This window comes from Neolamprologus brichardi, chromosome 3 (assembly GCF_056152115.1).
Source record: "Neolamprologus brichardi isolate AB-2024 chromosome 3, ASM5615211v1, whole genome shotgun sequence".
Classification (NCBI taxonomy): Eukaryota; Metazoa; Chordata; class Actinopteri; order Cichliformes; family Cichlidae; genus Neolamprologus; species Neolamprologus brichardi.
This window is the reverse complement of record NC_142106.1, coordinates 22,107,465-22,179,553: the sequence shown is the minus strand read 5'-3', so window position 1 is coordinate 22,179,553 and position 72,089 is coordinate 22,107,465. Positions and strand designations below refer to the sequence as shown.

At 40.3% G+C, this 72,089-nt stretch overlaps 3 protein-coding genes and 1 pseudogene across 3 annotated transcripts; 1 reads left to right on the top strand and 3 right to left on the bottom strand.

Annotated features, from left to right (window-relative positions):
* Positions 1 to 5,934: 5,934 nt before the first annotated feature.
* Positions 5,935 to 6,825, bottom strand: LOC148103915 (uncharacterized). The gene has a single exon (XM_087839215.1). The coding sequence runs from the start codon at positions 6,823 to 6,825 to the stop codon at positions 5,935 to 5,937; it is 891 nt and encodes a 296-aa protein (XP_087695341.1).
* Positions 6,826 to 22,595: 15,770 nt separating this feature from the next.
* On the bottom strand, positions 22,596 to 23,459 carry LOC148103914 (uncharacterized). The gene has a single exon (XM_087839214.1). It carries the CDS (start codon positions 23,457 to 23,459, stop codon positions 22,596 to 22,598), a length of 864 nt encoding a protein of 287 aa, XP_087695340.1.
* Positions 23,460 to 24,089: 630 nt separating this feature from the next.
* Positions 24,090 to 30,311, bottom strand: LOC148103913 (uncharacterized; annotated as a pseudogene).
* A 9,521-nt stretch (positions 30,312 to 39,832) lies between these two features.
* LOC102799066 (GRB2-associated-binding protein 1-like) lies at positions 39,833 to 64,998 on the top strand. Its single transcript, XM_006803431.3, has 13 exons — positions 39,833 to 40,369; positions 49,409 to 49,537; positions 50,502 to 50,667; positions 53,170 to 53,362; positions 55,038 to 55,717; positions 58,183 to 58,265; positions 58,377 to 58,486; positions 59,290 to 59,579; positions 59,927 to 59,998; positions 61,453 to 61,549; positions 62,012 to 62,141; positions 62,426 to 62,560; positions 62,851 to 64,998. The coding sequence occupies exons 1-13, from the start codon at positions 40,295 to 40,297 to the stop codon at positions 63,034 to 63,036; spliced, it is 2,346 nt and encodes a 781-aa protein (XP_006803494.1). The 5' UTR covers positions 39,833 to 40,294; the 3' UTR covers positions 63,037 to 64,998.
* Positions 64,999 to 72,089: the final 7,091 nt, after the last annotated feature.

The following is a 72,089-nucleotide window of genomic DNA, read 5'->3' as shown; positions in this document are numbered from 1 at the left end:
GTTATCATGGGAGAATTTTTGTTGTTCCAGTCAGCTTCGACCTTGGCAGGCCTTCAGCTGGCACCAGTGAGATAGCCGCATGAGTGAAGATGGTGAATGTTTGGCTTTAGTGCGAACAACTGCATCCAATTTTTACAGTTGGTTTAATGTCCATCACTGGTCAACAATTCTCTCAATTCCCGTTCTTCTTCTCCAAGATGTTATTCATATTGCGTTCAATAAACACAGTGTAAGTACTCTCAGCCCTGCCCATCGTCTATCATGTCGGCCACCCTTGTGGGATTTTGAACAGCTGTAGCCACTTCTTGTTCTTCGATAAGCCAGGTCCGAGCCAGCTCCAATCAGCCAGAACTCTATTACCATGATACATGTTGTTCAATGTCCTCCATCGAGAGTGACGCTAGACACACGATGCAACCGACCATCGAGTATCCGGCAACAAATGTCTCCGCTGGACAATTGAGCTCTCCCAAGCCCAGCAGGGTGTCAATTCCGTTACAGGACCAGTTGATCAAATCCATAATTCGTAGGTTTAGAGAACAAGCACGAGAGAGTCTTTGAGGGTTAGAGTTAGATGAGACTAAACATAGACATAGAAAGCAGCAAGCGGCAAATATAATGGAGGGATAGGGTGAAAGATGGATCCGCCTCCTCCAAGAGCCAGGAAGGGATGAAGATTTCATATGAGCCACTTTGGGGGTGGGTGCCCTCAGCCTAACGGCCTGGGGCTCGGTCACTCTGGCACAGCTGGCTGCCGGCGGAGCTCACGGGCACGTCACTGCAACCCCCCCGGCTTATGCTCCGGGGCTGCTGAGTGACCCCTCATCTGGGTCTCTCCTCAGCTCTTTCTGGGATAGTGGCACAGCTGCCCCTCTGTTGGTCTTCCTTGCTCTCTTGTATTCTGAGGGCCTCTGGATGTCTGGAGTTTTGATCTCCTCCATACCTGCTTCATGCCCTGGAGGACGGGGCTGTGGCTCCCCACACCCTCTAGCAGATCATTACATGAAGGAACCTTTTAATACAAGCGCGTTCATGCTCACAGGTGTACACACGGGTGCTCACACACACAAACTACACCCTTTTTGGCTCCTACCTCAAAGCACACTGTGCGCTGTCGATTTTACATGCTGCACAATAATGTGTATTGTGCAATAATGTGTAATATTTACTGTTATATTCCCATAGATCATCGTGATGTTGTTTATTATGTTGCTCTTTTTTTTTCTTCTGCTTGTTTTCTCTTCTTTCTTTCTCAACAGGTGATCCAGGTGATTGATATATGTATTTTTTGTCTGCTTATTTTGTTGTTTTTTGCCCTTTATCCCCATCCCTCTTCCCTGCTGTTTTTCTTTCCCTCTTTCTTCCTCCTCTTTCTTTTCCCCAGTCAAATCTGTCCCGTATTCAGCAAGTGAAAATAAAAAAATAAAATAAACAATAAAAGGTGACTCAAATAGATCATTACGGCAAGGCTGGGATGGTCCATTTGGTAAAGTAAATCTGTTGGGCATCTTTCTTTGCCTTTAGACAATATTTCTGATGGCAAAAGAGCCAAACGGGACAGGCAAGAAAAAAGAAAACAGAAAAGAAAAATTTTTTTTTTAATATGAACCTAAAAAAAATTGTTTAAAATAGGGATGCACCAATACCGTAAAATGTGTGTGTACTCATACTTGTAAAAGTTAACTGATACTATGAACCGATACCAACTTATTTCATGAATCAGAGGGTGGCTTGTGCTTTCTATTGTAATTTTTTAGATAAACAAAATGTCAGCAGTTTGGATTTATTTCATAATATCTGAAGACGACAGAAGCAAGGCCGAGTGCAAACTGTGTACTGGTAAGGTGTCCAGGGGACGGAAGGAGAGTACATCGTTCAATACAGGCAATTTAATAAAACACCTGAGGACACATCATGCTCTGGAGTACACTGAGTTTGCTAAGGCTAATGCAAAACCAGAAAAGCCAACTTTAACTCAGGTTTTGGAAAACTGACAAAAAATGTCAAGAGAAAATCCACGGGCAGTTATAATAACAGAGGCTCTGACTCATTTTATCACCCTGGATGACCAGCCACTGTTGGTCGAGGAAAACGTAGGATTTCGCCATCTTGTCAGCATACTCAAGCCGCGATATGAGATTCCCAGCTGCCTATAGGGCTTTGGAGCGTGATGTCACGGGGGTGGGCGTGGAAAGGATTTTGGCCTGATGCGCCATTTTCCTGGTCCAAACAAAGCGCAAGCGGCAAAGGAGCGAAAGCCCACACAACAGCCATGGTTCGTACTTGCTGTGTGGTCGGCTGCAATGTTCGATCGTACAACCGGCACAGGAATAAGCTTAAAAAGGGCTTGTCTTTTTATTCTTTCCCAACCTGGAAGCAACATGAGGGAGCTCATATGGCGGACCTTACCAAACGAAGGCATCTAGCCTGAATAGCAGCCGTGAGACGAGCTGATATCCAGTTCGCTTCCATCTCCAGATATCACTTAACTTACCGGACATTTTCATTCCGGTAAGTTCTATATATGTTCATATCACTCTCTATAGCTTAATAATATTATTGTTGGTGGTCTCGGAAGTTATAGAAATTACTAACAAACATCGAATGGAGTGACTTTGCAGACATACGTGCCATGTAACGATTCGCTAATTTTTTCGCACAACTGTAGGGAAGCCTGCCTATGAAATGTATGTAATATCTTGCCCGATTATCAATGTGGTAGTTTGCATCAACTTTACAATTATGGGCATATAATATGACAACGAGATTTTAGCAGTTCATTGATAAATGTATAACATCAACTGTGGTAGGGGGTGAACCATGGCTATTACACTCGATGCACTCCAGCTGACTTACCTTGGTTTGAATGACGACATACTCACAGTTTGGCGGCTTGAAAGTAGCCAAATCTTGCACCCAGCCATTTGTAAACTGGATGTGCGCCTCCAGTGACTTGTAATTACGAAACTGATTCGCAGTGTAAGCGCTTACTCCACAAACAAGATATGTGACAATATCGGGGTAGGACAGTGGCGGTAAGTCGTCGAGGTCTTTACTCCACTGCCGTATTTCATATAGGTCCACATTTGCGATGCACTCTATTTAAGTACCGCTGCTTCGCCTCTGGACGCAATCGGTCTCTATACCATCCATTTTCTTTTGAGCTGCTTTTAAGCATGTTTCTTGTCGTCGTCGTTCCAACACAGTGTGTTTGTTTTGATTTATGGACCCGGAAAATGGCGTCGTGCTCCCACAATACATTGCGGCATGACATCATCTCCAAAGCCCTATACACCACGGACATAATGATGCCAAAACGTTTTGAAGAGGTAGAAAAACACGTGCATAACCTCATGCAGGAAGTTTCAGCCTTAAGTTTCATTACAGACATTTACACCGTGTCCAAATCCATGGGCTGCATCCTCCTGAGGCCGCATTTGTAGACCGATTACGTCACAGCGACGCGCCGAAGGCTGTCCAAATTCGTAGACTCCTCCGAATGCAGCCGACAAATGCATCCTCCTTTTCCCCGAATTTGAAGGATGGGTCGGGTGTGTCCTTCGTGGCCTACCATATCCCAGAATTCATAGCGCGGCCCAGCCAAACTCCAGTTTCCAACAATGGCGGCCGCTACTAAGTTTTAAAATTACTCTTACTAATCTTTCTGGGTCACAAAATAAACTTTTAACATATTTTCAGGCGAGAAAGTAGCTGTGTAAACATAAAATATCTGCTCGGTTTATCAAGATATCGCATATTTGCAAAAGTGCTTCGACGTTGTAACGGCAACCTTCGGTCCTTCTTTGCCGTTTCTGCAGGATGTAAAGTTTCTGACTCGTGCTGTTGATACGTAGCTTGGATGCCTTCCGGTAGCAAAAACGAGGCGAAGGAAAAAAGGGGCAAAACATTTATTTTCCATATAAACCGAAAAGTACAAACAAATGCCTCTGGTGGGAGCTTTCCTTTATGATACAACAAAAAATAACATTAAAACGGCGACGGTCAAAAAACTGTTGCTCCACATCCTGCTCGCTTAGCTAACCTTTTACCCACACCCCTCCGCATGCGGGCCAAATACACACCCCCTTAACGACACTTATCAACACTTTACAACAACAGACTAACAAAGCAGGATTAATTTATGGAGCACAGCCGATTACATTAAAACATAAAATGATCAAGATTATAATAGAAACTTAAAGATCTTGACAAATACTTAAATATGGCATGGACTTGGCTCCAACAGACGTTTTCGGAGCATCTGCTACCCACCAGCTCGATAGCTAGCCGGGAGCTCGAGGGTCACTGAAGCCGCCGAGAACGGCACAACTCCCGGCACATCATTTTCAGATCACCGCGGAGTTTCGCTACTCAGGTTAAACGTAATATATAAGTCACTTAGACAACCTAAAAATGTTATTGTTGGGCTTTTTTCAGTGTTTTATTTGTTCGTGAGTAAATCGGTTTGGCTGAGATTAAAGTTATTAGATTAGATTAGATAAAATAAAACTTTAATAATCCCCCAGGTGGGTTCCTCCGGGATTTTCACACAGCTGAATAAACGTCAAACAGAAAACTGATTAAACAGAAGTGTGAGACGGTCGAGAATTTTTGATATGAATTAAGGAATAAAATATTAACAGAAAACTATTAAAATAATGAATTAGCTTTTCTTTTCTTACTAAGTTGACCTCTGTGAGTTGATGAACTCTGCATCATGTGAGCAAAATCCTGTACCTTAAGTCCAACAACCTAATTTAGGACACTGATGAGAAAGGACTGACTGACTGACTGACTGTAATGTTTATATGCAATCAAAAAACTTGTGATGGTTTGGTGATGATTATGCTAAAATTTGTTTGATTGATGTGGATCATTTGGATTTGTCTGAACAATGCAGTCCAGCCTCTTTTGGGTTCTGTATGACTTTACAATCAAGTAAAATCTAGTACTGTTTCTGGACAGAACACCATCACAGCTTTTCTTTCAGCATGTGCAGGGAAATATTGTTGTATGTTCTGATGCTGTAGTTCAATCTATGCTGCAAAATCACCAGTGTTAAATTGACACTGAGTGTTAAATTTAAACCTTTGAAAGTTTATATTTTCTAACAATGACCTTGTGTTATTTTAACACTGTACCAAATTATAGAGTAACTGACTAACACTGAGCAGTGTCAACAATATTCTACACTGGTGTAAGTGTTAAAAAATAGCGCTGAGTAGTGTTGGTAGTATTTTACATAATTTATTACTATGATGATGATTATTATTATTACTATTACTATTATTATTCTTATTATTATTCTTATTCTTATTCTTCTTCTTATTATTATTATTATTATCCTTTATTTATCCAGGTGAAAAGTTTCATTCCAAGAGAGACCTGGCTAATGGAGCGGCAAAAGTAAAAGATAAAAAATAAAATAAAAAATCAGCACCGGCATTTGTGCTTGTTCTCTTTACTTTGAAGTACAACATTTTGAAAACTTTACACATGTTACACTGTAACAATCCTTATTCTAGGATACAGGTATATATTTTACAGTAATAACAGTGGAAACACAAAGTCAACAAATCAAAAGCTGATGGTGTTGGACTATAAGGTTTGCATAATTTTTATATGAGCTATATATGATAAAGTGTAGGCAGGTTTACACTGTAATCGAATAATTTTATGTTCCTAAACTGCCAGTAGATTTAGCGTGAAATTTTCTGCAAGCGAGATTGTATTTATTCTAAGTTAGTAGCAAATGTGATTTTTCCTCTGCCGTCAAAAGATTAATACAATGATGTCCACATTAATATAAACAGCCCCCTTTATCTCAGCATAAATACACCTTCATACATCACTCTTTAATCACACGACCCAATTCATCTCTTACCCCAAAAACATATTGTCTTCGAATCTGTTTGATGACATTAAGAAGAATTTTTACTGATTGTTGCTTATACAGCTCACAAATTTACCATTTCTGTGTAGAAATAGCAGTGGTAACACCAGACTGCTCGGCAGATTAAACCAGGCTTCGCATCCCAATGTAACACAATTAACATTTTCTCTTGAAATGTATTGTATAGCCCAAACCAGGCCCCAGCAAAACCTTAATACCAGCAGCACAAGTACAGCCGTAATGGTGTAACATGCTCTCTGCTTTGACTGGTCAAAGCCTCCACCGTGTTTTCTTGGGCCTGAATGAATCAAACCACAAAGAACAGAAAGGCTGCAGAATGAGACAACCATCAGCAATAGTATCAAATGGCAAAAATCCAAAAAGAGAAAGGCATTATTATTTGTCACCCAGCCTATACCTATAAAGCAAAACAGCCAAATACAGCCAATGCTTATGTTTCGGATTCTGATCCCTCTTTGGTTTTTCAGGCTCACATAAGTTATAGGGTGAACAACAGCCAGATAGTGCTCCACGCAGGTCAGGGTGTGAAAGTAATTCTCTCCGTGCCATGTCAAAGTAAAAAGAGTGTCCCCTACTTCTAACATGTTCAAATTTTTCTTGTAGATACCACAGCAGCTGAAGATATTCCCTGAGATGCCAACCAGCTCCATGATGACCAGGTGGTAGGTGAAGCTGTCAGAGTGGCTTATCGTAGAGGGGGAGCACTTCTTACGCCATTCTTGGAAGCCATGGTAGAGGATGAAGATGCAGAGAGGGAGGAGGAGGAGGAAATTTGTGATGCTGAATGTGGTGAAGATGAGAGAGCCTGGTTCTGACATGAGGCATTCAAGGTCAACTGAAATGTGGGTGTTAATGGAAGAAAGGTTTGGGTGAAGAATGGAGTCACTGGAACAGGAAGAGTTTACTGACATCTAGAAGACAATCAATAAAATGTTAATATTATAGCTGCATGTGTATTTGTCCTGAAAGAAAAGAAGCAAAAATGACATACTGATGTTTTCAGTAAAGTATGTTGCTAACACAAACTTCAAATACATTTTATGCTAACAAAACAACAGTATTTTCTAAATTGCTCTTATATCTACACAGTTCAAGTCAATTTCAGTCAGTATAAAGAAAAAAATCTGCAGCAATTGCAGCTTTTTTTTATGTGTCTTTCATTGATGGGATCTGCATTTTGTAATTTTGACAAAAAAGAAATATGTCAGATTAAACAGTACCCACATGAACACAAACAGAAAACATCCAAAAGCAAACAAATAGTTTAACAAGTGTTAAAGGACACCCACCTTTTCTTCCTTCGATGGTGTTAGAATGTGTGGTAAACTGATATCTGCACTTTATACAGCACTTTAAATCATTAGTGAGTGTTCATATCACATGTGGAAGGAGGGAGGAGGAAGGAGGTTTTGCATGTTGCAAAGCAAGCTGTGATGTTTTGAATGCTTTTTAATTTTTTGTATTTTTCATTAGGTGAATGTTAATAATGCTCGCTCCTCTTTCATGGACACCAGAGCATGACCCAGGGACCCAAGATCTATTATTAGACTTATTACTTCTATTACTTCTAATACTATAACTACTATGTACTGCTTCTCCCGGAAATGTAATTCTTGCCAGTTCAACTATGTTATTTTGCAGTCACTTCCTTAATGTGGTAGTGTACACTAACCAGATTCCTCCAACAGTTTTGTGTTCTTTACAGAATCCAAATCAACTTGTGATGAAATAGATGGTGCTTGTTTTCACGGCCTTAAGGGTTCAGAGAATGTTATGACGGATGCATTATGTAGAGCTTAATTTGGTCTTGTTTTTTTCATGGTTCATTTCTGTAGGAAAATTTTCTCATTGTTCTCTCCACTTCCAAGGTGACCAGAGCGTCAGCATTCCCCCCCCCCGGCTCAGAGATTATTATAATCATAAGAGATTACAACACTGTTTTTAAATGCACTGTTTCATTTTTCTTTGATATGTTAACACACAACTTATACTTCACAAGTGAAACACAAATCATTTCATGAACGTAAATCTGTATTAAAATCAAATTTTCTTACCTCACACCTAAACACAAACCATGAAAACGTGATTCATCTTATCTGTCATGCCTACAATATTTCAAATGACTTCAATATAAACAACTAACGTGTGAGTTACCTGATTTGCTTTTTTGTTTTAATTAAAAAAGAGGTTTTATTTTGTTTCTAGTAGAGAATATAAGGTAGGAGGTTTGCTTTCTAAAGACTAACATATCAGCATGAATTTCCAAGTGATATAGTTCATCAAACACAAAGTGTAACAGATATTTCCACAGGGTGTTTAGTCATGGTTAAATACAATGCTGCATCATTGCATTAATTGTGATTATTCAGTGAAGAAGAAAATTGATATCAAAAAGCATACAGAAATTCCCAGAAAAAACTAAGATAATTAATTAGCTTTCTTTGCTCACATATTTAGTTTTCCAACATGTGTACTGGTTTTTTAATTCCCCAACTCTCTGTGAACGGTATGGCCATTGATCAGTGGACTTTGATTAGTGGGTTTTGATCAGTGGTTGTTGATCAATGGTCATGAGACTTTGCATAATTAAGATTAAGGAACTGACCTCACAGCCCATTGTTCCTTCAGTGGGCTGGTTTCAGTCATTATGCAAATGTACTGTTAATAAGATTGTAGAAACCTGCAGTCAGCTGAGACTGAAGAAGTCACTTGGATGAGTGACGAAGCGTTTCTCCCACAAAAAGCTACGTCCAGATGAACAGAATCAACTTTTGGAGGTCCCCAAGGGTACTTACTGATCTGCTTTTTGGTCTCACCTCTGAGAAAACACCTAGAGGATGAACGGCGAAGATTCATAATCACTGGGAACAGGATATCCATGTTGCCATCTGTCAAGTTGCTGAAGGCCTTCCTGTGTATGAAGTGAAACCAGAGCAAGGGAGAGGAAGGTCAAGAATCATGCACCGCAACCTGCTGCTGCCATATGATTACTCACCCCTGGAAACACAAACAGAAGTACCATCGAAGCAAAAGAAAAGAAGGGTGAGTGAAAAAGACACAGAACATGTAAACCAGGAAAGATGATGAGGAGGAATGGGAGTACTATTATGGGCCCGTAACACAGCCTCAAGTTCCCAGTACAGAGAGAGTCACAGAGCATGATGATGACCAGGGAAAACCAGATGTCAGTGGAAATAAACCACTGCGTGAAGAAAGGCACATGTCATACAGGAAGGAGATACAGTAGGAAAACATGCCACAGGAAGAAGACCATCGAATGGAAGATGGACAAGTAGTTGGAGAAGTAATGGATGAACCTCTAGCATCTCCACACCCAGGCTTTCCTGAAAGGGACAGAGAAGGGACCTATAGTTTGCCAAGGAGGGAGAGATGAGCCCCTTAAAGTTTTCCCCTATGATCAGCTGGGTACTCCAACAAGCTACAGTACAGTGTGTACAAACAAAATGCCCTACCAGTATCAGCCCATACAACACAGCGACATTAAACCAATAAGCATGTGGCCTTAACCAGTGGTTCTCAAGCTTTTCACAATGAGTACCACCTCATAAAATATGTGGCTCTTGAAGTACCACCCTTATGACCGACATTAAAGTACAGTAGTATAGGCCTATTTAACACCACATACAGTTTACACAAGACAATTTTATTTCTTATACAATTTTATTTCTTATATGAATGTTATTTATTTTAACTGTCATAAACAGGATGTGGCAAGTGATAATAATAATAACTGCACTGCATTAAAACATTCACAGCAGGTGGGATAGCCAATCTTTAAGTGGCGACGTATGTACCGTGCTCCCAGGTCCAAACTATTCTGCATTTATTAAAGCTGTTGTGTTTTTAACATGTTTTGATGTTTTGTATTTTGTTCTATTTAAGCTGAACAAGCACCTTAAAAACTGTGGGCCTCTCTCGATTTCAATCATCACTATTCATTTTAAAGCTCAGGTTTTAAAACATTACGATGTAACTACAACCCAGCCGTGCAGCGGTATATTAATGACTACCTTATATTGCAGTTGTTCTCCTCGTTAAAGTTTGGTCCGTTAACAGCATCCCGACATGTGATTTCATTTGTCCCTAACCTTCGGGAACCTTCACATTAACTTTAATCGAGTGGAAAAAAAGTTAGCGTTTATCCTCCAGCTTCACTGTGTTTATATTATGCTAACCAAAGCTGTGAAGCTATCCACCACGTACAAAGGATGGGGCATGTGAGATTATTATACTATCTTATGCCACGTTATACCTCTAATTACAGATTGTGAAATCATTATGTAGTTTTAGTTTAAATTATACTCCTAACTTAGAAGAAGGTGACAACTATAAGATTTATTAGACTGATTTGTATTATATTAGACTGCTGATTTATTGTGAATGAATAACATTGTTTTATGATGCATTATACTGCTGATTTATAAGAAACGCTGTTTTCAGAGAATCATGGCCTTATTTGTCTGATTAGAAAGAAGAGAACATACGGTAGAGGTTTTCTGCTCCATCTTATCAGGTGGAGATAAAACAGGAAGCCAAGGCCATCACTTAAGAGAGAAAGAATGTGAATGCTTAGTTTGGAGGGGGGCTGAAGCTATAAGAATGTGAGAAATGCTCAGACACTTCAAGATCTGGCGGACACCCCCCTGTCCACATCTCCCGTCTAGATGTTTTTAAAGCTCAAAGTGCTGTATGGAATAAAGAGAATTGTATGGAATAAAGAGATTGTTGATTGAGCATTTTTATACACGGAGTGTTGTTCTTCCTTCAGCCCAAAGATAGCATTCCAAGAATTGGAATATTTAACAACTTGGTGCCATGTGACCCGGATCTTTGGTCTGCTGAGGAAGGCAGATTTGGCCCGTGGTGAGATCGTGAGACGAGGTGAACAGAGGACCAGTCCAACAGAATAAAAAGGTGAGCACCACCTGTTGTAAAAAATCAATGTGTGCATATTGGACATTCTAAATTAACCTGTTCGCTAAGTTACATGAATTTTCACATTAAATTTTGTTGGTGTCTGGTTTTCGGCGTGAGAAACATAACATCATAAGTTGAGGCTGAATTCCCATGTGACATAGGAACTGGCTGTAGCAAGAAACTAAAAAACATTCTACGTTGAGACTAGAGTTGCAGCCCAAATTAAATTCCACATTTGACTGGCTTTTGGGGCAAGGAACAGTGAAAGATTTATGGCCAAAGTTATGGCCAAAGTTTTAGTATATGAAATAGAGATGAAATAGAGACTGGCTTTTGGTGCAGAAACACTTTAAATTATTTCCAAAGTTGAGCTCAGAGGTTTCTGTGTGTGCTTCTGCGTGTGAGACACGCTCTGTGTGTTTCAGTGTGTGAAATATTAACATGGTGACACTGACGGTTAATGTGTGAATTAGAGGGCACTAGAGCGAAGACACATTTTAAGATACTCAGGTTGACGTCTAGTGGGCCTTGTGGATTTTGTTCTTGAGTTGGCTCCCCCACCGTACTTTTATTTTTTTTTTTTTGCCTGTCCCGTTTGGTTCTTTTGCCATCAGAATTATTGTCTAAAGGCGAGGAAAGATGCCCAACGGATTTATTTTACCAAATTGACCGTCCCAGCCTTGCCGTAATGGTCTATTTGATTCACCTTTTATTGTTTATTTTATTTATTTTTTTATTTTCACTTGCTAGATACAGGACAGACTTCAATGTGGAAAAGAAAAGGGAGAAAGGAAGAGGGGGAAAAAACAGCGGAGAAGAGGGACGGGAATAAAGGGCAAAAAAACAAAAACCAACTAAATAAGCAGACAAAAAAAAAAATATATCAATCACCTGGATCACCTGTTGAGAAAGAAAAGAAAAGAAGCAGAAGAAAACGAGAGCAATACAATAAACAATATCACGATGATATATGGGAATATAACAGTAAATACTAAATATTAAACATTATTGTGCAGCACGTAATATCGACAGTGAGGTAGGAGCCAAAAAGGGTGTCGTTTGTGTGTGCGAGCACCCGTGTGTACACCTGTGAGCATGAACGCGCTTGTTTTTAAAAGGTTCCTTCATGTAATGATCTGCTAGAGGGTGTGGGGAGCCACAGCCCCATCCTCTAGGGCATGAAGCAGGTATGGAGGAGATCAAAACTCCAGACATCCAGAGGCCCCCAGAACACAAGAGACCAAGGAAGACCAACAGAGGGGCAGCTGCGCACCCCACCCCCGAAGTGGCCCGAGCGAGCCCCAGGCTCCAGGCCCTGATAAGCAGCCACCAAGGAGTGAGCCAGTGTGTACCTGGGCACCCACCCCCAGACACAAAGAACCACCAACGCACCGATGTCTGAGGGCATCTGCCACTGGCAGGAAAAGTGGTGGGGGGAGATAGGCCTCCATACCTTAGAGGGCCTGAGATGTCCCCAGAGAGGTGGCGTGTGATACCCAACCTGACATATAGACACAGACATACATGCACACACAGATACAAACATCCATTCCCACCCTCATGCTCTCATATGCAATTACTCAACACTCAACCAACGTGGAGACAGACATAAAGAGACACTGTACACACAATCACACTCCCCAAGCGTACTCTAAGAACCGGGTCTAGGTACCTTTGCCCCTGGAGGGGGAAACTGCACCCAGACCCAGGTGGTGTTACCCTTTTCCCTGCTGTGGGAAGAAGCAGACCGCCCCGACTCCGCAGCAGCAGGGAGGCCCCACACTCCAGACCCCAGTCGGACGGCCAACTCCTCCTCCTAGAGAACGGGGGTGTGAGAAGACTCCAAAACCTCCCTCCGCCCGCTCATATGTAGTGTTGATGCATGTGTGTTCTAAGGTGCATTTAAAACCCAGGAGGGCATGGAGCTACCTGCCAGAGAGCAGCTAAGCGCATAGCCCCTCCTGATAGCCCTCAGTGTCAACGTGTATTTAAAATTGAGAGGTGGGCAACGACGCCAGGGGTGAGGTTGTACACCCTGATGGTCTTTTGGAGTCCATGTAGCGTGCACACCCCCAAGACCCTATATGTATGTGTTATGAGAGTGTGAGTAATGTGAATGTCTAAATTGTGAGATAAAATTGAGGCACAAGAAGCCAGAAGGGGACAGAGGGGGGGATGCCTCCCCTGCACCCTGGTGACACACCTTTACCCCAAGGCCCTGCATGTGTGGGTGATTGTGGTGGAGCGGGAAGAGGGAGGCAGCTGGAGATGGGGAGGGAAGGAAGGGAGGGGCAAGTGACCCCTCCCTGGGGCCAGCTATCCCGCTGACCCCAGTAGGCACCCCCATACTCCGCAACCCGCCAGGGAAAGGGGGCCCAGGCCCATCCGGACCGGGGCCCAGAACAGCAGCGCCGCCCCGCCCCACAGAGCCCGGGACAGCCCACCTGACCCCACCACAGAGAAAACTGCACCCACCCCGTTATCCACTCATCTTCCAGACTACACAAGACAATAGACGCCCAGGCTGAGATCTTCCTCCACCTCTCCTGTATCTCCCCCTCCTGCAGAGTGAGTTCCTGAAGAGAGGAGAGCTCCTGCCCCACCAGTTGAAGAGCCCAGGTGGCTCGATGCACTGGCGGCACCCTGCGCCAGGGCCGGGCCCCCATACACCCACCCGCCCACAAACCCAACAACATACCAACCAGGACCCAAGCCCCCGAGGCCCAGCCAGGGCCCCAGCCCAGAGACGGAGCACCCCCAGAACCCCACGCCCGTCCCGGACCCACCCAGGGGCAGCCAGGCTACCAGGTCAGTAACCCACGTCCGTCAGCACAGACCCTCCCCTAGCCCCGCTGCACGCAGCCACGAGGAAACCGTCACCTAAGAGCCAGCAGAGCCCCTAATAGGCCATGACCGCTACCCTGGGTTGAGCCCCCCAAGGAAGATGCTCCTGGGGAACCCCCCGACGCCCTAAGCCTGTCCCTACCCCCACACCAATCACAACAGCGAAGGTGGGACCAAACTATGACCCCCCCACCCCCACTAGGGGATGGAGCTAATCAAAGGAGCCCAGAGCAATTGATCTGATGTGGTGGCAGAGGCTGTATCGAGACTAATGTAATCTAATAGATAATTTCTATATTGGTTAGAATTAAGATTATTTTTATTTTTCCAGTTCATGAGGACTGTTTTCTTGGCTATGCATAGGGCAGTGAAAACCATATAGGCTATATTCTTATCTGTAGTGACCTTATCTAAGCTGCCCAACAAACACACTAAAGGGGAAGTTGGAATGTTACATTTCAGACACTTTGATAAGTCTTCACATATCTTGCGCCAAAACTTCTGAACTGGTGGACAGAACCAAAGAGCGTGGATATAATTGTCCAGTGTATTGGTTTGACAGTGTGAGCAGTTGTTGGTAGACGTAAAGCCCATCTTGAACATCCGATGACCTGTATAGTGCACTCTATGTAGTATTTTGTATTGAATTAATTGAAGACTGGGATTTCTAATTAGATGAAAGGTTTTTAAGCAAATCTGAGACCAGAAGTTTTGGTCTAAGTTAACTGATAAATCCGCTTCCCATTTTACAATAGGAAGTAATATTGATTCATCTGTTTCAGAAAGCATTCTGTATATTTTGGATAGTAATTTGGGGGTTTTAAGAGTAAGAAATTGAACCACACTTGAAATTGAACCCCCACCGTATTTTGGATGCAAAATATGGACCAGCGGCGTCTAGAGGTCTAGATTTATAACCTGAGGACTCAGGGCTCTCAAACCATACCAGAATAACACAGAAACTGCTGTGTAATCACGGGTTTATATTTATTCTGGCGTAGAACAAGATACGTATTTAAAAATCACAGGTTGAGTTCTACAGTAGGTAAAAAGGTTGAATCACTCGCTTCAGCGGTAGAAATTGTTGATTGTTGTGTGCCTGTCCCCTGGCAAGTTTTTTAGAAAAAACAAAAGAGAAAGAGAAAAGAGGGTAATTCGGAGCCACATAGAGACAGACAGGCTTAATGGGGTGAAATTCTCTGTGGTGTAAAGGAAAAAAAAAAGAACAGTCAAAGCAGTAAGAGGTGAGTAGTGGTGTGTAGTGATGGGATTTCCGGCTCTTTTTAGAGAACCGGCTCTTTCGGCTCCGAACCGGCTCTTCAGGTTGTTTTGTTGCTTTTATTAATTTATTATTAACAATTAAAAAAAATATTCACAAAAGGAATTACTAATGTAAAAAAAAAAGTCTTATTTATATATGTTTATATATAAATATATACGGTGGCCCCTAGAGACAAAGCACCTACAAACTCCAAAACACATTTCTAGCTTTAACTGAACTTCCAAAAGAGAGCTACCTAGATCAGTTAAATTACACAATTGAAAGCATATGTGTATGGTTTGTGTATTTATACACAAGCACTCATATATATTCAAATAATAAAAAAAAAAGTTCATTTACCTTTTACTACCACACACCAAATCCGATTGTTGGTACTTGCTGGCTTGTGTAGCCACTAGGTAACTAAAGCTCAACACTGTGCCTAGCATCCTGGAGCACTTCTGTTGTGTTTTGTACGTATTTTGTAGTTTTTACGTGCTTCTGAGTTTTTACGTGTTTTGGAATTTGTACATGCTTTGTCTCTAGGGGCCACCGTAAATATACTTTTATTTATTAACTCCACATAAAATGTAATAAAGAAATCATATAATACAAAAACCAACTATTTACATTTCAACTTTTAACTATTTAAATTTCCTTTTAAACAAATTTAAAGTGAAACAACACAAAACACTGCAAACCACAACACAATTAAATATAAGTATATACCTTTCTAATGTGACGTTGTTGTCCCTGGCTCTCTTTCTCTCTCTCTCCCTTCCGCTCTGTTCCTGTGCTACTGCGAGTGTAACTACCGCTCCTCCCACCTCTGCCCAGCGCAAAGCACAAGGCTCGCATGCGGAGTGAAGCGGAAAAAACAGTGCGAGAGAGAGAGAGACAGGGTGAGAGCAAGAAAAAACAAACACGGCTCGCGATAAGGAGCTGGCTCGCGTCGTTCACGTCAAAGATCCGGCTCTAAGAGCCATTTCGTTCGCGACCGACACATCACTAGTAGTGTGAATTATGTTGGGTTTTAAATCTGATGTGGAGAAAGGAAAAATAGAGAGAGGAATGTGTTGTGAGACCGGCATGCAGTTTGCACTGTAAAGGTGGGCGTGTTGCCTGCTTGTCTATTTACCAGTGATGAAAATGATATTAAATAAATCTCTTAGTGTGTTAATACAGGTGGCTACGGAGCTGGATCAACCGTCCACCACGACCACAGCAGCCGGAGCAAAATGATAGATTAACATAATGGGAACCACATCCAGCAAGAATCAGCAGCTGTGAAACGGATAGCAGCAAGGAGGGAATTAGAGGAGAAATGAAGGGTTTTAAGAGCACATATAATTGGGTTGAAATTTGGGGCCAACTGACTTGTGGAAGTTTAGAAAGTCTCCATAGAATCACAACAAAAGGTGAAACAAAAACACACACACAGGCAGAGAAATGTAAGAGAAAGGCACCTTTTAAGGAATCACCTTTTTTGGAAAAGAGGGGGAAAAAAGCTAAGGAAGAGAGGGGCTTTGCTGGATCTGCAGATCCACTGAACACACATACAATTAACCCGCTTACAAACACACACACACACAATGAAAAGCAGCTTACACTCATGAACATGTGACAATTTTTCAACAAGTTTGAAGCAGGGAAACTTAACACACACTTGTTGTTTAATGCTAAGTTTAGCCACTACTGACAAATAAATTCTACGGGTTGCAGGACAACAAGATGATGATACAAAATGATACAGCTCTGGATGGGCCAGTTACCAGGACATGGAAGGATGACAGACTTTATTAAATGAAGAGAAGGAATTTTCTGGGATTGAAGATCCTCTGGGTGAGTGGTTGACTAAAGCATGCATAAAATAAAAACTATCATTTTGTTATTGATTGGTAATTGATTGATAATTAGCCACATTCACAGCTGTATTGACTTGTGGACCAGTCTATTTCATGTTTAAGGACTCTAATTAAAAGATTGAAAAACAGTGACACTAAGGGAAGAATATGCAGTGCCACATATTGCCACATATCATCTGTGGCCAGATGCCAGTGACGGTTGAATCAGGTGAGCTGGATTCATGGCTGAATCAGGACATAAATTCCCCTGCTGTGGTCAGTGAGGGAAGGACAGTGGGGAAAAACGGAGTTGCAAATGTGAAGTTCATGTTGACACACAGGTTTTGTTTCGAAGTAGTTCTGCATGCAGGCTCTGGGCGGAGCCAGGAGTAGGGCTGCCACGATTAGTCGACTAGTCACGATTACGTCGACTATTAATATCGTTGACAACTAATTTAATAGTCGACGCGTCGTTTGAAGCTTTGTAAGATTCCAAAAGACGCAGGAATTAGTAGTAGGATTTAAGAGTGTAATAACGGACTGAAACAGAAGATGGCAGCACTGCAAGTACAAGAATGCCAGCTGCCGTTAAACCTCGAAGAAAAAGAAGCAGTGTCCGATATCGTAGCTGTGTCCAAATTCAGGAACCGCATCCTCCTGTGCCCGCATTTATACGTCGATTACGTTACAGCGACTCGACAAAGACTGTCCAAATTCAAAGACTCCGACAAATGCAGCACATGGCCTTTTGGCTGGAGGCTGTGTGCGAGTCAAAAGGGGGAGATAAATTATCTGTCTGCGCTGGATCATATTTACTACAGGGCAATATTCAGGTGGAGAAAGGGATCAAGCATTCAGTTATTTTTTATATATTATTCTTTTCAAGTAGACAATGTTCAGTGGGGTTTTTTTCTGTTATCAGCTGATTGAAAGAAAAGTAGCCACAAGTTAGAAGATGTGGACATTACTATGAAACATAGAAGACAGACGTAGGTATATACAAGTGTTTACTCAACTCATTTTCAGTATTTTCAGTTGTATTCATAAAGCAATGATATTCAATGGTCTTTCGTATTTGGCACATTTAAGAAAGTGCAGTGTCTATTTTGAAGATGTTTGAATGAGCTGTACCCATAAGTTTGGCCAGTTTGCTATGCTGTCTAGCAAACTACTGCACATCAGGCATTTAGGTAACATCATTAGATCATAGTACACACGTGTATTTTCAGTAGACGCTGTCAGTAGCAGGTGTTTGACATTTACATGTGTAAACTGTAGCTTTAGATAAATAAGTAGGGTTACACTCTCACCCTCTATGCAAACTACTCCTACAGCTTTCAGGTTTCCTTAACTCCTGGGAAACGATGCAGTGAAAATTAGAAACAACCAAACATCATTAAAATGATGAAAGAACCAAATTTGTTTCCCAGGCCAGTATTAAACCAATAATAAAGAGAAAGTTTACTGATAACCTAAAATGTTCATATAATAAAAACACGAAGACTGTGTACAGAGGATTTGAGCCTCTCAGTCTCACAGAAGGAGTTGACTGTACCACTGACTGTAAACTTTTTGCTACAACTATTTGCATCTGTGAAGATTTAAATGTCGCATTGTTGATCCTTTAAGCAGCTGTATATCCAATAGGGCTGCTACGTTTAGTCGACTAGTCACGATTACGTCGACTATCAAAATCGTCGACGAATAATTTAATAGTCGACGCGTTGTTTGAAGCTTTGTAAGATCCCAAAAAGACGCAGGAATAAGTTGTAGGATTTAAGAGTGTAATAACGGACTGAAACAGAAGATGGCAGCACTGCATGTACAAGGATGCCAGCGACCGTTAAATCCCGAAGAAGAAGAAGCTGTGTCCCAGAATTCATAGCGCGGCCCTGCTCAGTTTCAAACAATGGCAGCAGCTAGTTAGTTTTAATATAACTCTTATTATTCTTTTTGGGCCACAAAGTAAACGTTTAACATATTTTCAGGTGAGAATGTAGCTGTGTAAACCTCAAATATCTGCTCAGTTTATCAAGACACCACATATTTTCAAAACCACTCCAACGTTTTTGGAGATGTCTGTTACCCACCAGCTCGATAGCTAGCCGGGGTGAGAACATCGGACTCCCTGTAAATCATTTTCAAACCCACCGCCATCTTTGGCTACTCAGGTTAAACATGATATATAAGTCACTTAGATAACTTAAACATTTTTATTGTTTGGCTTTTTTCAGTATTTTATTTGTTCCTGAGTAAATCGGTTTGGCTGAGATTAAAGTTATAGTTTTTACACAGCAGACAACTGATTATCAGAAGTGTAATCAGTTGTCTGATTAGAAGATGCTCGAGAATATACTTTGGTGTCCTGTTATATTTTAGATAGCAAGGAGCAGACGACTTGAGTTTATTAAACTCCAATGAAACAATCTGCAAATTTCATTTAATTTCATTTAATTCATCTTGTCTTTATTTGTAGTTAGCACATACCGTAAACACTTAAAGCTGTAAGCTAATGACAGTTATATAAGAGCAGATATATGCTGGTGAAATAAGCTGTACGTTTTACATCCAATGGATGCATGATCTGATTAGTCGACTAATCGCAAAAATAATCGGTGACTAGTCGACTATACAAATAATCGTTTGTGGCAGCCCTAGCCAGGAGTTCAACAGATCTAACATTTCTCACATAGGGCGGGCCGTGAAACTCCTCTCGCTCTCGGGCCTGGGTGATGGTACTGCTCTCGAGCTCACAGAGAGCATGCTGTCCTTGCTAGGAATGGATAATGAATCACTCACGTCTTCCTCCGACAGTTGCCGGTCCACCGATTCTCCCGGGAGCCTCTGACTTGTGGTGGCTGGGTTCGTGGTACTGCGGAAAAGGGCAATGTTTTTACCATCAGTGTGACATCACCATGGCGCCTTTGCAGTTTCAAGCCCCAGGGAAATGAGCGCGCCAGCCCTCTGTAGTGGCCGGGACCTCTGGTGATAAGGAAAGGCTGCTCTTCATAGAGGACTCACGCTCGGGGAGACGTTTTCTGGTTTACTCCGGCTCCCAGAAAAGCCTCGGGAACTCTTGTGTCGTCTTTGCATATCTCCCCGCGGGGAGCTCTGGCCGGGATGTCTCATTCGCAATGAAGCTGCTGAAAGAGAAGCATCGTGTCTGAGCGTCGTCATTGATTTATACCCTTTTCAGGTGGTAATTGAGCATTTCTGTTTTTGACCTGGACAAATATGTATGTTGAGCTGTACTGACCGTGTTTCCAAATGTACCAAGAAGGAATATTTAAATAATTTATGTTCAGTGTGTTATTAGGATACTGTAAAGCAGCTAGCTAAGCTAAGCGGTCTGTTGGTGGCTAGCATGAAGCACTATCTTGCAAGATTGTGTATGAAACATACAGCATTGTGTGAATTTTGCATTTGATGTTGTTGAAGAACATGTTTATTTTGTGTGAAGGGGCAAATGCCTATTAATATTTTTATATGAATGCTTTGTTTATTTTCAGTACATTTAAGTTCAATGATCTGCGTTTGTTTATTGGTTTATAAGCTATTTTTGTAAATTCTTACATGTAATTTAATCCGCAGCTTAAAGGAAAGGAAAGAAAATGGTCTTAAAGTATATTGTCCTAGAACTAACAGACTGTACATCATTGTTAAGATGTTTAATACTTTTGTATGTATGTTTATATTTCTGAACCATTCGCAATGAAGCTGCTGAAAGAGAAGCATCGTGTCTGAGTGTCGTCATTGATTTATCCCCTTTTTGGTTGTAACATGTTTTTGGTAACATGTAATACAGATTTTAAAGTATACTCACCTGGTCAGTCGTTTGATTGCCTTGTACTGTGAGAGACTGCTGTAAACTAATCCAAATATGAGGAATCTCATGGGAAACATTAATGTGGGTATTTGTGTAACAGGTGGAGGACTACCAATGAGTTTTGTGTCCAAGCAAATTCTCCTACTTAATCTTTTTACACACGCACCTTAAGATCCACTAATTTAGGACAGAGTCACTGAGGACACTGCTGAGGGAAAGAACAGATTGTCTGTAAGTTTTAATTCCAATCAACCCTAATTGGGACAACTTGTGATGGTTAATTATGCTGCAATTGGCCTTTGATTGCTGTAGATGTGTGTGAACAATGCAGTCCAGCCCCTTTTTGGTTCTGTATGATTTTACAATCAAAAGAGTACTGTTTCTGGAGAGAACACCGTCACAGCTTTTATCTCAGCATATGCCAGGGAAAACAGAGGTCAAATACAGGAAAATAGTGCTGTATGTTTTGATGATCTACACTGCAAAATCACCAGTGTTAAATTTACACTGAGTGTTAAATTAAAACATTTGAAAGTTTTATATTTTTTAACAATGACCTAGTTTTATTTCAACACTGTACAAGTCAACAATATTCTACACTGGTGTTAGTGTTAAAAAATAGCGCTGAGTAGTGTTGGTATTATATTATATAGTATTTTACTCTATCTATTATTATTATTATTATTATTATTATTATTATTATTCATTTTTCCAGGTGAAAAGTCTCATTCCAAGAGAGACCTGGCCAGCAAAACCCCTAATGTTATAAATTCAACACTGAGTACTGTATATTTTCTAACTTTAAAAAATCAACACTGCCATTTTTGCTGTGTACACTTTACTTTTAAGTACAACATTTTACAAACATGACAAGTTTTACAATTTAAGGCTCATTAGCCTACACTACAGGTATACATTTTACAGTAATAACAGTAGAAACACAAAGTGAACAGCTCAACGGCTGATGGTGTTGGAGTTTACAAAGTTTACATTCTATATGTGAGCTATATATGATGAAGTGCAGTAATATACCTTTGCTGTAGATTTTAGACATGTTGACACTGTAATGTAATAATTTTATGTTCCTAAGATTTAGTGTGAGATTTTCTACAAGAGACATTAAATTTATTCTGAATTAGTATCAAGTCTCTTTTTTCCCTGCAGTCTGCATGTTTGCTAATGATACTGACAATACTTCAGTTTACACTTACAAATATAGGGAAAATGTAAATAAAAACATAAACACAGACACAAAAATGTGAGTTGTTTCAATTCTAGTGAAACATGCTTTATGAACACAAAAAATATTCATATTTTTATGTATTTCTCTATTGTTAGCTAAGGAGGGTCAGGTCTGGTTAGTATTTGGATTGGTTAGCACTTTCTAACTTAATTTGAAAGGAAGCATAAACAAAAAAATCTGTAACAAAATATTTTCTATATTTTTCTATAGTGTGAAAACAAGAGTTAAGATACACCTTTACTATGTATATGCTTTAAAGTGAAAATAATTTATCAAAAACCACGTTAATTGCAAAAAAATGACTATATGTTTAATCATTATTTTTTGAAACGTGTTTTCTGTGCTGTGCTTTTTACATGAAACTTCTTTCATCAAAGATAAAATTTAAATATGTTGTGAAAATAAGAAACAAATGTGAAATGGATACAACTTATGTTGGATATTTATTTATAAATATAATATACTAATTTGATTTATAACCACCTATCTACAGCTTCTTCTTTTTCTTTCTTCAGTTATTCTTCTTTTGTAATTTGTGCTCCAGACACAGACTACAAGAAAGCAAATGCTAATAGCGGCACTGATTTGCTACCTAAAAATCAGATTTTTACTTTATTTTTAATTACTTTGTGCAATTGCTAACTAGTCTAAGCACAACATGCTTCAGTGATTTGTTTGTACCTTTGTTTGTATTGATCCTATCAACGCAAAACTAGCTGCTATTCTCAGTGGATGTTGTTTTTGCAAAATGCTGAGTTTCCCAGTCTTTTCAAAAGTAGTACATGTAACACTATACTAAAGAGAAAATTTATCCAGACAAAGCTTGTCATTATTACACAATTACTCCCTCCAAAACCATAGATTACAGTCCAAAGCACACTAGATGCAAACTTCAACAGCAGCATTCCCAGTATGTACAAAATGGTGTAAAATGCTCTCTGCTTTGACTGGTCAGTCTTATCCGTCCCCCTTTCTCCTGGGCCTGGACGAATCAAAACACAGAGAACAGAAAGACTACAGAAGGAGATGGGGATTATGGACAATATATTTAAGCAGAGGTGAACAATGATGAAAATGTTTTCTTTCATCACTGAACCTGCCCCAGCAACACAAAGCACCCAGACACAGCCAATAGTGGTATTCCTCATTCTGATCCCTCTTTCATTTTTCAGGTCTAAGTAGACGATGGGATAAACAACAGCTAGGTAGCGCTCCAAACATGCCAGGATGTGAAAGAAAGTCTGTCCATACCAGCGGAAATAATTAATAAATGTTCCTACTAGTAACATTATTAAATCTTGCTTGTAGATTCCAAAACAGCAGATGAGACACCCAATAATACCAATCAGCTCCATGGTCGCCATGTGGTAGATGAAGCTGTCTGAGGGACTCACTGTTGTTGCTGAGGAGGTGGAGCGCTTTTTCCACCATTGTTGGAGGCGATAGCAGAGAATGACAATGTAGAGAGGGATGAAGAGTACAATTTTGGTGATACTATATGAGATGAAAATATAAGAGCTTGGTCTGGAGAGGAGACACAATGTGCTTAAAGGGATAGAGGTGCTGAAAGAGGAATCATTCACTGACATGTCTGAAAAAGAAAAAGACAGACATGAAATGCCTTTGCTGCATGAGTTACATATCCATCTATTCAAGAAGAGTGGTTCTTCATCTATTAACCAAACTGTATTTTTTCCATAAATATATTCAATTTATTAAATTTGCTTATGATACACTGATGTACTTTACAAGGAGTGAATGATAAATAATGATATTAAAATGTAGTCAGTGTGTTTCAACGTAAATTCATAATTTGTGAACTCAAGTGGACTTTTGTTTAGCCTGACAGTCAAATAGACTAATGATGGTATATGAGGGACAATAACAGCTTAAATATGTAATAGAGGTTTTAAAGTATACTCACCTGGTCAGTCGTTAGATCGCCTTGTACTGTGAGAGACTGCTGTAAGCTAATCCAAATATGAGGAATCTCATGGGAAACATTAATGCGGGTGTTTGCGTAACAGATGGAGGACTACCAAGGAGTTTTGCATGTTTCCAAGCAAATTCTCCTACTTAATCTTTTTACACAGTTAATGTCTGTAGGGAAATTTGCCATCACTTTCTCTGATGACCAAAGCATAGAACATTTCTCAAATACTAAATCTGAGTGGATATTTCCATTAACAAACGAAAAAAAAAGTTTCCATCAAGTGCCTTTATCTCACACTCAAAGACACCGCAGCAGTCAGAGATTCAAATAAGATGCCTTTGAGCCCATACATCTGCCTGAGAAACAAAGGAAAAAAAGAATCTTCTCATGAGCATTTTTGTGATTTCCTTCCTCTTTGGAATTAAGAGACCACCCAGACACATGAAATATCATTGGAAAGCCCAGTATGCCTGTTTAGTACATCAGGACTTAGTAACTTAGTAACTCAAATATGTCAAAAGATATAGACCAAAAACCAAGGTATATCACAGAGGACATAGCTGAATAAGCTAGTTTGCAGGGGGTGTTAACAATGCCAACATGTCTATTGTGAAAACTGTAGAATAGGTTGCTCCCCATGTATGACTCGCACAGTATGCTTTAAAATTGATCTGAATTTATATTCTTTGGCTGTCCACCCAGAATAACAGCTTGCATTCCTGTATTGCACATGCATGAAACGTAAGACGATTCGACCTGCCTCATTCGCATGCTGTTTATTTACTTTCCAGCTTTTTGAAACGCCAAAATGTTGAGGAAAAGCACAGAGTTTTTCAAATGGATTGACAATGAGGTGGAGATGTTGCTTTGACTAACACAAGGGTACAAAGTTGCAAAAGCAAGCGAGAATATAGACTGGGAGACATACCAAAACAAATACGCTGAAATTAACATTCATTAATGTTAATTTCATTAACCATGTTAATTTCATTAACATGGTTTTTGGTCTATATCTTCTTTGAAGAAAAGCTATCTGGAGCATGTACAAACTGATATTAATCTTTAATAGGGCTGTGAAAAATGGGAAAAACCAAAACAACTGCTGTACAATTCCATCCGCCATCTTAGCTGAATTGGTCACAAGGTCACATGACTGCATCACATGACTAAAATGCGTCATTGTTTTCGAAAGCCTCTGTTTTCGCAGTCCACACTGCAATGCGAAAACAGCATTTTCAAATTTATCCACTTTGAAGAACATTTTCAAAAAGCTCCATTTTTCTTGAACAAAAACTCCATCTCAGTGTGGACGGAAGCCCAAAACGGAGAGAAAAAGACACGCTTTCAAACAAAGACATATTAGTGTGGACATGGCCTCAGTCTATCCGCCTTAGTGCAGCTGCCATACCATACTGTGATGTAGTATGTCAGCAGACTCTCAATGGACGAGCGGCAGCGGAAGCTTGCCTTCAAGACTTGGAAAAGGACAAAATCATTGACCAAGTTCACCAGGGAAGACACAAAGGATAACTGTTTGCCTTTCCTGGACTGCGCTGTGCACATTGAAGAGAATGGCAACCTCAACATCGAAGTTTACCGGAAGCCCACACACACGGACCAGTACCTCCTGTTTGACTCCCATCACCCTCTGGAACACAAACTTGGAGTAATTAGGACCCTACACCACCGGGCAGAACATGTTCCCTCTAAGCCTGAAGGGAAAAAGAAGGAACACACACATGTAAAAGAAGCACTCAAAACGTGCGGCTATCCTAAATGGGCGTTCTTAAAGTCAGCAAAGAGGCACAGAAAAGAAGATCAGACACCAGCGAGGGAGGATAAGAAGGACAGACGCAACAACATTGTCATCCCCTATGTAGCCGGTGTATCAGAAAAACTCAGGAGGGTTTTCTCCAAGCATGACATCCCGGTGCATTTCAGACCTAGCAACATGCTCAGACAAAAACTGGTTCACCCGAAAGACAAAACGCCAAAACACAGACTTAACAATGTGGTGTATGCCGTACAGTGCAGCGAGGAATGCCCAGACCTCTACATTGGAGAGACCAAACAGCCACTTCACAAGTGCATGGCACAACACAGAAGAGCCACCTCCACAGGACAAGATTCAGCTGTCCATCTGCATCTTAAGGATAAAGGACACTCTTTCGAGGATGCCAATGTTCACATTTTGGACAGAGAGGACAGATGGTTTGAAAGAGGAGTGAAAGAAGCCATCTATGTCCACTGTGAGCGACCATCTTTGAACAGAGGCGGTGGTTTACGACACCAACTCTCTGCCATCTATAATCCAGTTTTGAGATCCCTTCCCAGACGCCTTAACGCCCACTCACACCCTGGGCCATCTGACCTCAGGAATTCGCATGATAAGGTGGGGCCAGGTTTCACAATAAACTCACCCTAAACTCTGGCTGATTGGGACCCACACCCAGTTCCACACCTTGGCTCAGGCGATTAGAGGATCATCAGGGGGTCCTTTTGTCCCTCTGTGGGGGGACACTCCCACTAGGTTTATATCTGGGACTCCCCACCATTTGACCTTAGAACTGAAGAAGCTTCTCGGATGAGAGGTGAAACGTCTTCAAGTAACTTAAAGAAGTCCAGACGCTTTTCTTTGCAAGCTCCTTTGACTATTTATACCTTTCCACTCTCAGTGTCAAAATAAAATATATAACAAATGAGGCACCAATAGTTTAAGTTGACCCTCACCTTGTAATCTAATTGTAACATTGTAGCTTTAGCTTGAATGATTAAATAGCGTTTACCCTCACTGACTTCATTTTTTGTTGCTGTTTTGTTTGAACAAGATGTTAATTTTCCTGTTCTGTGTAGAAAAAGCAAACGTTACACCAGACTGCTGGCAAAATGTACCCTTAGAAAAAAACATTTCATAATCAGACAATAATTTCCCTCTGAATTATTGAGCACACCCCAAATCACAGTTCTGGCAAACCTCAATACCAGAACAACCAGCAGGACCACAGTAGTGTAGAATGCCCTCTGCTTTGACTGGTCAACCCTGTCCCTGTTCCTATCCTGTTCCCCTGGGCCAGGACGAATCAAAATACAGAGTACACAAAGACTGCAGAAATATATAGTTATTATGGATATTATATGGAGGCAGAAGTACACAATGAAAAAGATGTCTTCTTTCATTGACAAACCTGTCCCAAACATAGAAAGCAGCAAAGCACAGTCACTAGATATATTTCTCATTCTGATTCCTCTTTCATTTCTCAGTCCCAAGTACGTGATGGGATGACCAACAGCCAAGTAGCGCTCCACACAGGTCAAGATGTGAAGTCTCTCCAAACCAGTTGGACAAATACATAAGGGCCCCCACTAACAGTATATTTAAATCTTGGTTGTAGTTAGCGAAACAGATGAGGATAAACTATAAATCCAAAACTATAAATTAGTTCCATAGTGACTATGTGGTATGTGAAACTGTCTGACTGACTTGCTGTTAATGCTGAGAAGACAGAGTGCCCTCTCCACCACTGTTGCAGACCATAGTAGAGGATAAGTCTGCATAGGAGGAGGAGGATATTGGTGATGCTGAAGGAGATGAAAATAAGGTACCTTGGTCTGTAGACGAGACACTGTATTTTCAAAGGAAGAGAATAGCTGATCAAGGAAAGAGAGTCATTGAAGGTGGATTAGAATACTGACATCTGGAAGAAAATATAAAATAACAATCACATATACAACATAAAATCATATCAAATGTCAAACTGAGAAAATGTACCACTGTAAAAACAAAATAAACTGATTTTGAATTTGATGGCAGGAACACATGGCCTTGCCCTAAATTTCCAATATTGTCATGGTCCTGGGTCGGTGACCCAGCGCTTTCAGTTTATTATCATTCTAGTTTATTATGATGATGTTGATTATTATTGTTTGTGTTATATTCGGTCTGCCTTTGAGTCTGCGTCTGTGTCTCTGTCTGTCTATCGTGTCACCCTGCCTGTTTGTGAAGCTGTCTGTTTAGTCCTCGTGTCTGAGTTTCCTGTTTTATTGTGAAGGTCTCTGTCTGATGTGAGTATGTTCAGTTTACTTTTCCCCTGTCCCGTCAGCCCTGATTCCTCCCAGCTGTGTTGCCCTCCTGTGTGCCATTTCCTGATTACCTGGTGTGTGTATTTATAGTTGGTGTCTGCCTGTGCTTCTCGTCGCGTCGTCTGTGTTTCATGGTGTCCTGTTCCTCGTCTGCGTCTCTCTGCCACTCACCTCGTTCGTATGATCTCCGGTTTGTTATTTAGCTCACCCAGTTTAGGTTTATGTTCTGTCCTGCCCTCAGTTCTGTTATTTGTGCACTGTAAATAAACCCTCACTCATATCACCATATCGGCTGTCTGCATTTTGGGTCCTCCTTTTCCTCCACACCACACGGCTCACCCCGCCAGCCGTGACAGTACGACGCGACCAAACATGGACCCAGCAGCATCCGCACCTTCCCAGGAGTTTCGGGAGGAATTGATTGACTCCGTTTTGAGGTTAGTTAACCTATGGCTTGAGCATGAGGGGGAGGAATTTCACCGCGCTGTAGAAGCCAGGCTACAGCAGCTTATTTCTGCTCACCCCTGGCTACTGGATTCTCTTCACCCGCTCGCACAGGACTTCATTCTGCACGAACTTCACCTTCACCCTCCAGCTGCTACCGCTTCCCGACCCAGCCCGGAGGTGAATATGTTGCACTGCCCGCCGGGGAATCTGCGGCCCGGCCCGCCGGATGTGGAATTACCCGGCCGGTCGGAGCTATCCTCAAGAAAGAAGCGACGTTCACGCCGCCGACGCCCATCGCCACAGCCGGGCCCCGAGAGTTCTGAGTTGCCGGCTGTGGTGAGTGGAAAAGGCACTCTTTCTGTTTCGCCTGAACCTGTGACTGTTTGTACCGGGGCTGTGTTTTTTGAGCCAGCTGCCCAGCCGGTAGCTCGGTTAGCTGCCCAGCAACCACTAGCTCAGTTAGCCGCTCAGTCGTCACCTCCGTCACATTCAGCCTCATGACCCATAGCCCAGTCATTACCACAGCCAGACCGACTACAAACTACGTTGCAGTCCATAGCCCGGTCAATAGCTCAGTTGGTAGAAGACTCATCAGCTCAGCCACCAATTCAGCCATCATCTTCACCAACTCCTCCTGTACAACCAGCTAGGCCAATTCAATCTGAAAGAAACTATTGTTCACCCATCTGTTCCAGGCAGAGAGACAAACCACACAATCCTGCAAACGTTCCTCAAGAGCTGGCCAGTTCTGAGACTGAGACGCACTCCAGGGCCTCCCCAGAGGCTGGGTTTCAGCCCCCAGCAGACTCTGGACCCCTGGAGGTAAAGAAGCCAGCTGAGGACTGCACCCGGCTGTCGCTGCCCGAGCTGAGTCAATGCTCGGTGCAGCTGCAGTCAGCTTTGTGTTTGCCAGAGGCCACCGTGCCTGCTGGTTCTGATCTGTTCCTGCCAGAGGCCCGTGCGCCTGCTGGTTCTGATCTGTTCCTGCCAGAGGCCCGTGCGCCTGCTGGTTCTGATCTGTTCCTGCCAGAGGCCCGTGCGCCTGCTGGTTCTGATCTGTTCCTGCGAGAGGCCCGTGCGCCTGCTGGTTCTGATCTGTTCCTGCGAGAGGCCCGTGCGCCTGCTGGTTCTGTTCTGCGCCTGCCAGGGGCCCCTGTGCCTGATGGTCCTGAGACTGTTCTCGCTGGAGGGCCCGAGGAGCCCGTCCAGCCGCCTGTCTCGTCCGCTGGAGGGCCCGAGGAGCCCGTCCAGCCGCCTGTCTCGTCCGCTGGAGGGCCCGAGGAGCCCGTCCAGCCCCAAGACTCGTCAGCTGGAGGGCCCGAGGAGCCCGTCCAGTCCCAAGACTCGTCAGCTGGAGGTTCAGGAGAACCCAGCCTGCTTCCTGCCTCGTCCGCTGGAGGGCCCGAGGAGCCCGTCCAGCCGCCTGTCTCGTCCGCTGGAGGGCCCGAGGAGCCCGTCCAGCCCCAAGACTCGTCAGCTGGAGGGCCCGAGGAACCTGTCCAGTCTTCTGCCTCATCAGCTGGAGGGCCCGAGGAGCCCGTCCAGCCGCCAGCTGCAGCCTCCGTGTCTTCATCCTCGCCAGCTGCAGCCTCCGTGTCTTCATCCTCGCCAGCTGCAGCCTCCGTGTCTTCATCCTCGCCAGCTGCAGCCTCCGTGTCTTCATCCTCGCCAGCTGCAGCCTCCGTGTCTTCATCCTCGCCAGCTGCAGCCTCAGCTTCACCCACGCCGTCGCCTGGTCCAGCTCCGGCTTCTTCATCGTCGCCTGGTCCAGCTCCGGCTTCTTCATCGTCGCCTGGTCCAGCTCCGGCTTCATCCGCCTCGCCTGGTCCAGCTCCGGCTTCATCCGCCTCGCCTGGTCCGGCTTCACCATCATCAACTTCGCCGTCATCTGGTCCAGCTCCGTCTTTGTCTGGTCCTGGTCCTGGTCCGCCTTCGTCTGGTCCAGCTCCGTCTTCGTCTTCGTCTGGTCCAGCCTCTGCATCCGCCCTCGTCTGGTCCAGCCTCTGCATCCGCCCTCGTCTGGTCCAGCCTCTGCATCCGCCCTCGTCTGGTCCAGCCTCTGCATCCGCCCTCGTCTGGTCCAGCCTCTGCATCCGCCCTCGTCTGGTCCAGCCTCTGCATCCGCCCTCGTCTGGTCCAGCCTCTGCATCCGCCCTCGTCTGGTCCAGCCTCTGCATCCGCCCTCGTCTGGTCCAGCCTCTGCATCCGCCCTCGTCTGGTCCAGCCTCAGCTTCCGCCTCGTCTGGTGCTGCGAAGGCCACGCAGCCTTCAGGCCCCCAGAACTGCTTCCTCGCCGCCGTCGCCGTCTGCACGGTTGGCCCCAGAACTGTTTCCACGCCACTGCCTACTGCGTGGCCGGCCCCAGAACTGTTTCCACGCCACTGCCTACTGCGTGGCCAGCCTCCGGACCTGCCCCACTGCCACTGCCATTCACATGGTCGGCCTCCGGAACTGAATTGTTTTGGCCTCCGGCGCTGTCGGCCTCCGGGTCGGCCCCCTGAACTTGGCCATCTGGGCCTTTTTGGTCTCTGTCCCTCCGTCCTGGACCCCCTCCGCCCGCCCTGGTCGGGTCGTTTTCTGTTTTGTTTTGGTCTGTTTTTGTTTCTGCTGGGCTGTCTGGAGCCAGCCCTTGAGGGGGGGGTACTGTCATGGTCCTGGGTCGGTGACCCAGCGCTTTCAGTTTATTATCATTCTAGTTTATTATGATGATGTTGATTATTATTGTTTGTGTTATATTCGGTCTGCCTTTGAGTCTGCGTCTGTGTCTCTGTCTGTCTATCGTGTCACCCTGCCTGTTTGTGAAGCTGTCTGTTTAGTCCTCGTGTCTGAGTTTCCTGTTTTATTGTGAAGGTCTCTGTCTGATGTGAGTATGTTCAGTTTACTTTTCCCCTGTCCCGTCAGCCCTGATTCCTCCCAGCTGTGTTGCCCTCCTGTGTGCCATTTCCTGATTACCTGGTGTGTGTATTTATAGTTGGTGTCTGCCTGTGCTTCTCGTCGCGTCGTCTGTGTTTCATGGTGTCCTGTTCCTCGTCTGCGTCTCTCTGCCACTCACCTCGTTCGTATGATCTCCGGTTTGTTATTTAGCTCACCCAGTTTAGGTTTATGTTCTGTCCTGCCCTCAGTTCTGTTATTTGTGCACTGTAAATAAACCCTCACTCATATCACCATATCGGCTGTCTGCATTTTGGGTCCTCCTTTTCCTCCACACCACACGGCTCACCCCGCCAGCCGTGACAAATATAGATTTTTGACCTTGATCCATTAATTCAAAATTTCAGTTTCTTTAATGATATTATGTACATCACACAAGATACTTAAAGTCTTTGCAATTTCACATTGACAAACAGTATTCTTAGATTGTTCAACAAATTGTATATGCAGTTTTTTCTAGATTGGTGAAAATATGCCTGTCTAAGATGGTCTCGTTATATTATTTTTACTACCATTTAAATTTTAATATTTTTCATGAAAATACAAATTGTCTCACTTTAAACTTTTCTTATGGTTTCTGGCTCTTTTGTGGATAAAATGTGTTTGTTTTTTGTTTTTTTACATTGTACTCAGCATCCAAAGTCTTTTTAAAATTGCAGTTTCATGACATCATTCAATTTTCATCTGTCCTACTTTGGTAACCAATCCCCTGCACTTGCAGCAAAATGTATTTTTTTTTCCACCGCTTTATTTTAAGATATGAAAATTATATTCAAAGATAGAATAAAACTACATTGAAACCATACAGAACATTGTGATTTAAATGACCCCACGGGTTGTTTTTCTTCAAAATCTTTAAAATACAAAGTTGTAATATATTCATATTCCAGGTATTCCTCATAAAATATGTTTGTAACATGAGACCATTTTCTTTTTTATTTATTTTTTCATTAATTAAAAAAAAAATGCAGTTTTTGTATCACTACCCCACTCTTCCACAAGTGGAGTCAAAAATGACCCCAAGCAGTTCCTATTGAATCTTCTATGAAACTTTAATTCTTAGCAACTCTGACTGACCCACTTACACTTCTGATGGATCAAGAATTAATTTTTACACAGTAACATGCATGATTTAAAGTCAGAGCTGCACATAAGTGGTTCACAGGTGTGCATTCGCTGTCAAAATAAAAGGAAATTCCCGGAAATTCAGAGAATATGCGCTTCTTTTGCGGTGGAGGAACACCAAAGTAATTGCTTACTGAGCTTGCTTCTTCGACATCTTTAAGAGTTCTGAACAAATGTCTGTCCTCCTCCAGAACATCTAATGTACACAAACGAACGTTCCAACTTCTTATCTGGTGCGCGTCTTTTATTTTGACAGCGAATGTGCACCTGCGGACGATTTATGTGCAGCCCTGTTTATAGTTTCCTGTGCATTTCAAACATTGTCCTTTCTGATGTTTTTTTTTTTTATATTTAAAGTAACATGGCTGCTATGAGGCCAGCTGTGGACCTTGCCCTACAAATCATCCAGGACGGATGGGATGAAGCGCCCATCGGAGGCACTGACTCAGAATCTGACATCTCAGATATAGAGGACCCAGACTATTGACCCCCCCACTGAACAAGGCCAGTCAGATACAGAGGAGTCCTCTGATGAGTCCTCTGAAGAGGAAATGGATATTGAGTCTAACAGAATGAGCCCCTCTTACTGCTCTAGCCACAATATTCTGAATTAGTCAGCCAGGGCTTGCACCTGGGTTTAGTACTTTCTCCCCAGTAAATGCATGGAAGATGTTCATGTCTTATAATATAATAGAAGAGGTGCTGACATGAACAAACATGGAGGCATGAAGAGAAGCCATAGACAGGGGAAAAGAGCGGAAAAATGTAATCAAACATAAGCTCCTGGCCTTCATTTGATTGACCAATCTTGCAGGAAGTGAGAAGAACTGGGATGTACCTGTCGGTGTGCTTTTTTGGAGTCCTCTGCATAACCCATTGTACAAGGCCACTATGTCAATTCAAAGATTTAAAGATATTCACCATTTCTTGCACTTTGAGGACAAGAGGACCAGAGCCTACCGACTGAAAACAAACCACATGGCAGCTTTCCGCTACATATGGGGCCTGTTCTGAACTGCAGGCAGAAATTCATGCTCAGTGATTGTGTTACAGTGGATGAACAACTTGTGCCTTTCAGAGGGAAGGCCCAGCTTCTGCAGTATATGCAGAGCAAGAATACAAAAGTGATACAACTGATACAAAAACTACAATTTCTTAAAATTAATGAAAAAATAAATATAAATGCAAAGGGCCTCATGTCACAAACATGTCTTATGAGGAATACCTCAAATATGAAAATATTACAACTCTTTGTTTTAAAGATTTTGAAGAATAACAACCGAGTTTATAGCAAAATGCATTGTTTCTATTTGGGGTCATTTTTGACCCCACTCGTGGAAGAGTGTAGGTATTGGTAGGTTGTGCATCCAAGGGTTAATTATGTCTTGAATGAAAACCTAACAATGTAAAAACAGACAAATATTCTATAATTTTTTAGTTGTGACAATATTGTTTATTTTATTTTATTTTTTATCTTTAAAGAACTTTTCCCTTATAAGTAGTGTGAAGCGATGGAGGGTTGTTGTGATTGAGGAGGGTGCTCTGTGGTGACTAAAGTGATCAGCTAAAAGAAGAAAAAGAAGAAGAAAACTCACTTTGTCAGTAGTCTGATCTTCCTCCTATTGTCAGACACTCTTGTAAATGTCTGATTCAAATGTCCACATCATTAAAAAAATGAGTGTTTTTGTAATTGGTAAAAGGAGGAGTACAGGAGAGTTTTGCATGCTGCAATTCAAGTTCGTTCTTTGAATCTTTTTACACGGTTAAAATACGTTGGCCTTTATATTTTCTTTGTTTTCCCCTTTTCCCATAAGACCAGATAACAATTAGCATGACGTTTGTTCAGTGTTGTCAGTTACACGAGCCAAGGTGCGTCCATGACGGCACTCTGGATTAAGAGATTAGAAAAGCTTCAATGTTATGAAAATACACGCATAATAGAAATTTAACTCTTTTTTTTTAAATTTTTTTTTATTTATTTATTTTTTATCACACTCCCCAAACATACTCTATACCCCGGGTCCAGGTATCCTCGCCCCCAGAGGGGGAAACGGCACCCAGACCCAAGAGATGTTACCCTTCCCTCCGGGGTGGAGGCAAGCAGACCGCCCCAGGCTCCGCAGCAGCAGGGAGGCCAATCGGACAGCCAGCATCTCTTCCCAGCCCCCCTGCCCCAATGGCTAGCAGAGAACGGGGGTGTGTTAAGACCCCATACCCTCCTCCTCCCGCTCAAGTGTAGTGTTGCTGCGTGTTGCTCTAAAGTGTATTTAAAACAAGGGAGAGCATGGTGCTGCTGCCAGAGAGCAGCAGGTGTTAGCACGGCCCCTCCCGAGAACCCTCAATGTCTACATGGATTTAAAATTGAGAGGTGGGCACCGGCACCAGAGGTAGGTTTGAATACACAGACCGTCTACTGGACGCCGTTAGCGTGCCCACCCTCAAGGCCCTATATATATATATATATATATGTGTGTGTGTTATGAGAGTGTAAGTAATGTGGATGTCTAAGTTGTGAGATAAAATTGAGGCACAGGTGGCCAGAAGAGGACAGAGGGGGGGGGGGGGGGGGGGGGGGGGGAATGTCTCCCCTGCACCCTGGTGACACACCCGCACCCCAAAGCCCTACCTGTGTGGGTGGGTGTGGTGGAGCGGGAAGAGGGAGGCAGCCGGGGATGGGGAGGAAAAGAAGGGAGGGGAGGGTGTCCCTCCCTAGGGCCAGCTCCCCCGCTGACCCCAATAGGCACCCCCGTCCTCTGGTATCCACCAAGGCAAGGGAGCCCAGGCCCATCCAGACCGGGGCCTACGGCAGCAGCACCGCCAAGCCCCACAGGACCCGGGGCAGCCCACCCTACCCCACCGCAGAGGAAACTGTACCCACCCCAACATTCAATCATCTCCCAGACTACACAAGACACAGACACCCAGGTTAAGTTTATTCTCCACCTCTCCTATGTCTCTCCCCCACCTGCAGAGTGGACTCCTGCAAAGATGGAACAACCTCCCTGCCAGTTGAAGAGCCCCCCGGTTAGGCCGATGCACAAGAGGCCCCCTGCGCCAGGGCTGAGCCCCCGTGCACCCACCCGCCCACAACCTCGGCGACACACCGACAAGGACCGAAGCCCCCAAGGCCCAGCCAGAGCCCCAGCACGGAGGCGAAGCACCCCCGAACCCCAAACCCCCACGCCCGCCTCGGATCCACTCAGGGGCAGCCAGGCCACCAGGCCAGTAACCTACGTCCGCCAGCACAGACCATCCTCCAGCCCCGCTGCACGCGGCCACGAGGGGAACAACCTCTGAGAGCGACCAGAGCCACTAACCAGGTTATGAACACAACCCCCGGGTTAAGCCCTCCAGGGATAACGTCTCTAGGGGTCCTCCAGGTGCCCTAAGCCCATCCCAACCTCCACATCAACCACAATAGCCAAGGCGGGACCAAACCACGACCCCCCAACCCCGCTAGGTGATGGAGCCGATCAAAGGAGCCCAGAGGGATTGATCTAATGTGGTGGCAGAGGCTATATCGAGACTAATGTGATCTATTAGATAGTTTCTATATTGGCTAGAATTAAGATTATTTTTATTTTTCCAGTTCATGAGGACCGTTTTCTTGGCGATGCATAGGGCAGTAAAAACCATGTGGACTGTATTAGTTTCTGTAGTGACATCATCCAAATTTGCTTGTTGGGAAATAGAAATTTAACTCAACCACAAAGATTTGCTTCCAGATGGCTGAAATGTGCTCTTAGAAGGACTTTGCGAATGATCACCACCAGCTAATCATGCAGCTAGAATGAAGCCATGCAAATGATATTAGTTTTTTCATAACATTTTCATAATTCAAATAACTTTGAAACAAACAACGATCCATGTGTATACAAATCAAGGAATGCAGTTTAGGTCATCACAGCTGTTCTCGTGTTTTATTCAAATATGAGCTTTCTTGTTTTGATTCTCGCAGGGGTGTTTAACCATGAAAATGACACAAAGTAAATATGTCTATATCATGAAGAATCCAATCACTGGTTTCGACCACATGACCTATTATTATTTCTCACAGGTGTATTTTTAGTTAATAATATATTGATATGCAAAAAACTGTGACTCAGCCATAAGATTCACATTGAAGTAATGCACCACGCTCCACCAGTCCACCCTCTACTTGCAGGGTTTTTTTGTTTTTGAAATGTGCAACAATATTCATTTTATATGCATGGAAATGAAGCAGTACATATCAGATGAAAAATCATAGGAAATGTAATATTGCTGGGTGAGCGTTGGAGGATTTTTCATTTTCCATATCTGCAGAGTTGATGCTGAACACTGGTTGGATGGTCCCCCTGTTTTTTGCCATACGGCACCAATCAGTTCAAGTATGTTCAGTTAATAGTCCAAGAGACAGTCAGTGTCAGTTTGACACTTTGGTGTCTAAATCTTTGAGAGACCTTCTGTAACAAAAAAAATCCTAAAATGGCTATGAAAAAGACAGATATCCACAGCTGTTTTTTGTCAACAGAAAAACAACAAGAATGCAACAGTGACTTTACTTGCAGTTCTGTATAACTAACACCAGATGGCAGTAAATAGCCATATGTCACTCTGTATCAAACACAAACTGATAACTAGCTAAGCAGATGGCCACATAATGTCAGTGTATTTTTACATTGCCTGACACAAACATTCTTGTTTCTCTCCCTGTACTATTTTTCATTCCTACAAGGTCTTTCCCCTCTTGTATTTAAGAAATGACAAAACAAACCCACTTTTGGCCGCTCCTTTATTCACAAGAGGTCCCCACAGCAGGTAAGACCACTTATTTTTGTCACAAATACATATACAGTTATGAACAAGTATTTGCCGCTTACTCTTTTTCTTGACATATTTTTCACACTTAAAGCGAAGTAAATTAGGAAATAAAAACTTTTTAAATCATTTAACTCATTACTTCATTTCAATCATGATTTAAAAAATGCTATCCAAACCTATGTGAAAATGTAAGTCTGGAAAAGGTTACAAAGCAGTTTTTGCAGTTTTAGGACTCCACACCAAACTAAATGAGAGTCATTATCCACAAAAGAAGAAAACTTTGAAGAGTGGTAAACTTTCCCAGAAGCAGCTAGCCTACAAAAATTACTCCAAAACTGCACTGATGACTCACACAGGAGGTCCCAAAAAACACAACAAAAAAGAAAGTCTACGGTGGAAGAATTTAAGAATAGGGTTCCTTAACATAAAATTATGAAGACTTAAATATTTCAAATAAAGTGATATAATAATGGATATAATCACTCATGTAAAATTGTTCTGAGGTCAGAGAAATTGAAATTTGAAATTACTTTTGGAAAACTTGGATGACCTCTGAACTAAAGAGAAGAGGGGCCATCCAGCTGGTTACAAGTGCTAAGTTCAAAAGCCTGAAGCTCTTCTGGGGTGTGTTAATGCCTTTTGTTGTACCTTATAGTTCTAATAATGCATGATTTTCTTTGACAAAAGTACAGCAAGTTTTAATTCTGCCATCTAGTCACACAAAACAGAAGTACATCTCATACAACCTGAGTTTTTCCAAGGTGTTTGGGGGGACAATTGCCAGTTTTAAAGAAAAATGATACTATAAGAAAATAATACTATATTTAGTAAAGTAGTAATAACTTAAGAATCAACTTTCAGCTGCTCTACTGCACTATTGAGCTGTTGTAGTTTACACATTTGCTTGGCAAGTGAAAGGTCCCTGGTTCAGTTATAGTTGGAGACACAAATCCCAGTTTTGTGCTAAAAAGGCATTTGAGGCAAAAGTCTGCCACATCAAACATGTAGTAATTCTCAGCATGATGACCTCATGTAGGGAGTTCTACCTCTCACCCACTGTAATACATAATGATATCTAGTATGATTCATATTTGTTTTGCAAGATTTTTTACTTTATTAATCCCCAAGGAAATTATGTGAGTAGGGTAGGATATTTTTCCCCATTAAAGAAGACATCATTTTACTGTAAGAAGGTTCCTCATTTCCTAAGAAAAAACTGACTCAGACATACCAAGTGTAAGATAAATAAGTTCTCAAATGCCTGTGTAGACATAGATTGGTATATATAAACAAAACAAAATCTCCAGCCCAAAACAATTATCTGAGCCGTCTTGATGCATGCTCAATCATCCAGGTAAGTAAATCTCCAAAAGTTGATTCTGTTCATCTGGACGTAGCGTTTTCATTATTATTTCATTTCATTAGAAGGTTATCTGTGCAATATTTTTAAAAATATAAAGCTTCTGTTTGTTTTTGTTTTTTTATGTCAGTCAAATTACTATTAACAAAAATAATACATGTACTTCAACTGCAATATAAACAAGGAATAAATAAATGAGCAACAGTGAGCAAAAAGATAATATTGACAATGAATCTATTTATGTGTAGGTTTTGATATGAAAAAAGTTCAATTATAAAAAAAATAATTACTTAAGAATAAAAAAAAATTAAGGTATAATTCAGGAAATAGTCAAGCCATGTAAACTGAACTATAGAAGAAGTTCATTAAGTTTAAGTTATTTAGGGGTTCAATCTGATTTTTTATGTTTAAAGCTTGAAGTGGAGAATTGGAATTAACATTTTACTGATCAATACATTCAATTTAGTATTAATTTGTTATTGATGACACAATCTTACTTTTGACAATTTCACAAGAGAAGAAATTGAAGAAAGTGGACTTCGTCTACTATTTAGACGGTTTGAGTCTTTCAGCACTGGAGGGTGCTGTAGCCTCCCTTTTACCAATATAATATATTTTAAAGAAGTATTTAACTTCAAGTGTACCTGGAACTCTGGAAACTGATCAACTTAGGGTTGAGCCTAAACCTTAAACAACTTGTTCTCTTTCACACAAGATACCTGGAGATACCAAGGCACATGGATTAAGATATAATCATCAATAGACCCCAAGGTTGTTCATAATGGCTGTTGAGCTGTTACTGAATGTGTGCAACTTTTTTTAAGTAGTAGTGCTGTTGGAGGAAAAACATTTTTTTTTTTCTTGTTTTGTTGAACACGTTTTCTTTTGTTGATATCAAATGTCTCATCTGTCATAGTAGACCCATACTCATGCTTATTATATTTAGAAATCTAATTTATCCATCAGTTTATTCAACTTATGTTCATGCCATGTTCACTTTATATTAAAGTAGACATCTTCCTTTTCCCTCGCACATTTTCCAAAAAAAACTGCATCCATATCCACAGGGGGAGTTTCCTGTTACATAGAGCAGGAGGAGAATGGGAGGAGTGAGGAGGAGGAGGAGGGAAAAGTGGGTGGAGAGGAGAGCAGGAATGTCCGAGCTGAGGCATTGTGTTCAGTTATCGCACAACCACAAAAAGCAAGAGAGTGAGAGAAAGGAGGGAGGAGGGAGGGAAGAGTGACTGCTGGGAAGTTGAAGCTTTCTCAAAAGGAGGTGTGACTCAGGCGTCGACGGGTGAACAGAAGCTCTTCCATGTGTGGATAGAAACTGCTCAACTGATTTATTACAGCAGGATTTTTACTTGAAAACAGACTGGAGACCTTAACTTATTAAAAGTCTGATTGACAAAGTGGAAGCCTGACCTGCACATGTACAGATCAACTGACTGGATCTCAGACTGGTGTGAAGCTTGGATGCCTTGTTTACCGATTTAAAGCCAAAGCAGCGGATCTCAAATCTGGTTGGATTTGATCATTGTTAACAAAAAAGAAGACTTACTGAAAGGACTAATTAACCTATGTGACATTCGATTGGTTAAATGTACTTGACTGTTGGAAATTCATGGTGATCAACTGAATGGTTGCCTGCTTTGACACATTACTGGCATCCTGATCAACTGAGGTCCATCTGATTGGTTAATTGATAATTAAAGAAGCGCTGCTGGAGCCATATTTGCATCGGGATGAGCGGAGCAGGGGACGTGGTGTGTGAAGGGTGGCTGAGAAAGTCACCCCCAGAGAAAAAACTGAGGCGCTATGTGAGTATTTTATTTGAATTTGAAACATTTTGAAAAAATGAAACATACAAAAAACTGTGCATATGTTCTATATATATATATATATATGACTCATCTTTGTGATGTCCAGTGTAGATATATGAAGTATCCTAAAGCTGTACAAAGATTTTTAATCAGGAGTACAACTGCAGAAGTATTACCAACTGTTCATGGAGGTTTGTCTCTGTAGCATTTAATTAAGTTTAAAGATTCGTCTCAGTTTCATCAGTGTTTACACAGTGAGTCATTACCTACAGTTACACACTCTTGATTATAAAACAATAAAAAACATCCATCCTAACACAGCTGTCAACTAGACAGGAAGCAACACTGTAATGCTACTTGACTTTATAGTACCACATTATAAAATACAGAGAATATTATTTGAAATTCTACAAAACTGTCTATGGTTTACACCATCCTTCACATTAAGACAGCTGAGATAGGCTCCATCACCACCATGACCGTGAACTGGATTTGCAGTTGAGAAAATAAACGAATGGATGAATTTTTATTTCTAAAAAATGAGAATTCACACATTATTTATTTGACCCCATTCAGAATACAGCTAATACACAAGCTAAATCTAGAGGAAAAAGAAAAACAGCTTGACTGTATGCTATATTTTTAGCACAGCTACAATATTTTTTACTACAGTTAGCATATTAGCGTTTAAGCTAGCTGTCAGTAAACATGCAGACTTTTAATTACAGCTAGCACAGCAGTCAATATCCTTAAAGTGAAATCTGTAGCTGTCTTGTATTTGTATTATATTGTAAGTCAATTTATTTTTGAGTCCTTTCTCTATGAATTTATGTAAAATGCATACATTGTTACATGAATAAACCCAATAATGTTCATCATTAATCCCATTATCTTTGAAAAAACAAAAACAAAGATGTGACACAGATAAATACCAGCCACTGGTATTAATAAAGCTTATTTAAAACAGATAAAACTCAGTCAACAAGGCTGGTCCGTAGCTGATATATTAGTCCTACAAACTGACTGTTATACAACTTGTCATTAGAAACATAACTAACTTAAAGATGAGCTGCAATGTAACTTGTAATCTGATAAACATGTAAAATGAACAAAGTGTACAGTTCCAGCTGCTGTCAAAAGGAACAACTGTTTCCAGTTACATGTAAGCCACAAAAATGTTATTTAGCATTTTTCAAATCCCAAACCTGACAACGTGGCACTGTGCCGGTAATGAATACCAGAGACTTGGACCAGTTTTGTTTTTTCCTGTATTCTCCTTCACTATGTGGAATAAGTGGAAGGATGGACTCATGAATTCATGCAAGTCGGTGTGTCCAGTTGCACCACTGGCTGCTTTATTCCAGTAAAGAAGCAGCTTAGGCAGTTAGGATCACATGCATGCACCACATATTTGGCATGCCTTACCCGTGAGTTGAGCTAATCTCATCTCTCCGTTCCATATTTTCCCTTGATGTTTTATTCTTTCCATTTCTAAAAAAAATGTTTGGTGTGCCTCTCTCTGTGTTTCTCTTTCATTCTTGTGCTCTCTCTTCCTCTCCTATTATCACATGCTTTCCTTTCCTCCTGCCCCCACTCTCTCTCTCTCTGTCTTTGTGTGTGTGCACGGAAAGTGAAGGATAAAAAAAATAGGTCAGAAGAAAAAGTGATAGGAAGTGAAGCTGCCTTCAATACCAGAATCTGCTCAGGGAAAGCTGAACAATTTCCAGATTTGAACCAGCAACTTTTTACGTGAGAACACGGGCCCTCTGAAGAAATAGCTGAAACAGAGCATCACTAAAAGGCCGGCGAAAAGCACAGAGAAACTGTGCCAGCACTAATTAGGCAGACTTCAATTTAATTCTTCTTAGCTGACATCGGTAGACCCATCGCAGCAGGGAACGTTTTTTAGGAGGGAACAATCAGTTTTCATAGAAAGTGGAGTGCTGGAGTTGCACTTTCTTACTGCTTGTTTAAAATGAAGGAGACCGTGCAAATCTATTGGAATCAAAGAAGAAGAGCTGGAGGAAAAGGGAAAAGAAGACAAGAGACGAAGACGCAGAGAGGCGAGACGGCAAGAAAAAGAAAGTTGCTCCAAACAGACAGACCATTGTTGAGTCTGTGTATATATTCAGTCATGATGGTATATACAATGAAATGTGTGCATAGAAGCGCTGCATGGCCAGCTGTGCCTCTAATATCAACACACTCACACTTAAGCACACAAACACACACACTCCCCTATAATGGCAGAAGCAGACAGTTTGTGTGTGTGTGTTCATGTATAGTGGGTAAAGTTCATGGAGTGTACTTCGTCACACACTCCCTGCTCTGTTGAAAGCTGTGTGTGCGTTATGTAATAAACCAATTACACTCAGCTATGCCTGGTTGGAAGATGAGGGCCTTCCTGAAGATTTAGAAGATTTGAAAACACACGAACACACACACACATGTACACACGCGCGCACACACACACACACACACATACACACACACACACACACATACACACATACAAACAAACACACACTGTGGAAGCAAACCAGGGATAATGATGAGGTAAATTTTGAAACCTTGAGTACAATAACACGTGTTTTACACATACACACACACACACACACACACAGAAGGTCAAACAAAGTTGAAGAAGGAGTTGGCTCTGCAGAGGCCCTCTCTTGGATATATATCACAGTGTGGATACCTCCAAAAGTCCTGCTCTCCATCAGAGCAATGGTGCTCTACAGACAAGTTCAAAACCTAGCCTTGAAAAGGTTTGAATGAAGAGCTCTGATTTCATGCGTCCCAGCACCACAGATGCTCAAACACCACTCAGCAGCACCCACAGAGTTGAACGTTACTTAGCCACAGCCTGTAAAGTATGTAGCATTTATGGCACTCGGTAGGATAATGGGATACAATGATCTATCTAAATTGCTGGTGTGAATGGCTCTTATATTTGACATTTATTCCACTCCATTATGCGGTTGCATCCGATTAATGCACAGCTGGATGCTACAAGATCAGTCAGCCATGGTGCACCTGAAATGTTACATTTCACCTCGAGAGCCCTAGAGTTATTCATGAGTTCAGTTTTCCAAGTTGAAAAACTCTTAACCTTAAACTTAAATGAAATACAGCAAAGCCACATAAAAAAGCTAATTCTGTTTCACTCTAATCTGGGTCATATACCTAACATTTGTTCAGTGTATGAAACTTTAGGCTTTAAATGGGCAAAGGAGCAACTGTTTTATTTGGAAGCAGATCTGAATCAATGTGTTTACAGCTGTGAGATGGGGCGTTGACCTTAGCTGAGGACATGCTCTCCTGGGGAAATTCTAATTTCTTTCTTTTCTCCTTGTTGGTTCTGCTATTAATATTGAGATCTGGGAATGACATGGGCAGTGATGGGAATAACGGCCTTTCAAGTAACGGTGTTACCAACGGCGTCACTTTTTTCAGTAACGAGTAATCTAACTAATTACTATTTCTATCGTTACAACGCCGTTGCCGTTACTGACAAGAAAATGTGGTACGGTCTCGTTACTATTTGTCAACAAACAGACGGTTGAAGCTGTGTTCAGCTTACCGCATCTTATATTAGTTGCATGGAAGTAGCTGTAAGTAATCTGGACGCTACAGCTTTAAGCAGCTGCGTGCGCTCCCGCGGACGGCAATCACTTTCTGGCTGACGATTTCTTTTTGGCATAAGAAGTGTAGCTAGGGGGGCAAAACAATCGCATGACTTCTGCTGTTTGGCTGAGGAAGAATAAAGTAGTCGTGGTAAGCCAATCACATGACCACTTTAAGATGACAAAGCAACAAGGTGATATATATACCAGTTTTTAAATTGTGTTGATAGTCACGATCAACAATATATACACAGTGTTTTTTCATCACGTTTACTGTCTGAGGACAGTGCTAGCAAGCGCTCTCTGCTTATGACCAAAACGAAAAACAGCCCTTTTGTGTTGGTGGAAAAATGTACCATGTAGACCAATCAAAAATGATATAGCAACATGACATTTGGTTGTTTAGGAAGAGGGGGAAGTTTTAGGAGTGACGGTGAGAGAGAGAGAGAGAGAGAGAAAGAAAGACAGCAGAAAAAGAGACAGAGCGAGTCTTGAGATGTTGAGAGATTTGTGACGTTTAGTGTGTTTGCAGTGTGTAGTTAATGTGTTGTCTTGTGTAGTTAGTGTGTAGTGTTATGGATAGTTTTATGTTGTGTGTCAGAACAATGAGACGACTGCTGTCTCCAGGTAGAAACAGGAGCGATACACCTGCTGCTGTCAGACCTGCAGGTATCAGGCTGTGATGTTTTCCTTTATAGTGGACAGAAATTATTTTTTTTGTGGAGTGGCACAAATAATTTGTGTGGCATCTTATTGAATGAAGAACAGCTGATTGTTCTGTAAATAGTTTGAAATGGTTATTTAGAAAATCAAGGTAAAAGGTAAATGGATGCAAATAAATATGTGGTTTGCAAAACTTGTGCATATGATTTTAAAATTGACAATTTATATTTACTTTGAAAGTTATGAAATATGATTCATTAAACATGTTTGTGGTTGTTACAGTATAAAATATCACTTTTTCTACTCTGATTTTATGTTTTTAGATCAGTTGTGTTAATACAGTATGTCAAAATAAAAACATAACTGTAAATTCAGACACATGAGGTTGTGCTGAAAAGGATGATACCAAACAAGGCAAAGTAAATAGTTTTTAAAGGTGAAATGTGGAGGGAAAATCAAAAGTAGTTTAAAATGGCCAATTATACCCTGGACCCCAGAGGGGTAAACATTTTTTTAAAGTAACTTAACAGTTACTTTTCAAGTAATTAATTACTTTTAGAATCTTGTAACTCAGTTACTCTTTTTAAGAATGAATTACTTTTTCAAAGTAACTTGCCCAACACTGGACATGGGTGACACTAAAAAACAAAGCCAGTGAGTGACGAAAAGGACCACACTGAAATACAGTTAAGGCATATTTATCTGGATTAGAAAGCAAACGTAAACAGGAAAATTACCACCAATTATCTCTTGTAATGTTTTCCTTTGCAATCTAAGCTTTAACTTCTTCCCAGCGTGACACTCCAAACACCATCTGAGGAAATTCTGAACAACTATTAGAATGAAGTTGCTATTGGTCAAAGTCATTGATCCATCCTGGTAACTACTGTTTCACTTCCATAGCACAAAATAATCTTATTTCATCATATCTTGAAATGAACTGTTTACCCACAAACATCAAATTCAAATACTTTCAGAAACAATTTGTCTAAATCTGCCAGTCAAAAGAAACTTGAAGCTAACTAACATTGCATCATAGAAAGGGACAGTGCATGGAAGCGGGGCCACCAGTGTTTACATCCTGTTACACGAATCATAAGCCAGGACCTCTATTAGTGGGTTGTAGATGTGCACTTCCTTCTGTACAGTCATACAGTTAAAAGGTGCAGTTCAGGAGAAAGAAAACAGTTCCTTCATGAAACTGTTCTCTAAAAGTTTTTTAAAATATATTTTTGAGGAACTGGGTCTGATTTGTGGTAAGAAGTGCTACTGCTGATGTTTTACATGTAATTTAGTTCTATTATATTTAAAAGAAAGCAGACATCTCCAAAATTTGGCAAATGACACCAAGCTAGATAGATTTTAAAAAAGGACGCAAACTTGATTCCATTTAAAGTCTCTAAAATCTATGAAGGAAACTGAGGAGCCTAGCTTCTTAGCCATATTCATTTACAGCCATGTTCAAAACATTATTCATCTAATTTTTGTTTACGTTGAAATAAAGCATTTTAGAATAATTTAGTCAGGTTTTTTTTCAGTTTCTCATAAATGAAACTGTCTGCAAGTGACTGCAAACAAACTGACAGTGTTTTAAAGTGTTGTGTTTGCAGTTATGAGAGCTCAGCACTAAAAGGAATGAGAAGATTAGGGATTACAGATGAGAAGATGAGGAACTGAACAGCAGGAATATTGTTATTCAGGTCTGGTGTTAATTTTGGCTTGGAGACAGGATGGAGGAAGTGTTATTTTAGATCCATTGTGCCCTTTTCCTGCTGAGGTCAAAGGTCAAAGAAAGAAACCAAATGAAAGGAGAGGAGGAAAGAAGCTGTTAAAGGAAAAGAGGTTATCTTTATTACTTTAGTTGGATATAAGGCCGCTGCATGGGAGCTGTGGGTGATAGAGAGGAAATGCACAGTACACAGTGGACATAGGCAACAAACACAGATCAAAGGTAATGCTATAAATGTTTCAGAATAAATGTTGTCCATAGAGGTTACACTTGGGATCTTAAATATAGGAACAAAAGTATAAACTGGCCCAAAGTATATCAGTAATTGTTTGCTAGTGTGTGTAATCTGTTCTGACCACTGTCTTGGTGATGATAGCAAAGTAGAAGTACAGTTCCAAATAAATAAAATATGTGTGGAAATGTATAATCGGTTGCCACTACGAGGACGATGAATGGACTGTCCAAATTGTGAAATCAGCAAATGTGGAAAGTAATCTATGTGAGTGAAGAACAGATGTTTCAGACTGCTCTAAATGTTGGTCTTAGACATGTTACTTTCCTACCGTTGGCCTTAGTATAGTAGCCTTAGCGTAGTAGCATGCATACCTAATATGGTCATCTTAGCCACACAGCTGGGACTGTGAGCAAAAAGCCCCACCCACCGCCATTCAAGATTTTTTTTTCTTCTGATCAGCAGCCAATCTGAAGAAAGTTGGCTTAAAGAGGAAGGGATAAATAAGAATTGTTTTGAGCTTGGAACCATGTAAACCTACTCTAGAGTACAATAATAAGAAATAATAATTTAGAAATGAGCACGATAGATTTCCTTTTATTAAGAAGAAAAAAATCTCATATTTGTAAAACCTTACAAAGACATGGAGACAGTCTTATCTCTTGTACTGTGAAACAGAAGAAAGCAAAATGAATGATGCCCTAGACCTGTCACTGCATGGCAGGGATGATGTGGGGTAAATCAAAGTTCATCTGACCCAATGGATGGAAGAAAAAAGAGGGTGTTTGTAGGCATACACAAGTACAAGGATATACTAGCGCAATAAGTAGAAATGCATGTTGACAAACAACCTGCTGACTTTTCCAACCTTCAAAAAAGGACCATTACTACGGGACAGCAAATTGTCAGTGAGTCAAGGCAATAATACCAAAGGAAAACTTTTATTCATTTCTGTGATGTCAGTTGAAAAAACCCAAAGCAAAATTAAAAAAGAAAACAGTATTTCACAAACTGGAATAAGAATAGTATTTTTGATACTTTGGTATCTGATTATTGAGAGTCACATCTTTAAAATAAAACAAAACACCAAACACACTTTTTGGACACTGAAAAAAATTCATGAATATGAAGACAATAATGAAGTGAGTTTTTTCTTCTAATTAAGATATTGTTTTAAATAAAAAACCTAAAGAAATACAATAACGTGGTAGGCAAAATAAGTTATGAACTTGTATAACAAAACCATAGACTGTACATCAAAAATAAATGGGTTTTCTAACAAGACTTCAAAAGTGCTCAGGACCACCTGACAAAATTGAAGGCCAATGATGATCATAATTTACAAGCCTAACATCTTTTTTTTTTATTTTTTCAGAATCACATGAAACTAATCATCAAGTGTTTATTAAGTGTCGTAAATCACAGTATTTCATTATAATTATATTATTAAATATATTAATTATTTTAAATTAAAACAAACAAACACTTTTGTACAATGTTGAACTAAATCGGGTTTGCATGTAAGGTTGTAAAAAAAGTACTTATTGCATAATAACAAGATTAAAATTTGAACCTTTTTATCCCTTTAAAACTAGTGTGTTGCTTAATCCGGTTGCTCCATCATGACTTATTCTAGTAATAGCCTGTGTTACCAGGCACTTAAAAAGGATTTTGTAGGCCATGCTGGTGAGTGATCCAGTCCGCTGCAGCTTGTTCCTGTTACTTTAATTAGAAAGAATCAAAAAGTATTTTCATACTAGTTCTGCCATGTTGCTGCTTTTATCTCCCCAGCACCCAGCAGATCATCAAACAGATCGAGGGAGACAGTCAATAAACACATGCTCATACTGCCATCTCCCACCGGCATTTCCTGTTCAGCTATTTCCTTTTCCCGTCTGGGTTTGAAGAAAAAAAGGGTGAAATGTGTTTTGCCATTCATTACTGTGCGCTTTGATCAAACAAGCACACAAACACATAAACTCGCCCGCTGAGGCTCAGGCCCGAGGAGTCCATTTTATTTTGTTGAGAAATAGTTCATGAGGATCAGAAAGGATGGATTTAGCTTGTCGGACCAACACAAAAACATACACACACACATACTGTATATTCAGCCTTGTAAACAGAAGCATAAAACTTGTTCCTGTGTTTTAAATGGCATTTGTTCAACCTATGTAAGAAAAATCTCAGGTTTCTTTAAACTGAAAACCTGAGCTCTGAATGTGAAACTCTGCATGCACGTGTCCCTGTACTGTTATGAAATTTTAATCCTTATTTATGCTCTGCTTCACACCTTTAAAAAAATATCATGACTTCTCTTTCACACTCTGCCTACACACTAATGGCACAAACACACACGCACTGGTTGTGAGTCATGTCTGAAGTATGAGATGCCTTCCTGTGGATCATTTGTTGGAGATAGACCCTACCTGTAAGGCCCAACACCTGATGCCAAACGACCGGAGACAAGTGTCAAACATTTAGCAGTTCAGTGGACGTAGGCGTGCGTTAACATTCAAATTCACTGAAGTGTAAAACTTAGGACATGGAGGAAGACAACAGTATTGCGTTTAATGAGTTTTTGTAACGGAAGAAGGACAGAAAAAAAAACAAAACTTCATATAATCAATAACTCACTCAGGAAGAAGACTGAAGTTCAAAGTCCAAAGTAAAAGTCTCAAAAAGATCTCAGCAGTTGGCACACAGGGGTTGAGTGCTTGCATCTTGTCCTGAGATTATTTTTACACATAAAAACTTTTTTTTAGTAATAAATCTTTTACTCTCTCTAGGCCTGGAAGAGGCGCTGGTTTGTGCTGCGAAGCGGTCGACTGAGCGGAGAGCCGGACGTTCTGCAATACTACAAGAACCCGCATTCCCGTCGGCCAATCAGGAACATCAATCTGAATCTGTGCGAACAGGTGAGATGACAGATATATTACTGTCTCACCTAATGTTGGATTTACATCTTTAAACATTTTTCTTTTTGTAAATATGATCTTATTTGCAAAATAAAGAGAGAGTGTGGCAACACAGATTTTGGTAATGAAATCAGTTCCTGAATTTTCTTCATGAGAAAAGAGAAAGTAACTCTTATTTCAACTTTGACTGATCTTCTTTTCAAGTTTCTTTCTTTGAGCAGTGCAAGACTTGTAGCACAGAACTACTAATTATTAGCACCGAATCACACACTGTGAGTGTCGCAACACTAACATTGGTTTGGTAATAATAATAAAAAGATTGTGTTGGCATGGCCACACATGTCTTGTTTGCAGCATAAAATGCGATTTATTTAAGGTGGTTTCTGCTGAATGACCTTCCTTTGACACATCGGAACATTGCAGTAAAGTCGAACTTTGACAGTCTGTCCACAGGGGACGAATTCTTGGCGCACAACCTTGGGATTGTCAGAAAATCGATCATTGTTTCTGACCTGGTGCAATCAATTCAGGTCTGGGAATTGGGGATACTTTGATTAAAAATTGCTGTTGGGCCAGTGATCATTAGCTTCACGGTTGAATTACTTTGACACGGACTGTGATATTTTCTTTCTGGGAAAGTTTGAAATGACAAATCCGCATGCCTGAGTGTCTTCTAAGATGCAATCCAAACATGCATGTGTGTGGGGACTCGGCGGCCCACAGGGGAAGGTTGACCAAATTTAAATTAAGATTTTTCACTTTTTGAGAGACACGGGGAACTTTATGATCACATCTCATAATTTATTTATTTTTCTTTCAGATTCTTTTTGCTTGTTAAATGCCAATTGAATGTGTGTATATTATGTACATAGATACTCAACTATGTAAACACTTACACCTAATAAATCCTAAGGGTTGCTTGATTGTTTGACAGTAACAAGTCTGCTCCATTTCTGCCTCTCAGGTGGATGCTGGCCTTTCTTTCACAAAAAAGGAGCTAGAGAGCAGCTTTGTTTTTGACCTCAGGACAGAAGAGAGGATCTGGTACTTGGTGGCTGAGTCTGAAGAGGACATGAATCGCTGGGTGACATCCATCTGCCTGCTCTGTGGCTTCAACCCTACTGATGATGGTATGCTAGATATCCAATTATTAGACAAGTGAAAAATGCTCCATGTACTTGTCTTGTTTTGCATTTGAAGTGGATGTTTGCCTGCGTGGGCTGTGGTTGAGTCAGTGTGAAAAGTAGGAGGAGGAGAGAACATGCATAAAGAAAAGTAGACAAGTATGCCTTCACAATTGTGGCTGCCATTGACTCAGACCTGTACAGCAATACATTTAAACAATATAAATATTATGATATTGTTATGTATAGCAGCTTTCCCTTGTACATTTGAACTTTGTGTTCACATGTTTATACAGTGGGGCAAAAAAGTATTTAGTCAGCCACCGATTGTGCAAGTTCCCCCACTTAAAATGATGACAGAGGTCAGTAATTTGCACCAGAGGTACACTTCAACTGTGAGAGACAGAATGTGAAAAAAAAATCCATGAATTCACATGGTAGGATTTGTAAAGAATTTATTCGTAAATCAGGGTGGAAAATAAGTATTTGGTCAATAACAAAAATACAACTCAATACTTTGTAACATAACCTTTGTTGGCAATAACAGAGGTCAAACGTTTACTATAGGTCTTTACCAGGTTTGCACACACAGTAGCTGGTATTTTGGCCCATTCCTCCATGCAGATCTTCTCAAGAGCAGTGATGTTTTGGGGCTGTCGCCAAGCAACATGGACTTTCAACTCCCGCCACAGATTTTCTATGGGGTTGAGGTCTGGAGACTGGCTAGGCCACTCCAGGACTTTCAAATGCTTCTTACGGAGCCACTCCTTTGTTGCCTGGGCGGTGTGTTTTGGATCATTGTCATGTTGGAAGACCCAGCCTCGTTTCATCTTCAAAGTTCTCACTGATGGAAGGAGGTTTTGGCTCAAAATCTCACGATACTTGGCCCCATTCATTCTGTCCTTAACACGGATCAGTCGTCCTGTCCCCTTGGCAGAAAAACAGCCCCATAGCATGATGTTTCCACCCCCATGCTTCACAGTAGGTATGGTGTTCTTGGGATGCAACTCAGTATTCTTCTTCCTCCAAACACGACGAGTTGAGTTTATACCAAAAAGTTCTACTTTGGTTTCATCTGACAACATGACATTCTCCCAATCCTCTGCTGTATCATCCATGTGCTCTCTGGCAAACTTCAGACGGGCCTGGACATGCACTGGCTTCAGCAGCGGAACACGTGTGGCACTGTGGGATTTGATTCCCTGCCGTTGTAGTGTGTTACTGATGGTGACCTTTGTTACTTTGGTCCCAGCTCTCTGCAGGTCATTCACCAGGTCCCCCCGTGTGGTTCTGGGATCTTTGCTCACCGTTCTCATGATCATTTTGACCCCACGGGATGAGATCTTGCGTGGAGCCCCAGATCGAGGGAGATTATCAGTGGTCTTGTATGTCTTCCATTTTCTGATGATTGCTCCCACAGTTGATTTTTTCACACCAAGCTGCTTGCCTATTGTAGATTCACTCTTCCCAGTCTGGTGCAGGTCTACAATTCTTTTCCTGGTGTCCTTCGAAAGCTCTTTGGTCTTGGCCATGGCGGAGTTTGGAGTCTGACTGGTTGAGGCTGTGGACAGGTGTCTTTTATACAGATGATGAGGTCAAACAGGTGCCATTCATACAGGTAACGAGTGGGGGACAGAAAAGCTTCTTACAGAAGACGTTACAGGTCTGTGAGAGCCAGGGATTTTCCTTGTTTGAGGTGACCAAATACTTATTTTCCACCCTGATTTACGAATAAATTCTTTACAAATCCTACCATGTGAATTCATGGATTTTTTTTTCACATTCTGTCTCTCACAGTTGAAGTGTACCTCTGGTGCAAATTACTGACCTCTGTCATCATTTTAAGTGGGGGAACTTGCACAATCGGTGGCTGACTAAATACTTTTTTGCCCCACTGTAGATGTTATTAGTAGATGGATGTTTTATCAGAGGTTTCATATTCTGAATTTGATATAACAAATATAAATTGGATTTTTTGATATAAATTTGATATGATACAATGCAACAAATCAGTTATTTTTTTCCATATGTTGACTGTAAAATCAATGGTTTCTTTGTAATTAACATAGATCTCTTTAGGATTAAAGTTATAGAAAAAAAATGTAAAAGAGCTTCTCTAAATTCACACATAAAGTAAGTCACCGCTTTACTAAACATCTATTGTAATGCAATCAAACACAGTAATGCCAATATAGTTTTTGCATCATCAATACTGCACCACACTCCAGTTTATTAAGGTTTCCCAATGTTTTGTTCAGATAATCAACAAAATGTATGTTAATATATAACATATAAATAATGAATATATTGGTAACATTTCAATAAAATGCACTTCAGTACAACAGGAAGAATAACAAACTGCTGGTAAAATATGCATTAAAAGTATTGAAGTGGCGTGCCTAATAAACTGACATGACAAATACTGGCTGAGCTTTGGGACCTTTGAACAGATTGTCTATAGGGTTTTTAATTTCTGAATTAGCTGATTTATTTTCTTTCATTGTACAGTCCCAGAAAGACCTCTTGTCTCCTCCTCCACCTCTGCAACATCTATGACCCCAGTCAGTCACACCACCACCATCTCTACGATGACAGGGTTAGTCCCACCACCATATGACCCGGTGAGTGTGCGGCACATGGAGCCTGACCGGAATTCAGAGGAGGATTACCTGTGGTTATCACAATGCCAGAGTCACATCAGGTAAATAAATGAACACAAAGATACAATAAGACAAAAAAAAGCCTAATCATTAATGTCTTAAAGCTCATTTTCCCAGCTTAGTCTTAGACCAAACATTTTTTTCTATGAGGTTCAGGCTTAATCCATGCCTGCCAAACTCTACATCTCAATTAAGATAGATTAGTTACAATAGGTTACGGCCAGATTTTTTTTCACCTAAGTCTAAATGATTTCCAACTACTTAGTAAAGGTTATCTGGTGAATTTGTCTGTAAACAATTTAATTCTCTTTTAAGGATAGTTTTAAAATATCGTAGGAAGATATTTTTCTGAAGATTTAACTTTAATTAAATAAGCAAACATGTCATAGATGGAACATCTCCAACATGTAGTGGATGGAAAAACCGAGATACAGAACACTTGAAACAAACCTGATGGATATTGTATATAGATTATATTGTATGTATACAATTACAATATTGTTAGGGTTTTCTAACTAGACATCGCGAATGTATGAGGGGACATGATTGTGCAATTGAGGGCCATTGCTCACAAAATGACTTGTCAATAGCTGAGTAAAAAATTCCCAGCTTCATCATCCTTTTCTACTTTAGTGCATTAGGACCATAATCTACAAGTTAATCTTCCATTCACTATCACTTGAAACTCACAATCGAGACACTAAACTCATTAGGAAACTGAAGGTCATAGATTAAGGCCTTATGGCCATTTTCCCAAAGATTTCTATGCACCCAGATGTCTTTTTGCATTATTTAAGTTATTTAACTTTGAAGGTATACTCAGACTTCCTAATGTGTTAATAAATCCTGTTGTTAGCAATATCATTTAAGGTAACAGAGCAGCAAATTAGATTAGATTAGATAAAACTTTATTCATCCCTCGGGTGGGTTCCTCTGGGAAATTTGTTACAAATTAACTTAAAGTTAATTATTAAGTTAAAGTTAATTAACAAATTAACTTTAGACGTCTTCTGAAGCCTTTAGAGTTTCGCTAAAATTTTAACCTCATAGAAAGATTTGCGGTTTCTGTAAAAACTGAGTTAAAATGCCAAAATGAGTCCAGAATCTATACTTAAACTCTAAAAAAATTAATAAAAACACAATGATAGAAAACAGAATTATAAACGACAGCCTGTCAGATCTGCAAGCTTTGTTTACTATATCTAGTTAGTTTAAGTTTTAGTCATATTATTGCTCAAAACAAAATCCTAAAAATGCAAAAAACTTTTCCACTCTGACTCCAGTTCAGACTAAAGAGAACCAGCTGAAGATAAATCAGCTAAACTACCAGAGTTACAGGTTCAGACGTGTTGACTCTAAGAAAGGGGATTTGAGATTTATCTTGGATCACACCCATGGAAAAGGTTGACTTCATGAAACTTCATGGGAGCGTTCCTCAGAACAGCACAATAAAACCTATTTTCCTCCTCAGTTGGAAAATGTTTGCTCTTTCCAGACACGTTTAGTTGTTGAGGTTTGAACCCAAAGCTTTGAGTGGACTATGATGGGAAAATTCAACAATAATTTTAATGCAAAGAAGACCTTTCTATTTTATTTGTCTTTATTTTTGACCAAAATAAACAGATAAACTATACAACTTCATAAGGAAAAAAAAGAAAAAAACAAACTCTTTTTATTTAAGTCTTTTTGTTGATATCTCTCTCTTTCTTTTTGTAGGGCTCCTTTAGGGTCATCCACATCTCTTGAAACTGACTACAATGACAACCTCTACCCGCCTCCCTCTGCAACCTCCTCCTCTTCTTCTTCTTCTTCCTCTCCTTCCCTCCTCCCCAGCAGCCTTCCAAATCCATCCTACTCCTCTTCCTCCTCTTCTTCTGGCTTTAGAGTGGTCCCTTGGACAGTCACTGCAATGTCGAGCCCTCTCAGCCAGTCTTTAGATGCCAGCACAACTCCTGACTCCCAGAATCGAGCTGGCAGACCCCGCTGTCACCCCTCTCCGCATCCCAGAAAGCACTCCCTGGATTTTCACCTTCGTCCAGTAGCAATACCCCTCAGTGATAACGTGCACTCCAATGTGCATCCAAGCACACACTCATCCACCACTAGTGGTTACCAGATCCCACGTCCAGTATGCACTTCACAACCGCCGCCCCCTCGCCGCCCATCTTCTACCCCTAGTGTGGACTCCCTAACCCAAGCAGAGCTTCATGCCTCCACCCCAACTCCTCCTCCGCGCCCACCAAAACCTCCTGGCATTGCAGCCCAAGGAGAAAGCTCAAAGCTTGCCACACTCCCCCGAACTGCCTCAGAGCCAGAGAGGAGGGATGAGAGTGTGGATGGAGGAGGACATTTGCCAAGGAGCAACACCGTCACTACACCAGGATGCATGCATACAAGTAAGGAGACAATACTGTCCTGACATTGATAATTCAAACAAATAATCCTTCAGATTTCAATGCCAAAACCAACATTTCATTCATTTGATTTTTTCTTTATTTTTCACACATTCAACAAATCAGATTTAGGAAGTTCTTTAAGATGCCAGCATTTGAGATGCCAGTTGATGCATTTTATTTCCTCTTGATTAACATCAATACACACACCTGAATATGAATAAGCATAATGTGCAAATAACAGACAAGAAGATGTTTCTGTCTGTCTGCAATCTGAGTCCCACTGAGCTGTCAGTTTGAGCTGGCATTGATTACACATGGGTACCTAGACTTTGTAGAGAGCCAAAGACAGACAAAATGAACCTGGTAGTTTTCATGCAAACATTTCTTTTCTTCAGTCTTATACGGTGACCAGCAGAAGTCTTGATCTAGTTATCTCTTATCTGGTATCCACATGTTCGGGCTATAACAATAGCTCTAAAAATGTGATTGTTGTCAAAACAAGTCGACCTTCTGGTTGGTGTCTTCCATGCTGCATTTGGATTCAACCAGGCTTGCTGTTTTCAACATTTTATAGTCCTTGTGCTAAGCCAATCTATAAGTTCTGTAGAACTTCAGTTAAATCAGTGCCAGTGTAAGGCATTGGCATTGGGGGCGATCGTGGCTCAAGAGTTGGGAGTTCGCCTTGTAATCGGAAGGTTGCCGGTTTGAGCCCCGGCTCGGACAGTCTCGGTCGTTGTGTCCTTGGGCAAGACACTTCACCCGTTGCCTACTGGTGGTGGTCAGAGGGCCCGGTGGCGCCAGTGTCCGGCAGCCTCGCCTCTGTCAGTGCGCCCCAGGGTGGCTGTGGCTACAATGTAGCTTGCCATCACCAGTGTGTGAATGTGTGTGTGAATGGGTGGATGACTGGATATGTAAAGCGCTTTGGGGTCCTTTGGGACTAGTAAAGCGCTATATAAATACAGGCCATTTACCATTTACCATTGATTTAGCTGCCAAAATGCTTTACCGTGTGTACCATGTTTAGTGGATATTAATCAGTTCTATGTAACTTAGGCTGCAATTTAAAGCAGGGTAGGTTTTACACAGCAGGTTCATTAAGGTTTTATTGCTGCTGCAGGAAACTTGTGACGTAAAAGAGACTTTATGAATCTGGCGACTGACAGCGTTGGATGGTAATTCTCAGTTGGTTCTTCAGATCATTTTGTTTTAATTGCCATTATGCAAACTTGTTATGATCCAGGTTTCATTATGTTTTATTGTAGCTGACTTTTAAAACTAAACAGTTTTAAAATGTGTTGCTCTAAACAAAGCTACTGTGATGTCACTTCTGGATTTGCTGGCTCTTACTTTGAAGACTTTTGGTGTTTTGAAACCTGATATGCGGAGTGAGATGTAGATATGACTGAAACCCTACGGAAGACTGCACGTTTGTGATCTCATGCTTTTTTCGTTCATCAGTTGAACATAAATTTAATGCTGTATTCAGAGAGATAGAGATGGACCTCCCTTAATTCAACAAACAAGTCAGGCTGTTTTACCACTAATTGCCCTGCTAGTTATTAAAAATAATGCACATCACTGGATTCATTTTTCAAACCAGAAGACAATGTTCTTGTTCTTCATGAATTTTATTTAGTTAGTTTGTCATTAATTTAATCACCAAAGTGTCAGATTCAGAGTAATAATCCCACAAAAGGTGCAAACTAATGCAAACTGGTTCACATGATAACACCTTCTGGTATCAGCTGTGCCTACTTAGTAATATTCAGAGACAAGTTCATGCACATTAATGTTGTACTCAGTTCAATGCTAAATCTTTTTAGGAGGCTGCAATCACTGTTTGCCATCAGATTTTTAAACCTCGTACCTGAGGGAGATTATGCAGAGCTAAGAAGCTTTGTTGTGCAGAGCTAGCAGTTCTGAGGGATTATATCGTTACAGCTGAAACTATTTGTGCATGATTGCTCCATAATTTGATTCATTAATCAAACGTGAACTTTGCCCAACAACAACACAAGGAGATTTCTTTTCTTTTCTTTTTTTTATCCACATTTCTCTTTCCAGTTCTATGAAGTTTCCATCATAAAGAAACAGCTGCTTTCAAGTATATCTAAGATAGATTCATGCAAGCTTAGACTTGTTATTTCATGCATGTGGTTGTCCCACCTTCTTAGATTACCCGCCATGCGTATTCAGTTTCACATTTGGTCAAACCCACTGTACAAATACTGTTTGTGTAAATGCGTGTCAGCAGAAGTCTACGATCTGCAAAGGTATACAAGTAGTTGGCAGTTTACTGGAAGAGCTTTGCCATTGGAAAGAAAATCACTTTCACATCTGTAGACAAAAAAACAAACAAAAAAAAAAAACAGCAAGAAACAAATAAATAGAAACAAGTTTGTCTGTTATCATTGAACAGAGGATTGAGCTACTCATGGATTTTGTCTCAATACTTTCTGTTTCAGGTAGCGACTCTTTTTACATCCCTCGGTCTTTGTCTGACAGAGCAAGCATGTTTGATTTCAGTGAGAGCTTCAACAGCTATTTTGTAAGTTGAAACCTCCAAAATAAAACAAATGTTAACTTTGAACTCTGTTTTATCACAGATTTATAATTTTACAATGAAAATCACTTGCATTCTTGATCCGTTCTTTCTCAGTTTAACAAAGGCATGGTCCCTCTGGGTAGTGTCTGTTCTGAAGATGATGATGTGGATGAAAACTACGTTCCCATGAGCGCTGCCACCTCTGAGCCACCGGTTGCACCCAGGTCTGTAAGAATTACGACACGTAAAATAAAGATTTCTTTCTTAAAACCAGCCTCTCAAATTGTCATCTGCACGATGAAGCTGTTTTAGCTCTTGTCTCTTTAAGATCCCACGTCGTGAAATCCCACTTTCTTCTTATAGGCAGCCCCTTACTTTGTAGTACTCAAGTGGATGAATTGGCCAAATCTGGCACATTTACATAGTTCATGAGCCCTTAGTAGACTATCAATCAAAGACGCACAGACACACAAACAACTTAATGTGAAAAAAAATACTTGTATGACAATATTTCAAAAAAATCTTTGTATTGTGTTGAAGAGTTATCAAATGAAGATGAACACAGTTCAAGGTGCAAGGAGTTGATGTAACCTTTATTTAACAAAGCAAGTCATAAAGACCGCTTTGTTAAATAGCAGTCTTTATTAACAAATAAAAGCCTCCCAAGCAAACACACACCTGAAAAAAACACACACCTGCTGATAAAACACTAACCCCTGGTGGTGGCTTGACATCAGTCAAAATTTTCAGAGAGTTGTTACAAAAGACACTTTTAATCTTTGGACTAAAACACAAGTTAACATTACCTCACATGTAAGGAACTACTTATAATTATTAGTAACTACTTCCCTCATATGTGCTGTACCAATGTACTAGTAATGTGACGTGACAATAAATTTGATTGATTTGATAAACCTAATGACAGCCAATGCTGTGAGGAAAAGAACATCTGGGACATTTGAAATCCTCTGAAGGGAATTTACAATTCAGTAACGTTAATTTCTGATTAATTTTATTCTTCTTCCAGAGTGCCTCCACCCTCAGACCCCTCTGCCCAGCTCCAAGAAGGCAACTACGTCCCTATGACCCCTCTGACATCTTCATTTCCTACACACCCCACCACTGTCATGACTGACATGGCATCTCTCGGGAGGCAGGTGCCTCCCCCTGCGCACATGGGTTTCCGTAACTCCGCCCTGACTCCCCTTGCTCCTCTCACTCCGCCGCTCAGGAGAAATACCATGAACACTTCTGCTGGAGGCGAACAAGAAGCCGTGCCCCCTCCAATCCACCGCAACCTGAAACCACAACGGAGAGGTTAGCGGAAACTTAGTGGGAAATTAAGTTTTGTGTTAAATTTAGTATCATTCTACTGTGAGAGCTGGAAGCTGTAACTTGATGTAAAAAAAAAGGAAAAAAGAAAGAAAAACTCCTTACGTTGAATTAAATAATGTTCCCTTTAAAATATTTTGTATTTTCAAGCATTTTAGTGATTTATAAAATTCACCTAAATAACCACAAGCATATTTCTAAGGAACTGAATTAGAGTTTAAAAACCAGATTCAGTCTGTTCATAGTAAGCATTAATGTAGCATTAGCTGAGTTGCTGTTGCATCACTCTCTGGTAAATGCCATCTGTTTTGCGGTGTTGCGTGTCTCTGCAGGGGTTTGTGCCAATCAGCCGGTGGACAGAAATGAGAGCCAAACTCCTGAGGAGCTGACAAATAAAACAAGAGGTACAAACTATAACGCACATTTACATCAACACTTAGTTTTCTCTTGATATTTAAGACAATATTAAAATGATATGGCTGAATAATAATGAAAACAAATAGAAAAATCAAAATTTTGCCAAATATTTAAAATTCTAGATATAAAATATTTGTTAATCATCAAAAAGTAAACATTTCGCATAATCAGCGAATAGTCCAGCAGAGATGGAAGACGTAAAAGAAGCTTTAAAAAATGATTCAAAGTGTACAAGTGTAATCACACCAGCAGAAGCTGATGCATCCACTGAAGCAAGTAAATGCAGTAAAACATCTGAACCTTAGAAGCCATGAAAAACAGTGGTGAAAGGGGCTTTCCATCAGAGCTTCTTGTAAGTACTTCCCACTTCATGATTCCTCTTTTTGCTTTTACTCAGCTTGTCTTGTTCTGTAAAATCACATTTTGTTGTTTGTGCAGACAACTGAGTTTTTTCTTTTAAATTGTGGTTTGAAGACAATACACCCACTTATAAAATGAAACAGTTTTCAAACTTCGACCCTAAACTTTCTGTTCCTGAAACACTTGGCTGTTTCTCCTCTGTGGTGACTCTTTCTCCACCCCCCCTCCTCTATATCTGTCATTTCTTTTTGTTTTAATTATTCACCTGCTCCCACTTTGCTCAACAGGCCTGCACTACAAGAGCACGACAGCCACACACACAGCGACACGAACCAGCTGCTGCTTACAGAAATGTTCACATTAAATTTTAAAATCTTCACAGTCAGGAAACTGTTTCTGGACACGCAAGGAAAAATCCCCCACCTGATTTTACTTCCTATAAAAACTTTATTCTGTTTTTAATTACATTAATAAATATTAAAAGCCAACATTAAAAGTATTACAAGGATGCTTTGGCACCATTTACAGTTTTTAGTTGTTTTCAAAGAGTGGTTTGTCCAGATAAAAGCAAAATTTCTGTCAACTTCATATATGTGACTGCTGGCTGGGTCACACATTAGATGGCAATCTGTCTTTGTTTTTTTTTTCTCAGCCTGCAGGTCTGCGTCAGCCTGCTTTCAGTCCGTCAATACAGCAATAAAACAATGAAGTACACGTTTTCACTCAAATCACCCAAATTCAACAGCTGAACTGAAAAAAGGGGTTTGAAATGACTCAGCATCTGAGGAAGACTATGAATATATTTAGAAAATCAGACCTCAGGTCTTACTTTTTTATGTTAAACTGTGAAATTTTTCAAACTCAAGGCTTAAAGCAAACAATGCAATGCTCTTTTTTGTTTTTGTTTTTTTACTGCTGACTTAACCGCTCTAATCACAGATATAAAGGAAGGACAAATGGAAATCCAGTTTTCTTGTTCTCATATCCTGAAAACAAGCAGCCCCTCTTTGAACTAAACCTTACATTATTTCAAACTGTAATAAGTAAAGCCGCCCTTTCTTCCCCATCTTTTGTCACCCAGTAAAACCAGCTCCTCTGGACATCTCTTCAGTGCAGCAGGACTGGCAGGAAGTCCCCCCTCCAGTGCGCTCGCCTGTAACACGGACCTTCACCCGTGGGTATGTTTGTTTGCGTGACATGATCACTTTCACTGCAAGGTCAACAGAAAACTACAGAACACAAATTTACTGCCTGGAACACTTTCAGAGTAAGAGAGAGGAAGGATGTGTTAATAGCTGAGCAGCAATTTACTGCCACCCTGTGGTGCATAAGGGTTACTACAAGGACTTTTAGATCATCTTACAACAGCAAGATGTCGTAATTTAAGTTAATAAAAGAAGAATGGAGTAGAATCAGTAGATATGAATAGTAATTAACAGTAAGTAGTTACTCTGTAATAAAAACTACAAAGTAAAAGTTTTCTTTACTCAGCTATCAATAGAATAAATATTGATTGATTTGTCTGACCAACAATCTATATGTCAGCAAAATTGAGATGAAGTTTTGCTTTAAAAGCAAAAACTACCTAATCTTAAATCATCATGTAAGATTAATTTTATATTTATGTGTTTGTGTGACAGACCCTCCAGTCGTCGGACGGTCACGCCGAGCTCTGCTCACAGCTCTTCACCGTCCTCTGATTCCGATGACCCAGATGACAACTATGTTGCAATGATGACCTCTAGCCTCAGTTTCAGCGCCGGCGAGCAGGTAAAACACACATCTCCCCTGTTTTGTTCCATTTTTTCACAATGTTCCAACTATTCTTGCTTTCTTTCTCCCCATTTATTCTTCTTCATCTTTTATTCTTATTATTTTTTGAAAACATTTGGCTCATGTTTTGTTATTTGGGGCTTTGTTTCCCTTCTTTCTTTGAAATATATTCTAATACCTGGTTGTGAGTACCTTCCATCTCTCTATCATGTCTTAACATTTTTTTCTTTCTTCTAGATTTCATAACTCCTTTACTAAACTCTCTACGTTACCGTTTACAGTCTCTGAGACTTATGATGCACCGGGCTTCAGAGGGCGGAGTCAGCAGCCCTGTGTTACGACGAGCCAGAGATGACAAGCAGGTGGAGTACCTGGACCTTGACCTCCACACTGGGCAATCAACACCAAGCAGACAGGTAAACCATATCTCGCTGTTTCACTCTGTCATTCCACACGAGTCATAACATTCAATTAAATGTGCTTTTATTTCTTTTACTGTTATACTATATAGCATATGCATTATTTAATTAATAATTTGTCATCAGATATAAATAATACATTTTGACTGTGATCATTTTGTCTGACCACCAGAGGGCACCAATGGATTACTTTCTTTTTTCCCAGTAAATAATTAAAAAAAAAACCCAAAAAACCCAAACTCCCAAAAATCATATAAATCTTTCTCAATGTGTGTCTGTGCAACCAGAAACGCTGCACTGGAGAAGGTTTAGCCGGGGGCAGTGAGCACGCTGGAGACAGCGAGGATCAAGCACGAGGCCAGCGTACACGTGTGGACTATGCAGTGGTGGACCCCAAAAGGACCAAGGCCCTGAGGAGCACGCGAGAAGCACGGCATGCCGGGAGAATGTCTACGGAGAAGAATAAATTATGAAAAACGCACAAGCACACACTAAAACAGTGTCACAGTTCAAAACATGCTTGTTATCCAGGAAAATAATAAACATAACTGCAATCCATAGGTGGATAAAGTGACTGATGGACTGTTATAATCTTAGAATCATTACGTTAATATCAAGTATCTACTTAGGAAAGTATTTACATCCTCAGACTTTTTGGCAGATCTGTTAAAATGTGCTTGGGGCATGCAGGAACCATCTACAGCCCAGTATATCAGCTGATATACATCCCACTGGTAAATATCGTATAGGGCTTATATTTAAGTTTCAGCACAGCTAGAAGCCACTTTGTAAACACAGCTCCTCCTTTTTATGCTCTGTCATAGATAATTAATATATCATCTGTGGTGATAGATACCCATTCTGATTTCTACTTTGGGTCACTGCTGATAGAAGTGATTTAAATTAAATTAAAGTGGCCCTTTCAGTGGGGATGAATAGTAAACTATGGGTTAATGCATTTTAATACATATTTATGGCATCAGGATGATGTACATCATGTTGAACTTTCAAAATGTTACCACAATCTGGCTTTCTAAAGTGTTTTTAATACATTTGGACAATAAAAGAAGCAGATTATATCTGAGGATTAAGAGTGGGGGGGAAGCTTTCTGAGTAAAAGTGCGTCTTAGGTAAAATGTTTGCCCACGCATAGCGTACATTTCTTCTTCAGGGCCATAAAGAATATATTAAAGACATTTTGACTAAAGGAGGGCATTAAATTAGACACATTTTGCTCTTTTTTTCTCTTTGATATGTTTTTCTTTTTGTAGCATCAGATGCACACTACCCATCAGGCTTTAAATACACAACAGATTACTCTGGATTTTTTTTTTTTTTTTTAACAAAGGTATGTTATTGATGTGAATGCCTTGATTGGCAGGTCTTGCAGTTAGTCATACAAAGCGGTTGTCATTAAAACATGAATATCAGATAGTTTAACTAAGTTATTATATAAAATGTACAGTAGTTTATAGTAACAGTTCCTTTTTTATTTCCTCTCCACACTACAAAACCACACTACCACATTTTATAGTTATTTTATATAAAATGAAAATCTTTCCTTGGTTATTAAAACCTTCAAATTTCCAGAAATCAAAGTCACATTTGCAGAAATAAAGGACATGACCCTGTTCTCTAAGATGACTTTCAGTGACATCGTAGAAACCCTTAGAAAAGGCAAATATTCTTTGAATTTTAGAGTTTAAATCACCAGCAGGCATTTGAAGATAAAAAAAAAATCTAAAAATAGAAATGTATGTTAAGCAACACAATGTCATATTAATGTTCGCACATATGCGCGGATGATCTGTCAAAGGATGGTAATGATTCGACACAAAACTGCCACTTTCAAAACCACAGGTTGACTTGTCAGAGTTTTTGGAAAGCCCGTTTTTACTGAATGAATAACTCCACACTTTGAATAGAAGGCAGGGCAATGTGGAAATGCAGTCTTACTCAGATCCTACATAAGCAAAAAAGAATATAACAGCTGCTTCTCTAGAGCACTGTAACTTCATCATCTACGTCTATTCAAAACAGGTCACAGCATTACTTATTTCTCCAGGGTAGTTTTTGCTGCACCGTAATAAAAGTAAGGTTTTAGTTTTGATTTAAATCTACTGAGAAAAACAGTTTGACTTGTTTTGTGCTGTGATATTTTTTTAAGCCAAAAATCTCTGGTGACTTTAATTTTGTATGTCTATGTTAAGTTTCCCTAACAACATGATTAGTTAGATTTGCTCCTCTGAGGAAGTGATAAACGTGGTGGGAAGTTTGTGTTCTCCTTGTGACTAACACGCAGTTATTGTCCAGTGTATTCATCATTGCGATGTGAAGCCTTCTGTCAGATCCTGTCTGTCCAGATGATGGATATAATCTGTTAATGCTGAATTATGTGATCGTAGTAAGAATGGAATAAACACTATACATCACTAGCAAGGCCAGGGCCTGGTGTATTTTTCATTCATTTCCAAATAACACAAAATTGTTCAAAAACCAAAACAGTGTTTTGACAATCAGGAGAAAATAACGACTCACTTTATCAAGTCCAAGTCTCAGTGAGATGCCATGTATTTGTATAATTCAAAGACAAGACACAGACAAAACCAGCGGGTGCACATTTTGCTGTAACCACTGCAGCTCCATATTCTGAAACTTCAAGATTAGCATACATGCTGCCATGATGGTGGCTTATTTTTGGAGTCATAAGTAATCTTATTTGGATTAGAGGATGGATTAGCAAGCTACCAGCTAATATTAGCAATGCTGGGTTAGCATGCTGCACCCATAAACTCCATAAGTTCATCAGGCACAAGTAACAGACTTAGCCCATAGTAGATCATACTACAGTTTCACTCAAAAAAGATGAAATTGTTTGTGACAGTTTTACAGTGGCTTAATTTTTGCTCACTTTCTAATCACCCAGAGTACCCTCTTTTTCACTCTCACTGTCACACTGTCAGTCATTAGGCTTGATCTACAGATGTTTTAGCCTTGAAGGGGTGGATTGTAAAAAATCAAAAAGGAGATAAAATACACATTCCCGGAGGTGAGCTACTAGACATTTTAGTTATGTTTGCTTAATATACTGCAGTTAAAAAAAGAAAAATAAAAGACAACAGGTGTGTGACGAATACAGAGTTCAGTAAACAATGGGAAACTTTGCATCTTATAAAGAATGACCTTTTTTGGCCATGTTTCTTTCACTCTTAGTCTGGGCTCTTGTTGTCATTGACCAACTTCCTGTTTCTGTTTTCCTGCACATTTTGCTCTGCAGAAATGCTGATGTGTGAAAGAAGTGGACTTACACAAAACTGCTACACTTACATTTGAATTAGGTGGCTTTATAGCTATGTGTTATTAGCTTTGGTAGTATACAGTAGAAAATACATTTTCATTTACATTTTCCCTGATAACAACTAATGTTAATTCTGATCATATGTTATTTGCATATCAAAATATTCAAAGTATGACGACAACAACAACCCAACAAACCTCATAGCTCAGAATATGCAAAATAATTGTTCCTGATTTGAGAGGTCTGTAGTCTGTAATCTAATATGGCCAATATAATGCTATTTTGATTATTCGTATTATATCAGATCTTACTGGAACACTTTGAACGGAAACCTCAAAGATAAGCAGTCTCAGATGAGTCATTGTCTGAGTAATATGCTAGCCTTTCTTAGAACTCTGAAAAATATTGTTTGAACTTACAAAGGAAAACCACTGTATGTAATTTTGCTTAGGAAATGTTCACTGTTAAACTGGTTTCTCTTTTTGGTGTTTGAGAGGGAGTGTCAAACTAAATGTGGCCGACTGATGTCAGATAAGGAAAACAGTTTGCAGAAAAAGAAAGGAGCCGTGGAAGACACACTTGCTGCTGTAACAAGCATGTAAGCAAAGCAAGAGTTTATGGTGGAACTTATTAGCTGGCTTAAGGTTTCAGAGGGACTTGAGAAATTCTATTGAACAGAAGAACATTTGGTAAGGGCTATATAATATGTCATGTGTAATATGTAAGTGAAGCTGCGACTATCTGTGGATGTCTGTGGAAAGTCACTGGTGCTTGTTGTAGTATTGTATAACAGCAAAATTAAAAAGCAGTGACTGTGTATTTACAATTAGACAACAGAATTTGAACTTTCTTTTTGAATTGTTAACAGTATTTTCAGTGTAATTATTCAGTGATTTATAGTCCTGTCATTATTATTCTGTGTACTACCATCATGTGTGTTCATTCACAGGGAGAAGACCATGTGTAGGAGCTTTCTCCTCATAATTCTGACTTCATGTGTCTGCGGTTAGTTGAACCTCCATGAGGACGCTGATTTAATACCTTTGTGAATTTATATTTTACAAAAAGATTTAGTAATGGTTAGAACAGTTGTTTTTAATAGTTTAGCCATCATCATTCCCAGAGGAAAAATTGTGATAAATTTAGATGAACTCGAACTTTTTTGTCTGTCATCTTGCTAATGCCATACAGTGGCTAAAAAATTAAGCTAGCATAGAATAGCCCAGATTTGAATTTCCTACTTTGCGTCAAAAATAAGCTACATAGTACAAAAGAACAAACTTAGTCTTACTAGCAAACTGGGATAGTGGCCACTTGACCAAGAGCTGCATGTCAACAGAACAAGCTATAGCTATTAGCTGGTTGCTAGACTTCTCTCTAGTCTGAGTGGAGGAACTGGATTGCTCATGCAAGTGTTCCCTTTTTGAGTCTGAATTTGTCCTGGCTCCTTCTCTTCCTCTCAGAATTGTCCGCTAATCATAACAAGGATCTGTACTATCAGGCTGAAGAAAATAGTGACATCACAGTAGAATGGACGTTTACAACCAAAGTTAGCATCACCATTTCATCGCTTAAGATCCACTGCCTGCAGTTACCTGAGCTGAAGGTTTTCTTCAATATGGACAGTAGTTCTGATGAGCCTCAGCATGAGCAATTTGCTGGACGTGTTCAGTGTGACAAAGACGCTCTGACGACAGGACGAGTCAGACTTCAGCTGTCCAGAGTTAGGAGTAACGACTCAGGCCGCTATCTTTGCAGGATGGCCACTCAGTTTGGAAAGAAGGTCAAAGAGTTCAGGCTCAACATCACTGGTAAGCTTTGTGTGTGTGTGTGTGTGTGTGTGTACAACTACTATTCCTATTTCTGCTACTGGAGTAATGAAATTTATTTACATATCACCTTTACAAAGCTAAAAAAGGGCCGGAAACACAAATTCATATTGAAAACACAAAACTTTAGAATACACAAATACATATTTACAGTTAAAATATTCCAAATATAATAACCAGGCTTCAGGGTGAGAGAGGACTTTTTGTGTTAATGGAAATAATCAGGAAAGCAGGATTCCTTGATGGATCCTACATCTTCTCAAAGTTATAATCCACAGGGAGCACCTTGGAAGTCTGCACAATGGAACAATGGAAGTCCAAATCCTCCTCAGAGTTATAATCTAACATGGCATTGATAATGATGATCATGATGATGATGACGGAAATAGAGACAAATCCAAACCCTAATCCCCTTTAATCCAGATACTTTTCTCTTTAAAACTGTGTGTCAATTACAATATTCTCAATACAATCCCCATTTTCACTAAACATACACTTTGAAAGTCAGGCATTCATAGATCAGAGTGTACTCTATGTGGTCATTCACTCTCACATTCACTCTCATATCTTTCAAGGCTGTTTCTACACAGGCTGTCTTCTAGACCTGAGTTACGCCTGTATCTAAAATAATTATTTTCTTTTTATACTTTTATTCTTAGTCATCCTTTTAGCCAAACTCAAACATCTTTATATTTACTAATTGTGTTCTGATCAGTATTGAGCATAATTAACTTTCACCATTTAACACTGTTTTTCTTTATCAAAAGTATAAGGATAGTTTGGCAACACAGATCTTATCTTTTCAAACTAAGACATGAATAAAAAGTCTGCACACACAAAATCGGGACATTAGAATAGACATTATCACTGCTCAGACTAGATCTGTCTGCTAACATAAAGATACATTTTAAATTGCGTCTTAAAACGTATTATTTTATTGTGGCTTTTGATTCAAACTAGTATGTTATTTTGTGGCTATTTTTTTTTGTTGGTTTCAAACAATTCTCATATTGTTTCCTGCCCTCCTTTTAACTGTTTCTTTTTATTCTGTCTTATGCTATTGCTCTGACCGACTGTGAAGCATTTTGATGTCATACTGCTTTTATGTTTTATGTAACTGCTCTCAAGTTGAGTTTGCCTCTCCAGCAATGGACATCTTTGGTCAAATCTACTTGTTTTTAGGTGTTAAAAATGAACTGAATTTGAAAATACATTTATTTGGTATATTCTTTCAGTAATCCTAATCAGTTGTATAATCAATACTTGTTCTTCACAGCAGCCACAGTGAAACCCAAGCCAGTGACAGCAACACGAGAACCAAACCGAAAACCTGAGAGAGAAGAAAGAAGCCTTTTTTCCAACTTGGCACTGGGTGCAGGATTGGCAGGATGTCTGGCTGCCTTTGTTATACCAATCATTTACCTCTTTACTCTCTACAGACAGGTGACAACTTAAAGTATAAAACATAGTACACTCAGTCATACAATAGCTTCTGTAGACCTTGGTAGTGACTCTGCAGGGCTCTGGAACTTGGCTAGAGATCGTCTGATCACTCTAAGTCAGCGAGCTTATTGGATATGGGTCATTGTCCTCCTGGGAGAGACCAATCTCATCAGGATGAAGATGATTACTTAGAAAAACTGCAGTAACACTTCACTCTCAAGGATTAAGTGGAAACAAAGAATGGAAGCAAAGTGCCTGCTCAAGAAAGTGGAATGAGGAACATACATGTTCTTCTGCTGCCCCCTGCTGCTCTGAAGAGAAATGCAGGAGCTCAGTGACAAGCGCTGAGCAGGTCCTTCTGAGCTTTTGAAAAAGGTTGGATATAAATCACAGAAGTCTCTGAATTCTCACCGTTTTCTACCTTATTAGTGTTACAGCTGAAATGTGAATTTAAAAAAGAGTAACATTTATATTTAGTAAAATAAGAGAATACGAGTTTTTAATGACCTTTTATGTATTGTTAATAGTGACTCTGTTGTACTTTTATTACTGGATCTTAGTCCTGCATTTGACACAGTGGAAAATAAGTTTAATTTTCCATGATTAACAATAAAATGGAGAAATCATGTAGGAGAGTCATGCCAGCAATGAAAACCGCTTCCTGTATCTCGGTAACCACAAACAAATGTAATCATGTGACCACACAAACACAAATGAGGAATACATTACAATAATCATCTATCTTTCTTAGACTCAAACACATGGAAAGAGTGATCAGCAATCATTTTTGTCATTTCAATTCACAATACTTACATTTTTATTTTATTGTTGTTAAGGAAAGAAAGTTTACCTCATTTTTTCATGTTAATTTCACTCAGGTTACGCTATAAAATTAGATCACAGTCTTAAGATAATTCTGGATCTGGGTCATTGTCAGAAAATAGTTTTTTAAAAATGAGGCTTGGGGGGAAAATGTGACAGTGATATTGAGGCAAGTTGAGTCAGTGGCTGAAATATAACCCCAAAGAGTTTATGTAGACTATGTGCCTAGAAACGTCTGCGTTTAAGTGTTCATTTCCAGTATTCCACAGAAAAGCTAAAGATGGCCAGATAGTGCAAAAGATTAATAAAGGCTTTGCATTCTTAGATGATCTAAGCAGAGCAGCAATGCAGCAAGTGTCAGACTAGAGGTCCAGTTGGTTTGTAGCACAGTGCGATAAGACAGGAGAAATCCCAAGAACAAGTTATGCCAGACTAGCAAATGCTCATCACATTTCTGATGGTAATGAACCTGAGCTCCATACATATATTAGTCTTCCCAAGGGAGGAAATATGTAGTTGGTTCTGTTTGTTTGTCTGATTGTTAGCAGTCTAGCTCCACAGTTGTCAATATTATATTATATCACATTATTTTGTGATGGTAGATACCAATAAGTTTGAGTGGTTTTAATTTTGGTGAAAATGAGGTCAACATAAAGATCACACCAAATGTGAAAATCAGTATAAAAGTTTATGTTACCCACAATGTTTTATGAATTGTCTTCAAACTTCACAATATAATATGCTTCTGGGGACATGAGTACCTAGGACGCCTGAACATTTGACCTGGACCGTTGTTAGCAGTCTACCATGAAAAAAAAAAAAAAAACTTTAAAGAAACCACAATGTCATTAGATATAGTATGAAATATCATACGAAAGAACATGGAGACAGCTGCACAACACGCGTTATTTTACGCTACCCATTGCCTTTTGGGGGGAGTTGTGTACTGAGTCCTCTTGTCCATCTTGTAGCTAACATACTAAAATCACAATTTAATATTTTCTGAAAATGTTTCCATAGTATGAACAGGAAACAAATGTATTTTTACCTTTATTGAACTGAAGGCTCAATAAAGTTTGAAATTATCTCAAGCCTTAATGTGCAATTTTATTTACCCTTGTAGGGCCCATTTTACCCCAACATTGGGGCAAGTTGAGCCATGAGCCTAATGTTTTGATAGGTCATTGTTCTAAAAGCAAGGTGTTTGATAAATGGACTGCTTCTTATATAGTGATTTTCTCACTACTCAAAGAGTTTTATCCAACTTGCCTCATTCACAAAAGCACTATTTTCCCCTAAGCGCAGTTTAACATTCACACTAATGCATCAGAGAGCAACTTGGGGTTACATCTCTTGCACACTGAAGCCAGGGATTGAACCACCAACGTTCCCATTGTTAGAGGCTCTACCCATGCTTAAAATACACATATTGGTGGTGAGACTCCGCGAGAGCCATTTAATTTGCGTTTGTATTTTGACACTTGTCCACTTGTGCTGATTTTTTGTAATACACTTCTGTATTTACAACCACTATTAAAACAGTTTATTTAAAATCCACAGATTGAAAGTATACATTCAGGAAAGCTGTGCATTTAAAAGGACATAAGTATTGTCCAAAGAATCCAGTTGATGGATAAAACTTTGTTCATGTTGTGAGGCATAACAAACAACCCCCCTCCCCCCCCAAAAAAAAAAACCAAACAAACAACGTCCCCATTGACACTTTAAAGTGAAAGGTGGGGCATTCGTAAGAATAGTGGCTGTTGCACCAAGCTTGGAAGGTCATACGTGTCCAGCTGATAGAAATCACGTCCTCTATCATTAGGCGAAGGTTCTTGCTCTGTGCAGCTCTGGAATAGCTTATTTCTCCATTCCCTCTTAAATAAAGGTGCACAAAACAAAGCACAGATGGCCAGTAAGATGGTTACAACTATTATCGCACCATAAGGGCTCTTAGCGTCCTGACTGTCCATCTGTGAACTCTCAGCTGGCTTTTCAGGTTGATCAGTCGCTTCTGTAAGAACAAATATGTCGACACTTTTAGAACAAAATTACAAATCTAGCTCAACAACTAGCCATGCAACTATGGTGGCCATCTATCTAAAATAAATAAATATTAAAAGGAAGCTTCTAT

Bases quoted from the DNA above. Each gene is read 5' to 3' on its own strand.
- LOC148103915 (XM_087839215.1), bottom strand. From the start codon at position 6,825: ATGTCAGTAAACTCTTCCTGTTCCAGTGACTCCATTCTTCACCCAAAC.
- LOC102799066 (XM_006803431.3), top strand. From the start codon at position 40,295: ATGAGCGGAGCAGGGGACGTGGTGTGTGAAGGGTGGCTGAGAAAGTCA. The intron at 53,363-55,037 runs GTAAATAAATGA...TTCTTTTTGTAG, and splicing joins CAATGCCAGAGTCACATCAG to GGCTCCTTTAGGGTCATCCA. The intron at 62,142-62,425 runs GTAAAACACACA...TACCGTTTACAG, and splicing joins GTTTCAGCGCCGGCGAGCAG to TCTCTGAGACTTATGATGCA.
- LOC148103914 (XM_087839214.1), bottom strand. From the start codon at position 23,459: ATGTCAGTGAATGATTCCTCTTTCAGCACCTCTATCCCTTTAAGCACA.